This window comes from Nicotiana tomentosiformis, chromosome 2, assembly GCF_000390325.3.
Source record: "Nicotiana tomentosiformis chromosome 2, ASM39032v3, whole genome shotgun sequence".
Lineage (NCBI taxonomy): Eukaryota > Viridiplantae > Streptophyta > Magnoliopsida > Solanales > Solanaceae > Nicotiana > Nicotiana tomentosiformis.
The window spans coordinates 152,920,851-152,992,939 of NC_090813.1; the positions used below are offsets into that span (position 1 = coordinate 152,920,851).

At 38.7% G+C, this 72,089-nt stretch overlaps 1 protein-coding gene, 1 long non-coding RNA gene and 1 other non-coding gene across 3 annotated transcripts in view; 1 reads left to right on the forward strand and 2 right to left on the reverse strand.

The window, feature by feature from the left end:
- Positions 1-22,565: 22,565 nt before the first annotated feature.
- LOC138905574 (uncharacterized) lies at positions 22,566-25,441 on the reverse strand. Its single transcript, XR_011413567.1, has 3 exons — positions 24,999-25,441; positions 24,585-24,652; positions 22,566-22,869 (listed from the first exon to the last, which is right to left on the reverse strand). It is a non-coding gene; the product is annotated as an uncharacterized lncRNA (long non-coding RNA).
- Positions 25,442-46,633: 21,192 nt separating this feature from the next.
- On the forward strand, positions 46,634-46,740 carry LOC117278311 (small nucleolar RNA R71). Its single transcript, XR_004508686.1, has one exon. It is a non-coding gene; the product is annotated as a small nucleolar RNA R71 (small nucleolar RNA).
- A 24,911-nt stretch (positions 46,741-71,651) lies between these two features.
- LOC138905879 (uncharacterized) overlaps positions 71,652-72,089 on the reverse strand; it is a 521-nt gene continuing 83 nt past the window's right edge. Inside the window, exons 1-2 of the mRNA XM_070194392.1 lie at positions 71,847-72,089; positions 71,652-71,760 (exon numbers count right to left, since the gene is read on the reverse strand). The exon at positions 71,847-72,089 is cut by the window's right edge and continues 83 nt beyond it. Of these exons, the coding sequence (XP_070050493.1) occupies positions 71,652-71,760; positions 71,847-72,089 (352 nt within the window). The remainder of the gene's footprint in view (positions 71,761-71,846) is intronic.

The following is a 72,089-nucleotide window of genomic DNA, read 5'->3' on the forward strand; positions in this document are numbered from 1 at the left end:
AATCAAAGATATCACAATAGAAAAGTAATCTTACTACCTTGAACTATGAACTAGTAAAGGTTGAAAGATAAATCTCAAAGCACTAGTAACAAAGGTTCAAAAGAACTTTCAAAGTATGATATACTTAATCAATAATGAAGTGTCTCAATGAATGAGAAGAACACCTTATTTATAGGAGTACTAAGGCATAAAAAGTCTTTAAAATTAGGTAGGGTGACTGCTAAGGCATCAAAAAGTCATTACAATTAGGTAGGGTGGTTGCTAAGGAGTAAGAAAAGTCATTAAAATTAGGTGGGGGGCGGCCAAATCCCTTTGGGAAAGATTTGGACCTTAAAACTACTAGTTTGGACCATTGGTTTCGACTCCAATTGGGCTCCTTTTGAAACACCCCCTTTTGGACCTCTTTTAAGCTCATTTTGAGCCTTTTTGGTGGACTTCAAGGGCTGATTTAGTGACCGAATCTTCCTCCTCTTGGACTTTAATATAGACCACCAAATAATTGTAAAACATGGACAATTTAACTCATTTGGTCTTGAGCTCTTCCTATACAATTAAAAGCTTCTTTATTTGTCATTGAAGTCCAGCAACCTTAGTCTGCAACTCTTTAGCTTGAGATCTCGTAAATGAATTTCTTGGAGCTTCCAAAACTCTATGTGTCCTTTGATGCTATCACCTAGCCAATTTATATCCTTTATCCTTGAGCTCTTCCTCCCAATTAACAACTTCTTTATTTGCACTTGAAGTCTAATGGCCTTGTTTTGCAACTCTTTAGCTTGACATCTTGTTAAAGGCCATCTTTGTTATTCCAAAGCTTCATCCTTGTCCTTGAATAGATTTGAGCTTCCTATGATTCTATCAGAATGGGGGCTGGCACGTTAAGGCTTATTCAAAGCCTTAATTAAGCACCCATTAATCCTTAATTAATTAGGTAATCTCTAATTACCCATATAATTAAGAATTATCTCTACTTACTTAAAATACTACTCACTTTTAACATACCTCATACACCTTACTATCATAGTCAAGTGGTACCTTGTATGGTACTAATCCATAAATATCGGGTATTATAGCTTGGACCGTATTTTATCCCAAATTCTCAAACTTCGACGGAACTTATTTTCTTCGATTCGCTTTCCCTCTCACCTTCATGAATTTACTTATCACTTGTTTAAAATAGCATAATACTTATAATCCCAAAGTAATCTCATTCCCGAAATTACGTCGATTAACTTACGACGAAACTTTAACATACGAAAATGCGGGAGGTAACATCTCATTTCCGGGCTTTCGTCAATTTACTTATGGCGTACTTTCACGTACAAAAACACGGGGTGTAACAGAATTCTTTACTCCATGTTTCATCTAAGTCTTTATGTACTGATTTTCATGACTTACACACTCGGTACATTATTTGTACTGACGTCCCTTTTGCCTAGGGACGCTGCGTTTCCTGCCCGCAAGTGTAGGTAGACAGGCTGACCGTCCCCCTTCTTAGGATCCTTGATCAGCGAGAGTTGGTGTGCTCTATGTGATCCGGAGCTGCTTTGAGTTTTGGTACGATGTTTTTGTATACATAAATATATGACGGGGCCCAGTCCCGTCCGTTATACAGTTGTACACTCTATTTAAGGGTCGGTAGATAGTCATGTATAGTTGGAAAGTATGTGGCCTTGTCGACTTTCAGTTTTGGATATATAGTTGTCTATAGCAGCCTTATTGGCTTGTCCTACCGTATTCCGCATGTATATGTATATCTGTCTTTTGGACATGTTTTCCTCATGTATGTTATTCACGTGCTTCAGCAGTTTAATGGCAGATGTTATTTATGACCTACCCTTAATTCATGTTTATATCTTAGACGTATGGTTAGGGGTGTTCGACAGGTAGGACTCGGGCACTCGTCATGGCCCATCGGTTTGGGTCGTGACAAAAGTGGTATCAGAACAGTTCTGTCCTAGGGTTGTGTGCAGACCGTGTCTAGTAGAGTCTTGTTCATGAGTGTGCTGTGCACCACATTTATAAACAGGAGGATACAAGACATATGGGATGTTATCCTTCTTTCTTATCTTAGATCATGCGATATAAGAATTCATTTTCCTAACGATGTGTTATGTTTTCAGCGATGCCTAAGAAGGCTACTACTGCCCATAAGGGCAAGTCCGTGGCTGATGAGACTACTAGTTGAGCGCCACGAGTTACCAGGGCTTGGGGAGAGTCTCATAGTGAGATTCCATCTTCACATACCCTGCACTCTCCAGAGGAGCTCTGTTACATCCCATGTTTTCTCACGTGAAAGTACGCCATAAGTAGATTGATGAAAGCTTGGAAATGAGATGTTACATCCTGCATTTTCATATGTTAAAATTTCGTCGTATGTTAATCGACGTAAGTTCGGGAATGAAATTATTTTGAGGCTATAAGTATTATGCTATTTCAAACAAGTGATAAGTAAATTCATGAAGGTGAGAGGGTAAGGGAATCGAAGAAAATGAGTTTCGTCAAAGTTTGACATTTTGAGATAAAATACGGTCCAAGCTACAATACCCCGTATTTATGGACTAGTGCCATACAAGGTACCACATGATCATGATAGTAGGGTACATAAAGTATATTAAAAGTGAGTAGTATTTTAAGTAATTTGAGATAATTCTTAATTATGTGGGTAATTGGTTAATTATTGGGTAATGGGATATTACCTAATTAATTAAGGAATTATTTGATAAGCTTAACCCCCCCCCCCCAAACGTGGCATCACCCCCATCCCATTAAGTGACTCTTAAGTTCTTGCATAGATGGAACATTTTGACGATTAGGTGGCTTAGTCATCTACTAAGTGGGCCACATCCACTAAGAGCTTTCCTACACTAGTAAGATGTTTTATTCCTTAATAACTAAAGATCAAGAATCAAGAATTGAGTCTCTTATGTAAAGAGAGTGGGCTGGTCGTGAGTCCTTCAGAAAGCAAATATTTCCATACCAAATATGGATAACGTTATTTGTTGATTCCGTGCCAATGGTATAAAGGGTGAATTGCAAATTCTAAGAGAGCACGGTACAAAATTTCTCAAGAATATCATACGGATTTTTTCCTACTTCGATTCGCCGTTACATGTTTTTTGTAAAAGATGTGTGTTAGAGGGATTGTCAAGAGAATCGGTTCAGGTATGCTAAGGCTATCCCTTCTTTCCTTTTGGCATAATCCATACGTTACAAACGAAACGAGCAAATGCACAACTTTTATAAATGACTCTATTCATAGAAGTACTAGAAAGGCCTACGTTCTTAATTCCCCATGTATCCTATTATTCTATCATCTGTTCATGGGTCTCAGAAAATACATAAGTTGATAAAGTTTACTTAATGATATTAATCAAAGGCATAATGGTCTTATGATGTTCGAGAGATTTTATTGACGTACTTCTCATGCATTGCATTCATTTTTACATGCACATTGACCCATGATAAGATGGGCATTATATAAGCATATATTTATGTATATATATGTATATGGGATATGGGAAAAGGTTACGGCGGTATATACGCACCACCATCTGATCAGCCGGTATACGTTGATGATTTGCCCATAGTGGCCGAAATGATATGATGGGATGCCCTAAAAGGCATGATGATGTTATGAATGTATATACCTAAGCATAGTATGACATTTATATACATATGCATGCCATTGTAAATATTAATGATTCACAAAGTTGTTCAGACTTACATGTTGAGTCTTTTACTCCATGTTTCTCTCATGTCTATTATTTACTGATTTTTATTCCTTACATACTCGGTACATTATTTCTAATGACGTCCCATTTGCCTGGGGACACTGCGTTTCATGCCCGTAGGTCCCGATATACAGGTTGAGAGTCCTCCAGTTAGGCTATCAGCTCAGCGGAAGGTGTTGGTGTGCTCCATTTGCTCCGGAGTTGCTTATTTGGTCAGTATGATTAGGACATGTATTTCTTGGTATTGCGGGGCTCTGTCCCGACCTTTATGATACTTATGTACTCTTAGAGGCTTGTAGATAGATGACATGTATATGGATACTTGTATGGCCACGTCGGCCTATGTTTTGAGTTTACAAATGATCATGTTTGCCTTATTGGCCCGTATGTCACGTGTATAGGTTTCTATATGAGGTTGGGTCGTTCAATGTCGAGTATTCTCTCATGTTTATTCTAGTTATCTCATAACAGCCTTTCCGGCTCATTTACCTATGATAGTATGACACAAAAGATACGTTATGTTGGTACTCGGCTGAGTAAGGTACCGGGTGCCCGTTGCGGCCCATATGTTTGGGTCGTGACAAAAGTGGTATCAGAGCAGTTCTGTCCTAGGGAGTCTACAAGCCGTGTCTAGTAGAGTCTTGTTTATGGGTATGTTGTGCTCCACACTTATAAGAAGGAGGCTACAGGGCATTTAGGACTGTCACTCTTTCTCCTAAATTCTATTTCATTCGTAATACAATGATATCTACATCCAGAAATACGGTTGATAAGAGATATAGCTGTGGAAGAGTTGAGTCAGAGGAACTCGATTTTGCATCATGCTTCTAATGAGTAGATGTGAGGTCTTCAGCAGAACTTGTATGTACCAAGACGTGTAAGCTTCTTGATAGGGAGCCCTAAGGCAAGAATATCTATCCACCCATTTGGCGAAAAGCAATGAGAGAATCAGAAGGTACAAGTTTCAACAAGTAAAAGAAGCAAGGTGAAGAAGGGTACGAGGTACCCAGTTAGTGAAGATGTTCATTATCTACAATTCAGGAAGAGAAATATATGCCTTTTGAGTTACCTTCAACAATAACATATGTATGTACAATCGGCCACACCCATCTCAGTTATGCTGTATGGAAGCTAACAGATATGGTTTAAAAGAAGGACGGGATATCAGGATCCGACTGGGGTTAGAGTAACCCAAAATGGGGAATGGATTGTTTGAGTTAGTTAACATTTCTGAAGGATATTACAAATGTGCTAATAGATCTCCTTGTGAGACACCCATATGGTGTACTCTAGAATAGTACAGCTAGATATGAATACTAGAATGTTCAGATTTTCTTTTTTACAAAGATGGGCACTGGAAGCCTGGAAGGGATAAATATTACCTTAGTGTGGCTCTCGTACCTAGTAGAGAGAAAATGTTAGGTAACCTGATGTCACGACCCAAACCGATCGGCCGCGATGGGCACCCGGTACTTTACTCAACCGAGTACCAACATAACGTATTTTTTCGTATCATACTATCATAGGAAAATGAGACAAAAATGTTGGCGTGAGATAACTAGAATAAAACATGTAATACCAACTTATACATAAGACATACTGCCTATAAGACCAAAATGATCACTCGTACACTGAACATAGGCCGATAAGGCGATACAATCTTTCATATACATGACATCTGTCTACAAGCCTCTAATAATACATAATTGTCATAAAGGTCGGGACAGTGCCCCGCCATACCAATCAATACATGTCCTAATCATACTGACCAAATAGCAACTCCGGAGCAAATGGAGCGCCCCAACACCTTCCGCTGAGCTGATAACTTACTTGGAGGGCTCTCAACCTGTCTATCGGGGCCTGCGGGCATGAAACGCAGCGTCCCCAGGCAAAGGGACATTAGTACAAATAATGTACCGAGTATGTAAGGAATGAAAATCAGTAAATAATAGACATAAGAGGAACATAGAATAAAAGACTCAACATATAAGTCTGAATAACTCTGTGAATCATTAACATTTACAATGTCATGCATATGTGTATAAATGCCATACCATGCTTAGGTATATGCGTTCATAACATCATCAAGCCTCTGAGGGCATCCCATCATATCATCTCGGCCACTATGGGTAAATCATCAATGTATACTAGCTGATCAGGTGGTGGTGCGTATATAACACCGTAACCTTTTCCCATATCCCATATACATATAATATATTCGTATATAATGCCATCTGGTCATGGGTTAATGTACATGTATAAATGCATGAAATGCATAAGAAATACGTTAATACAATTTCTCGGAATATCATAAAATTAATATGCTTTTCGGATAAACTTTATCAAATACGTATTTTTCTGAGACCCATGAACAGAGGATATAATAATAATAATTCACATGGGGAATCAAGAATATAGACACTCCTAGTATTTCTATGAATAGGTTCATTTATTAAAGTTGCGTATTTTGCTCGTATTGTTTGTATTATTTGGATCATGCCAAAAAGAAAGAAGGGATAGCCTTAACATACTTGAGCCGATTCTCTTGACAATCCCTCTAATACACGTCAATTGCGACAAAACACGTAATGACGGATTGAAGTAGGGAAAGATCCTTATGATATTCTTGAGAAAGATTGCACCGCACTTCCTTAGAATCGCAAAATCTTACGTTGCTAAGCATTAAGTAGTCTTGTATGAGATTTGATTATAGCAAATCACGTATGTAATTTGTATGAGATTATATACGATTTTGATAATATACCAGCTCTGACCATTGTCAAATCACGTATGCAATCTTTCTGAAACGTGATGCTTGTGTCTTCTAATCTTAAGGGGATAAGCAAACACTAACTTGCATGTGTTGAGGGAAGTGAATATCATTATGAAAATCTTGATCAGAAGGCTAACGAGAATGTGAAATCTTGTTGTATTCTCTAACAATGTGACACCTTGCTACATAGTATATGAGTCACTTATTTGGGCTGGTGTGCTTGCCACGTTGTGTGTGTTGGGGGGGGGGGGAATTAAGCTTATGAAAATGCTTAATTAATTAGCTAATCTTCCCCCAAATATTATTAATTATCCAATTATTCACATAATTAAGAATTATTTCAACTTACTTAAAATACTACCCACTTTTAACCCACTTTATATATCTTGCTATCATGGTCATGTGGTACCTTGTATGGCACTAGTCCATAAATACGTGGTATTGTAGCTTGGACCGTATTTTATCTCAAAATGTCAAACTTTGACGAAATTCATTTTCTTCGATTTGCTTACACTCTCACCTTCACGAATTTACTCATCACTTGTTTGAAATAGCATAATGTTTATAATCTCAAAATAATTTCATTCCTGAACTTACGTTGATTAACTTGAGACGAAACTTTAACATACGAAAATATGGGATGTAACATCTCATTTTCGAGTTTCTATCAATTTACTTATGACGTACTTTCACGTACGAAAACATGGAGTATAACATCGTCGTAATATAATATTGTGGAGCATAACATGATCGTAACATAATACTGCGGAGCGTAACACCTGAAGAGCCAAAAGTAAACAGAAATGTCTTGTTGATGTTTTCAGAATAAAGTGATAGACAGAAATGTTAGCATGAAATAAGAAGAGAGTTAACGAAGCATTATGAGTAAGATATGATACGTGGATGATAACGGTAGATCAAAAAAAAGAAAGAAAGAAATGACAGTATTACAGAGTCTATAGTCAAGAGAAGGAAAAGATGAGAGGTGACAAGCCTTGAGACAACAAAGGAGTATAGGCCATAAAGTCATATCTTCATTTCAAGTAATAAGTTCGTGACTCTAACGTAATTACCAGAAAGAAAAGTTAGACACTAGAGTAATGGAAATCAGTATGGGCTAGTGAACAAGATAAACTAAACATGAATTAGGGACTGAGTGATTTGATAATAGTCGACATCATGAGAATTTCAGAGATTGCATTCCGGCGATAATAGAATGGACGACAGAAGAATAACATTTAAAGGTCATTTAGGAAGACGCTTCCCTAAAGCAAGCAATGTGAGCAAAGTCAAGCTTAAGGGACTGGTATAGAAGGATTACCGCAAGGCGAGTAAAGGTCATCGATGATGTGAAAAGGCGCCAAAGATGAAGAGGTAAAACATCTATAGGTAGATCGTCGTAGCGCTAAATCTTAGTACTCCCCTAAAGGGGGGAATATGGAGGGTCGTGACATTAAGTCAGAATTAAGTGGTTCTAGTTACTATGGAATGGTAAAGGAAGAATGCGATAAAAATGAGAAAGGGATGAGATTGCACATATTCAAATCCTATAGATATGCTATGATTCCATAACATTATGCAAGCACGATGTCAAGGAGAGGAAGTAAGTGTTCCTGCCGGAGATGTTATTGATAAATAAGGAGCCAGTGCGAGACGTAAGTTAAGACAAAAGAAATAACCCAAGAAAGTTCACGTAGAATATTGATATGAGAATGGGCCAACGAGTAGTTAGTAGTTGATTTAGGAAGAGCCTAGTTATGGCTAGACAAGAGGATACAAACAAATCAGCAGATCGTGCAAGATAAATATAGTGAACCATAACATGGGGAATTCAGTCTCACAGATATGACATCGTGACCCTTGAGAAATATTCAGATAGGAGTTGGGGTAGTTAAAGGTATTGTATGGGTGTTACGGAAATAAAAGAGAGTCCCACTAGGAAGACTGTAAAAACTTCAGTTCAGAAGCAACCGTACGAGCACATGAGTGTGGAGGTAAGTAACTAAGGATAATTATATGTGAGTACGAACATCAAAAATTCTATCGGGAATACTATGTAATAAGCTCGCAGCTTTACAAGAGTCAGAGGGTCCTCCCTAAGTACTACGATGAAAGACTAGCTAAAGAAATAAGGAAGAAGGCGTTCACCTAAGCACGGTGACCTAAAGAGGAAATGGTCTTGTAACAACAGTCTCACTACAACATTTTAAGCACTCTATAAGAAAGTGACACCTGATGTGGCTAATGAACGGGAAGTAAAATCAAAAGTAGGATTCGAGATCATATGAGTTGCACGAAAATTCCGGCATGCGTGGGAACTAAAATAAGCTAAGTATGCACACAACAAGGGGGCAGAAAGACCAAGAAAAGTAATAGCTTACGTTTAAAGAAAGCTAAGAAAGAACGAAAGGAATTATTCGATCAATGATCCAAAGTTAGTTACGTTATGAACGAACTTAAGATGCTAATGATACTCCCAAAACCCTTTTTGTTTTTGCATACAAGGAACACAAAGTACAAATATATTTTATATTAACCTCTTAACCTTTCACACTATATATATGTAGCTTCGTTAGTACTTTCAACCATTCACAACATCATTATTTCCTTGGCTCTCTTGGCCATACTTATGATTCTTCATTCATGGCACGTTGGCCGTATTTCATATTCCACATTTTCATTTCTTTACTTTCATAGATCATCATCATAAATATCAAGAAATAGAATACTCCGGAAATAACAACTTTAGGTTTATTAGAAATGAAGACTTTTAAACAAAATGGATTGCTTTCCAAGAAATGGGGTAAAATGATTGGCAATCGAAGCACAAGTTAAAATCATAAACGTGTAACACATCATTTGTTCTTGAAATACTTTTCCCCAAAAAGGGCAATACACAATTTCAACTCATGAAGACATAAGAGCTCAAACACATTGGAAATACTTACAAATCATAGCATTAGTTAGTCCAACCCACTTCTTTCACTTTCAAGCATCTTTATAGATTACCAACAATAAGGCATTTCAAATCAAGACTTCAGGTACACGTATAAGCAATTGGAGTTTTAGACGCATGGAGTATTCTTTCCAAGTTAAGCATAAGGGACTTTCATTTGAAACATGACTCAAAGCCATAACATTTTAATACACATATTATTCTCGAACACATTCCCAAAGAATAACATAATGTGATAGAACATTCAAAACACATTTTGAATACATAATTCTCGACACTTTGCTTACTCGGTACAATCGAATTTATTGGGAACAACTCGGAACATGGGAATAAGGAACTTGATCCAACCATACTTGAAACTTACGGGAACATCATGGAATTCAATTCTAAGAGATTAATTTAGCCAACATACCTTGTTTGAGCTTTCCTTAAGTTACTACAATGTTCCAACACTTCTAGCAGTATCAATCTATAGGAAGATAACGAAAATCAGATAATAATAAGAAGGATTCTCATGGTGTAACTCTCTTAGAAATTTTGTCAAACACCTAGTATGCAAAATAGACTATAAAGCTCTACAATGGTAATCCCTTCCTCCCTCAACCAATATCAACAAGAACTACCCAAAATGGTTCATTAACTCGACATACTACAACTTATTGTCACATGCATGGCCTATTTCTAACCCCACAATACATTAGAATTCATAACCACTTGCATGAAAGCTTAGGAGTAGGACTTACCCGGATAGATGATGATTAGAATGCTAAGTTTGGATGATTAGAAAGTTAAGTTTTCTCCTTCTCTCTCTAAAATGCTCTTACCTCCCTCTAAAATCATCAGACAATCTTTCCAAAATAAGACCCAAAGGATATATATTAAAATGGTGTCGGGTTATAAAAAGAGGAAAATGGACCCTCCGAACTCAGGTTTGCGGTCGGAGAATGGACCGCATAACAGATATGCGACCTGCAAAATGGGATGCGAAAATGATGCCAAGAACTGGGCTGGTCTGGACCGGTCTGTGACAGGTCTGCGGTCCGCAGACCACTTTGCGGCCGCAGAATGGACCGCAGAATCATCCAACAAAATTCTTCAAGCCAAATCTGCAATGGAAATTGCGGACTGCTAAATGGATATGCGATCGCAGAATGGATCGCAAAACGACCTCCAACAACGCTTCAATACATAAAACTAGAGTTATAATCCACAAACAATCATCAATACACCAAATCCATCAAACCTTAAAGGGAACTAATCCATAGATATGGAGCAATTCATCACAAATAAAATTAAAGTATAGGAAAATATAAATTCAATCCAAACTCGGGACTTGAATGAGGAAGGAATGATGAAATCCTTGTGCTTTTGCTCCTCCCACTCCTCCTTAGCTTCCTTAGGTCTAAAATGTATCAAAAGTCTAGAAAATAATGTTTTTTTTATGTATTTATACCATGTAGGGTGGGACCGAGACGAAATCACCTTCTTCTAGCCGAAATAGGAAATTTACTCTGTAAATATTGCACATACGCGTTGCATCGGGCGATGCACCATGCAGGGCATTAGTGGAGAAATCCAAAGAGTTGGTTCTGATAGGCAACAGAGAAATGCACAACCGCGGTGCCCCACACACCGCCCCACATGCCGCGGCAGTGGGGATTTCTCAGAGTACGAATATTTCTTGCGTTTTGACATCCAGACTTCGTCCTCGACCCCCGAACACAATTCCGGCTTAATCTCTTGGGATTTTATCAAATTTCAAAGCTCCAAATCACTCGAATTCATTCCATAACATCTACATAGCTCTGAATTACTTCTACAAGACATAAAACACACAATAAGTGCAAAACACTATCAATTAAAGCTCAAAACGAATAAAAAGTGCAGTAAATTGGAGTACAATAAGCAACTAAAATACAAGATTATAGCCTACCATCAACACCACACACTTAAATCATTGCTCATCCTCAAGCAATCAAACTACATATCATATATACATGATCTCTTTCAACAACTCTCCTAACTCATCACATCAAGAATATTTAAAACAAATTAAGTACAATGCAGTAACATCCTTGCCTCAACATTTGACTCACCAGCACCACGCATTATTTATGACCCGCTCACTTACTCTAACATAGAGGTCAACGCCATTAACTTTCCTTCATGAATCAAGTGCCCTCACACAATAATAGAGGGTAGTTCCAAACACAATAGACATTAAGAACAATTAGGAACTCAAGATAGAAAGAATTCGCTCACTCTCAGAAATAACATTCATCTGCCACAAAAGACGCACCATAGGCTTTCCCGTAGTGTACTACTCTACTAATTGAGCTCATTCAGTCAAGGATCAAGTAGGACTTTAATTGGTTGTAATGTAGGCTATGGGATGGGTAGTGTTACACCCCATATTTTCGTACATGAAAGTACACCATAAGTAAATTGATAAAAGCTCGGAAATGAGATGTTTCATCCCGCATTTTCACATGTTAAAGTTTCATTGTAAGTTAATCGACGTTAGCTCGGGAATGAGATTATTTTTAAAATTATAAGTATTATGGTATTTCAAATAAGTTCATGAAGGTGAGAGGGTAAGCAAATTGAAAAAATGAGTTTCATTGAAGGTTGTTATTTTGAGATAAAATACGGTCCAAGCTATAATACCCCGTATTTATGGACTAATGCCATACAAGGTACCACATGACCATGATAGTAGGCTACATAAAGTGTGTTAGAATTAAGTAGTATTTTAAGTAATTAGAGATAATTCTTAATTATATGGGTAATTTGTTAATTATTAGATTAGTGGAAAATTACCAAGTTAATTAAGAAATTGGTAATTAATTAAGACATTTTGGATATACTCTTGAACCCCAACGCGGCAGCAAGATATAGTCAATCAAATGACTCTTAAATTGTATTGCAAGGTGGCATAATTTGGACATTCTTTGGCCAAGTCATACCTATCAAGTAGGGCCCACAAAAGCCAATAATTTAAAGAGATTTACCTTATTAAGGTATGATTCTAAGTGTGCCAAGAGACGGATGAAGCTTCAATACGGATTTTCAATCCTAAGAGATTTGCAACGAAGTTATATTGTGTAATCACAACGAGATTTGCAATTTTAAGAGAGCACTGTACCATCTTTCTCAAGAATATCATACGGATTTTCCCATACTTCGATCCATCGTTACGTGTTTCGTCGCAATTGACGTGTGTTAGAGGGATTGTCAGGAGAATCAGATCAGGTATGTTATGGCTATCCCTTCTTTCTTTTTGTCATGATCCAAATGATACAAACAAAACGAGAAAAATACACAACTTCCATAAATGACTTTATTCATAGAAATGCTAGAGATGCTTATGCTCTTGATTCCCCATGTGTCCTATTATTCTATCATATGTTCATGGGCCTCAGGAAAAATGTAAGTTGATAAAGTTTATTTCATTACATTGATCAGAGGCATAATGGTCTTATGATGTTCCGAGAGATTTTATTGACGTACTTCTCATGCATTTTATATATTTATACATGTACAGTTACCCATGACCAAATGGCGTTATATACACATATATATATATATATATATATATATGTATATGGGATATGGGAAAAGGTTACAGCATTATATATGCACCACCACCTGATTAGCTGGTATACGTTGATGATTTGCCCACAGTGGCCAAGATGATATAATGGGATGCCCTCAGAGGCTTGATGATTTTATGAACGCATATACCTATGCATGGTATGACATTTATACGTATATGCATGACATTATAAATATAAAATGATTCACAAAGTTATTCAGTTTTTCTCCATGTTTCTCTCATGTCTATTACTTACTGTTTTTCATTCCTTACATAGTCGGTACATTATTTGTACTGACGTCCCTTTTTTTTGGGGATGCTGAGTTTCATGCCCGCAGATCCCGTTAGATAGGTTGAGAGTCCTCCAAGTAGGCTATCAGCTCAGCGGAAGGTGTTGGTGCGCTCCATTTGCTCCGGAGTTGCTATTGGTCAGTATGATTAGGACATGTGTTGATTGGTATGGCGGCGCTTTGTCCCGACCTTTATGATATTTATGTACTCTTAGAGGCTTGTAGACAGATGTCATGTATAAGAAAAATTGTATGGCCTTATCGGCCTATGTTAAGTGTACGAGTAATCATTTTGGCTTTATAGGCCCGTATGTCACATGTATAAGTTTTTATATCAGATTTGGTCGTCTTATATTGAGTATTCTCTTATGTTTATTCTGGTTAGCCCATGTCGGCCCGTTTGGCCCATTTGCCAATGATAGTACGATAAGAAGGATATGTAACGTTGTTACTCGGTTGAGTAAGGCACCAGGTGCCCGTCGCGGCCCATCGGTTTGGGTCATGACAAAAGTGGTATCAGAGCAATTCTGTCCTAGAGAGTCTACAAGTCGTGTCTAGTAGAGCACACTTATAAGCAGGAGGCTACAGGGCATTTGGGACTGTTACTCTTTCTTCTTACCCTAGATCGTGTGGTACAGCTCTGTCGTAGGAATTCAGACTCCTAAATTTTATTTTATTCATAATACGAAGATGTCTACATCTACAAAGACGGTTGGTAAGGGATTGAATGCGGCTGTGGAAGAGTTAAGTTAGAGGAACTCAATTTTTCATGATGCTTATGATGAGTAAATGTAAGGTCTACAATAGATCATGTGTGTACTAAGACATGTAAGCCTCTTGATAAGGAGCCTTAGGGCAAGAATATCTCTCCACCCTTATGGTGAAAGGCAATGAGAGATTCAAAAGATAGATACAAGTTTCAACAAGTAAAAGAAGCAAGATGAAGAAGGGTACGAGGCACCCAGTTAATGAAGATTGTCATTATTTACAATTCAGGCAGAGGAATATAATCCTTTTGAGTTACCTTCAACAATAACAGAGGTATGTACAATTGGCCACACCCATCTCATTGATGCCCTATGGTGGCTAACAGAAGTAGTATAAGAGAAGGACAGATACCAGGATCTGGCTGGGGTTAGAGTGACCCAAAATGGTGGATGGATTGGTTGTGTTAGTTGACATTTCCGAAGGATATTGCAAATGTGCTAATAGATCTCCTTGTAAGATACCCATATGGTGCACTCTAAAATAGTATAGCTAGATATGAGTACTGCAAAGATAGGCATTGGAAGCCTTGAAGGGATCAATATTATCTTAGTATGGATCTCGTCCCTAGTAGAGCGAGAATGTTAGGCAACCCGAAGAGCCAATGGATGGAGAAAGGGGAGCTAAAAGCAAAAGAACATCTTTGTTGAGGTTCTCAAAATAAAGTGGCAGACAGAAACATTAGCAGTTAAAAATAAGAAGAGAGATAATGAAGCATTACGAGTAAGATGTGATACATGGATGACAACGGCAGAAAAAAAAAAAAATGACAGTATTACATAGTTTATAGTCAAGGGAAGGGAAAGACAAGAGGTGACAGGCCTTGAGGAAACAAAAGAGTATAGGTCATAAAGTCCCATCCTCTTTTCGAGAAATAAGTTCGTGACTCTAACGTGATTACGAAAAGGAAAAGTTGGACCCAAAGTAATAGAAATCACTATGGATTGGTGAACAAGATAAACTAAACATGAATTGTTGGCTGAGTGATTTGATAATGGTCGACATCATGAGAATTTTAGATTTCATTTCGGCGATAATAGAATGGACAATAGAAGAAGAATCATGAGAAATTCAGAGAAAGGTCATTCAGGAAGACGCTTCCCTAAAGCAAGCAATGTGAGCAAAGTTAAGCTTAAGGGACTATGTATGCTAGTTATACTAGGTGAGTAAAGAATTTCGTTATCCTTGGTACAGAAGGATTACCGCAAGGCAAGTAAGGGTCATCGATGATGTGAAAAGATACCAAAGATGAATAGGTAAAACATCAATAGGTAGATCGTGGTAGCACTAAATCTTAGTACTCCCCCAAAGGGGGGAATATGGAGTGATATGGCATGAAGTCATAATTAAGTGGTTCTAGTAACTATGGAATGGTAAAGGAAGAATGCGATAAAAAATGAGAAAGAAATGAGATTGAACTTATCTAAATCCTACAGATATTCTATGATTACAGAATATTATGCAAGCACGACGTCAAGGAAAGGAAGCAAGGATTCCTGCCCAGGATGTTATTAATAAATAAGGAGCCACTGCGAGAGGTAAGTTAAGGCAAAGGAAATAACCCAAGAAATATTTTGCGGAATATTGATATGAGAAAGGGCCAACGAGTAATTAGTAGTTGATTCAGGAATGGCCTATTTATGGCTAGACATGAGGATACAGACAAATCAATAGATCGTGCAAGATAAATATAGTAAAACCTTATATAGTGAATCCAGCCTCGAAGTTACGACATCCTGACCCTTGAGAAATATTCAGATAGGAGTTGGGGTAGTTAAATGTACTGTATGAATGTTATGGAAATAAAAGAGACTCTCACTGGGAAGACAATCAAAACTTCAGTTCAGAAGCAACTATATGAGCACACGAGCGTAGAGGTAAGTAACTAAGGATAATTGTTACACCCCATGTTTTCGTACGTGGAAGTACGCCATAAGTAAATTAATGTAAGCTTGAAAATGAGATGTTACATTCCGCATTTTCGTAAGTTAAAGCTTCGTCGTAAGTTAATCGACGTAAGTTTGGGAATGAGATTATTTTAGGATTATAAGGATTATGCTATTTGAAACAAGTGATAAGTAAATTCGTGAAGGTAAGAGGGTAAGCAAATCGAAGAAAATAAATTTCGTCGAAGTTTGACATTTTGGTATAAAATACGGCCCGACCTAAAATACCCGGTATTTATAGACTAGTGCCATACAAGGTACCACGTGGCCATGATAATAAGGTGTATAATGTATGCTAAAAGTGAGTAGTATTTTAAGTAATTTGAGATAATTTCTAATTATGTGGATTATTTGTTAGTGGGAGATTAATAAGTTAATTAAGGATTTATGGATAAGCTTAATTAAGTTATTGGATAATCTTTATAAAGCCAAAAACGTGGCAGCCCAAAAGCCATGGATTGTGACTATTAAGTCCATAAAATAGGTGGCACATTAGGAGGATTTTGTGGCTTAAACATTACGTAAGGGTGGGGCCCACAAATCTCAAAGATAAGAGATTAATATACATAAGTTAAGAGGGAAATACATAAGCTTGAATCTTACAGATGAAAACGCTTCAAGGAAAGATCATATTCTTCAAAACGTGAGCCACATATCTATTTTTAAGAAAGAGTCACTCACATATCCACTCGTAAAGAAAAGTCTTATATCAGAATGTTAGACAATGGATATTCACGCAAGAATTCAAGAATATCATACGGATTTTCCCCAACTTCGATCTGCCATTATGTGTTGTCGCAAGACGTGTGTTAGAGGAATTATCAAGAGAATCTCTCCAGGTATGTTAAGGCTATCCCTTCTTTCTTTTTGGCATGACCCATACGATACAAACGAAATGAGCAAATGCACAACTTTCATAAATGACTCTATTCATAGAAGTACTACAAGTGTCTGCATTCTTGATTCCCGATATGTCCTATTATTCTATCATCTATTATAGGTCTCAAAAAATACGTAAGTTGATAAAGTTTACTTCATGATATTAATCAAAGGTACAATGGTCTTATGACACTTTGAAAGATTTTATTGACGTACTTCTCATGCATTGCATTCATTTACATTGACCCATTGCCAGATGGCATTATATACACATATATATATGTATATTATATGTATATGGGATATGGAAAAAGGTTACGGCGTTATATACGCACCACCACCTGATCAGCTGGTATACGTTGATGATTTACCCACAGTGGCCGAAATGATATGATGGGATGCCCTCAGAGGCTTGATGATGTTATGAACGCATATACCCATGCTTGGTATGACATTTATACGAATATGCATGACATTGTAAATATTAATGATTATTCACAGATTATTCAGACATAGATGTCGAGTCTTTTACTCTATGTTTTTCTCATGCCTATGGTTTACTGATTTTCATTCCTTACATACTCGGTACATTATTTGTACCGACATCCCTTTTGCCTGGGGGACGCTACGCTTCATGCCCGCAGGTCCCGATAGACAGGTCGAGAGTCCTCCAAGTAGGCTATCAGCTCAGCGGAAGATGCTGGTGTGCTCCATTTACTTCGGAGTTGCTATTTGGTCAGTATGATTAGGACATGTGTTGATTAGTATAGCGGGGCTCTGTCCCGACCTTTATGATATTTATGTACTCTTAGAGGTTTGTAGACAGATGTCATGTATACGGATACTTGTACGGCCTTGTCGGTCTATATTTTAAGTATATAATGGATCACATTGGTCTTATAGGCTCGTATGTCTTATGTATAAGTTGGTATTTAATGTTGTATTCTACTTATATCACGGCAGCCTCTCCAGCTCAGTTATCTATGATAGTATGATACGAACAGATACATTATGTTGGTACTCGGTTGAGTAAGGTACCGGGTGCCCGTCGCGGCCCATCGATTTGGGTCGTGACAATAATTATAGGTGAGGGTACGAACATCAAATTTTTTTTGGGTATACGATTTAATAAGCTCGTAGCTTTACCAGAGTCAGAGGGTCCTCCCTAAGTACTACAATGAAAGACTAACTAAGGAAATAAGGAATGAGGCTTCAACCTAAGCATAGTAACTTGAATAAGAAATGGTCACGTAAAAACAGTCTCACTATTGTTACACCCCACATATTCGTACGTGAAAGTACGCCATAAATAAATTGATGAAAGCTCGGAAATGAGATGTTACATCCCGTATTTTTTGTACGTTAAAATTTCGTCGTAAGTTAATCGACATAAGTTCGGGAATGAGATTATTTTGAGATTATAAGCATTATGCTATTTCAAACAAGTTATGAGTAAGGTGAGAGTGTAAGCAAATCGAAGAAAATGAATTTCATTGAAATTTGATATTTTGGGACAAAATACGGCCCGAGCTAAAATACCTGGTATTTATGGGCTAGTACCATACAAGATAACACATGGCCATGATAGTAAGGTGTATAAAGTGTATTAAAAGTGAGTAGTATTTTATGTAATTTGAGATAATTCTTATTATGTGGGTAATTGGTTAATTATTGGTTAGTGGGGGGTTAACAAATTAATTAAGGAATTAAATGAGTAATATTGGATAAGGACTAACACCTTAATGTGGCAGCTCACAAAGTCACAACCTATGACTCTTAAATCATTCTTCAAGGTGGCATTTTAAGAGATTTGGGTGGCCAACTATGCCACAAATGTAGGGCCCACTCCCAAAAGTTATGAAAACCTTTCTAATTCATTTTTTGAATCTCTACAATGACTAGGAAGCTTCAGCAACTCATTCAAAATATTATCAACGTGACTTTGCTACCAAAATTCATACAAGACCACATAATACAATAGTAACGTGAGTTACTTCAACAATTCATGCGAGATTGTGTTTTAACAAAGGAAAGCCACTGTAAGTCTTAGGAACGTGAGGGTCATATATCAAAATGTGAGATTTGGCAATTATAAGGGATGGCGGTGTAATCTTTCTCAATAATATCATACGGATATTTTCTCCTACTTCGATCCGCTGTTACGTATTGTCGCAATCAACGAGTGTTAAAGGGACTGTCAAGAAAATTGGCTCAGGTATGTTAAGGCTATCCCTTCTTTCTTTTGGCATGATCCAAATGATACAAACGAAACGAGCAAAATACACAACTTTCATAAATGACTCTATTCATAGAAATATTGGGGGTGTCTATATTCTTGATTCCCCATGTGAATTATTATTATATCTTCTATTCATGGGTCTCAGAAAAATACATATTTGATAAAATTTGTCTGAAAGGCATATTGAGTTTTATGATATTCCGAGAAATCTTATTAACGTATCTCTTATACATTTCATGCATTTATACATGTATATTGACCCATGAGCAGATAGAATTATATATGCGTATATTATATGTATATGGGATATGGGAAAAGATTATGGCGTTATATATGCACCACCACCTGATCAACTGGTATACGTTAATGATTTTGCCCACAATGGCCGAGATGATATGATGGGATGCCCTCAGAGGCTTGAAGATGTTATGTACACCTACACCTATGCATGACACGACATTTATACGTACGTACATAACATTAAGAATGTTTTAGAATTTACAAAGTTATAGACTTATAGGTGGAAATCTTTATTCCATGTTTCATATATGTCTCTTATGTATTGATCTTCATGCCTTACATACTCGGTACATTATTTGTACTGACGTCCCTTTTACTTGGGGACACTGCGTTTTATACCCGCAGGTCCCGATAGACAGGCTGAGAGTCTTCCAAGTAGGCTATTAGCTCAGCGGAAGATGTTGGTCTGCACCATTTGCTCCGGAGTTGCTTATTTGTTTAATATGATTTAGGCATATATTTAATGGTATGTCGGGGCCCTATCCCGGCCTTATGACGTTTATGTACTCTTACAGGCTTGTAGACATATGTCATGTATATGAAAGATTGTATGGCCTTGTCGGCCTATGTTCAGTGTATGAGTGATCATTTTGGCCTTATAGGCCCGTACGTCATATGTATAAGTCAGTATATCAGGTTGGGTTGTTTTTTGTCGGGCATTCCCTCATGTTTACTCTTATTATTTCATGACGCCCCTTCTGGCCCACTTAACCATGATGATGTAATAAGAAAGATACGATACGTTGGTACTCGATTGAGTAAGGTACCGGTCCATCGGTTTGGGTCGTGACAAAAGTTGTATCAGTGCCAGGTTCTGTCCTAGGGAGTCTACAAGCCGTGTCTAGTAGAGTATTGTTTATGGGTGTGTTGTGCACCACACTTATAAGCAGGAGGCTACAAGGCATTTAGGATTGTCACTCTTTCTTCTTACTTTAGATCGTTTGGTAGAGCTTAGTTTTAAGAACTCAATTTCCTAAACTCTATCTTATTCATAATACGACGATGCCTACATCTAGAAAGACGGTTGGTAAGGGATTGAATGCGGTTGTGGAAGAGTTGAGTCAGACGAACTCTATTTTGCATCATACTTATGATGAGTAAATGTGAAGTATTCATCAGATCTTGTGAGTATTAAGACGTGTAAGCTTCTTGATAAGGAGCCTTAAGGCAAGAATGTCTATCCGCCCTTTCAGGAATATGAGCCTTTTGAGCTACCTTTAACAATAATAGAGGTATGTACAATTGGCCATGCCTATCTCATTTATGCCCTATGGGGGCTAATAGAAGCAGTATAAGAGGAGGACGGATATCAGGATTTGGTTAGGGTTAGAGTAACCCAAATGGTGGATGGATTATTTGCGTTAGTTGACATTTCCGAAGGGTATTGCAAATGTGTTAATAGATCTCCTTGTGACACACCTAGATGGTGTACTCGAAAATAGTACAGTTAGATGTGAGTACTACAAAGATAAGCACTAGAATCCTGAAAAGGATAAATATTACCTTAGTGTGGCTCCCGTCCCTAATAGAGAGAGAATGTTAGGCAATTCGAAGAGCCAATGGATGAAGCAAGGGGAGCTAAAAGCAAAAGAATGTCTTGTTCAAGTTTTGAGACTGAAGTGATAGACATAGATGTTAGCGGGAAATAAGAAGAGAGTTAATGAAGCATTATTAGTAAGACGTGATACATGGATGACAACGGTAGATCAAAAAGATGACAGTATTATAGAGTCAATAGTCAAGTGAAGGAAAAGACGAGAGGTGACAGGCCTTGAGATAAAAAAAAGAGTGTAGGCCATAAAGTCATATCCTCATTTCAAGAAATAAGTTCGTGACTCCAGCGCGACTAGCAAAAGGAAAAGTTAGACCCCAAAGTAATAGAAATCAGTATGGGCTGGTGAATAAGATAAATTAAACATGAACTAGGGACTGAGTAATAGTCGGCATCATGAGAATTTCAGAGATTGCATCCCGACGATAATAGAATGGACGCCATAAGAATACCCTTTAAAGGTCATTCAGGAAGACGCTTCCCTAAAGCAAGCAAGGTGAGTAAAGTTAAGCTTAAGGGACTGTGTGTGCCAATTACACTAAGTGTCACCCTCGCGAGAAAGGAATTTCGTTATCCTTGGTACAAAAGGATTACTGCAAGGCATGTAAGGATCATTGATGATGTTAAAAGATGCCAAAGATGAGGAGGTAAAATATCTATACGTAGATCATCGTAGCACTAAATCTTAAGTACTCCCCTAAAGGGGAAAATATGGAGTGATGTGGAATTAAGTCAGAGTTAAGCAGTTCTAGTAACTATGGAATGGTAAAAGAATGCGATAAAAATGAGAAAAGGGATGAGATTGCACTGATTCAGATCCTACAGATATGCTATGATTCCAGAACATTATGCAAACGTGATGTCAAGGAAAGGAAGTAAGGGTTCCTATCCGAGATGTTATTGATAAATAAGGAGCCAGTGCAAGACATAAGTTAAGACAAAGGGAAATAACCCAAGTGGGATTACGCGGAATACAGATATGAAAATGGACCAACGAGCATTTAGTAGTTGATTCAAGAAGAGTCTAGTTATGGCTAGACAAGAGGTTGTAGATAAATCAATAGACCGTGCAAGATAAACAAGAGTGAAACCCAACATGGGGAATTCAGTCTCGCAGATATGACATCATGAATCCTGGAGAAATATTCAGATAGGAGTTGGGGTAGTTAAAGGTACCGTATGAGTATTACGGAAATAAAAGAGAATGCCACCGGGAAGACTGTCAAAATATCAAGCAACCCTACAAGCATAAGGGAGTGAAGGTAAGTAACTACAGATAATTATAGGCGAGGAAGGACATCAAAAAGTCTATGCGGAATGCGATGTTATAAGCTCGCGGCTTTACAAGAGTCAGAAGGTCTTCCTTAAAGTACTACAATGTAAGACTAGCTGTCAAGACGCAATTTTCTCTCTGTTTGGGTATCATGATGGCACCTAGTCTTAGGAACTACGTAAGCCTAACATTAATTGAATAACAACATTATTCAAATAATATCTAATAATTTAAATAGAAATCTCTTAAAATTTACAATTCCCAAAACCGGTAGTCCAAGTCATAAGCTCTACAGAGTGTTTGCAAGAAAACTTCTAAATACAACTGTCAAAAAATAAGAATAACAGTGCAAAACGAAAACTTGAAGGTGACTATGAAGCCTGCGAATGCAGCAACATGTTTACCTTGAGTCTCCACAGCAATGACCCGCACAACTACTAAAGAAAAAATACCTGGATCTGCACAAAAATGTGCAGAAGTGTAGAATGAGCATACCACAGCGTTGCCCAATAAGTATCAAGAGTAACCTCGGTGGAGTAGTGACGAGGAACAGTCAAGACACCCGCTGGTCTAATAAATTGAACAGGTATAAGTATATGAACAACAGAAATATGATATCTACATAAAGACTATGTAATATGGCTCACAATACAGTAATGGCAATGAGAAAGGAAACATCAAGTATCAGCGGAATACCATGAAAATGACACAGAAAAGTGAATGAAACACAACCTAAATCCGGAATCACAAATACAACAAGGACAAGTAATAACTCAGCAACTACAACCGCTTTCACATCATGTTTTAGCCAACAAACTCCACGAGGTACCGAACCTCGGACAAATCACAACTCACGGGTCTCAATACCTAAACCCTAACACTTGGCATCTTGTGCCCTCATAATACCTCATAACCGCACTGACGACTCACGTGCCAATAGAGCCATTCTCGCGTAGAAGGCAAGTAAACAAGGGTGAGCATCTATGCTCAACAATATCAAGAACACCTCTTATCCGATAAGAGTACTTAACTACGTTTATGCTTGTGCAAGTGTCCTAACATAGTCCATACGAGGAAATAAGCATAAGGAAAAACAACGATCAACACGTAGAATATTTTCTCACAGCTTTCACAAGATAAAGCTCACACAGGTAAGTGTACCACAACACAAATATCAACAGGAATACCCCCAGTCCATCACAAATCATCACAAATCAATTCCTGACACATCCCACCTTGTCTCGCCACGTGTGCAATAGTAAAGTAAATGCCCGCCTTGTCTCGCCACACGTGCATAACAATGTTCCCACCTTGTCTCGCCACATGCGCACCCCCCCCCCACACACACACACACACATATATATATATATATATATATATATATATATATATATATATATATATATATATATATATCTCCCGCCTTGTCACGTCGCATGTGCAAATATAAATAGTAACAATAGCACGACAGAAACCTCGTGCAACCCCATAACAACAACCGCACGGCAGAAACCTCTTGCATCATAATAATAACAACCGCACGGCATAAACCTCGTGCATCACCACAATAAGTACAACAACAACAATGGTAATAATACAAAGTATGACAAGTAAATCAACTCAAGAACTTTAAATCATAAGAAACGGTAGAACCAATTCACAAGGAATAACCACAGTAAAGAATGCTAGGCATAAAGAGATCAGCTCAACAAGGGAAAACTAATATGTAGCAACGATCCCACAATATACATTTCAACAATATGGAAGCTAACATGAGTTAAATAATTCCAAATAAAACAAGTTGACTAAGATATAGGATATCTAAACTTCTCTTAAGCTTGATAACTTACAAAGGATATTCAACAATTCAATTAAGGATAAGCAGCGTAAAGATAATCATAACCTTAATTAAGACTAAAAAATTATAGGATGAGATAATAATGATTCCAAATAAAGATAACCAGATATGAAAAGATGGCATGGCAATAGAAGAGGTAAAATCTCCAGTTGAGTCAAATAAGAGTCAAATAGGCAATAAGAGTGAATTCTGAAGCAATTAATTCAAATAAAAGCATGTAGACATGAAACTAGTAAATAGGAACTTAATCATATCAAGAACGACTTCATACTCAGTGACTATAAGGACCTAAGAACCCTAAAAGGCCAACTTTCCACAAATAAGTCCGAGTACACACTCGTCACCTCGCGTACATGGACTACAATCAACATAGAAGACTCAAATCCTAAGGGGAAATCCCCCACACAAGGTTAGGCAAGATACTTACCTCAAAGAAGACAGACCGATAATAAAAAATGGACTTTTCGGGTGAAATGACCTCCAGACGGCTAAAATCTAACCAAAATAAATTCAAAACACAAATAAAACTCATAAGGAAATATTCCAGACCATAAAGTCTCAATCTTTATCAAAATCTAAAAATTGGCCCAAAAGTTGACCCCCGGGTCCGCATCTCGGAACCCGACAAATTTCACAAAACCCGAACACCCATTCCGATATGAGTTCAACCATACTAAAATTATCAAATTCCGATACCAATTCGTCCCTCAAATCGTTATTTTTCATTTTGAAAATTTTCTTCAAAAAACCAACATTTTCCTCAACTCAAAACACAATTTAAATGATACAAAATGATGAACAAATCATGGAATATATTAAATACTAGGTGAAGAACACTTACCCAATCGAATTACTTGAAAAACCCACCAAGAATCGCTCAAAATCGAGATCTACAAGTCAAAATATGGTGAAAATGGCCTAACCCCCGATTTGAAAAACTTATATTCTGCCCATATGACTATTCATCGCGATCTTGGAGATTGGGTCGCGATCGCGAATAAGAGAATTGAGGCTGCCAAGAAAGACCCTTCGCGATCGTGAGTGAAGGGACATGGACGCGATGAACAATGGGCAGGAGCTTATGCGAACGCGAGGCAAATGATGCGAACGCGAAGAAGAAATAGTCAACATCCCTCAGCTCCAAATTTCTACTACGCGAACGCGAAGGTGGAGCTGCGAACGCGAAGAAGAGAAGGGTAGACTTATGCGATCGCGGATAGAAGCTCGCGAATGCGAAGAAGAAATATTCCATCCTCTAAAATTACTCTTCGCGAAAGCGAAGGAAGGGACGCGAACGGGATTAAGGAAACCAGATGACAGAAATAGCAGTTCAAAAATAGAAGGAAATGGCCTATAGCCCATCTGAAACACACCTGAGGCCCACGGGACCCCGTCTAAACACACAAACAAGTTCCATAACCTAACACGGACTCGTTTGAGGTCTCAAGTTACATCAAATAATGTTGAAACTATGAATCGCACCACGAATCAAAGTTATGAACTTTTAAAACTTCCAACTTCAAAAACTCGTGCCGAAAAATATCAAACCAACTCGAAATGAAGTCAAATTTTGCAGGAAGTCCCAAATAACATAAAGGAGTTGTTCCAACTCTCGGAATCGCATTCCGACCCCGATATCACAAACTCCACTTCCGGTCCAAATCTCTAAAAATTCGACTTTTGTCATTTCAAGCCTAAATGAGCTACCGACCTCCGAAACACAATCTGGACACGCCTCTATGTCCAAAATCACTCAACAGAGCTAACGGAACCGACAGAACTCCATTCCGGAGTCGTCTTCACACAGTTCCGACTATGGTCTAAATCCTAAGGCTTAAGCTAATGTTTTAGGGACTATGTGTCCTAAATCACTCCGAATCATCTTGTAACTCTATTCAACCAAGCACGCAGGTCAATACACATAATACGAAGCTGCTCAGGGCCTTATGCCACCAGATGAGACTTAAATTCTCAAAACGACCGGCCGGGTCGTTACACTAGCTGAGGAAATAAGGAAGAAGGCTTCAACCTAAGCTCAGTGGCCTAAAGAGGAAATGGTTTGTATGCACTCCATAAGAAAGTGGCACCTACCGTGACTAATGAACAAGAAGTTAGTAATATTCGAGACCATATGAGTTGCCCAAACACTCCGGCATGCGTGGGAACTAAGATAAGCTAAGAATGCACGCAACAAGGGGGATAAAAAATTAGGAAAAGTAATTGCTTACGTTTAAAGAAAGCTCAGATGGAACGAAAAGAATTATTCGATCAATGATCCAGAGTTAGTTACGTTATGAATGCACTTAATATTTCAGAGTATTATCCATGCAGCATGTATATTGACATTAATACAGCCGTAGAAAGACTCCGATATAAGTTAAAAGAAAGAATTGAGCCCAAGGCATAGACAAAGGATTGAATTGTTAGAAGATTGTATCATGGATATTCGCCCATGAAAGGCTAAAGTGATAACTAATACTTGGAGCCACAGATCGAAAGATAGCTTAAGCTTATATGAAGGCTGATTAGAAGGAAGAGGAAACTAAAGAGTTACATCAACCAAGTAAATCAGGAGTCTGATTATTGGACCCAGAAAATTATAGAAATTGTGATTGAGAACATTGCAGGATCACCCTTAATATCAGAGGTACAAGAGATATAGTACAATAACCATATTATATAACGGCTCTACAAGAAACCCAGTTAGAAGAGTACCAGCCTCATAAGAAGTCAGTATGAAGTTCCCATCAAATTGTGTATGCACCAGAGGTGTAAGTATTATAATAGAGCTTCAAGTTGTGGATGTAAATCATACCTATGCATATGGGAAGTTATGAAAGAGATAGAAGACGTGATGCGATATTTAAAGCAAGTAAGGTAAAGGTGAACAACATACGAGATAGTCAAGTGTAGAAGGTTGTGAATAATCCTTACTTCGGATAAAAGGCTAGAAGCATTGGGATTCAGTATCCAGGAAAGATAGCGGTGGCATGCCTTCCAGCCTATGGTTTCTAGGTATCGAGAAGCCTGATTAAGAGAGTAAAGAAGAGTTAGAGACGATGTGATATCTCCCTTGATGATCCATAATAACACGAGGAAATCTATGGTGCAAGTAAGTTGAAGGGAGGTTCCGAGTAGTATAAATAGATATGTATAGGTCGCAAGCAAAAGTATTATAAAATGACAAGGTTTAGCAAGACAGGAGTAAGGATAAGAAAGGGCGAGTGAGAAGGTGATGAGAATAGATAAGTCCTTAGGATTAAGCATATGAAAACAAGAGAGTTGATAGTTTCTCTAAGTTATAGAAAGCCCAGTATAGCCTGAATGAACTCGAGGGAGTCTAAGACTAGTAGCATTAAAAGAGATGGAATGCTGCCCTGGTAGTAGAATGAAGGTGTAATTGTTATAGATGAAGGATGACGTGTAGGCCTTCGATTGTCCACGTAAGGTAAATCACATTGGGATGCTACGAAATACAATTATGGAAATATAGCATTGTATCTCCCCCAGGTTGATCAGGAAAGTCACTTCACATGATCCTTAATGCAACGTGAGCCCTAGAGATTACGTAAGAGGTTTCAAGTTATCAGTGGTAGAGTTAGATCAATATTGAAGTGAATCAACAATGGATGGACAAAAGTCACAAAGTATGAGATGAGATTAGGCCGTTATTCTTAAATAGTAACGAGGAAGCATTATATGACTTAGATTTATACATATGGGATAAGCAACGTAAGTAACCTGGAGTTCAGTAGCAGACCTCAGTAACGATAAATCGAAGTAAGAGTTATGGTATAGTATGACCTACCTAGATGCAGTAAAGTCATACAAATGGATAACTGGGTCTATGAAATAAGATATAACAATATTCGTAAGTTCAACAACGTATCGAGCGAAAGAAAACTTAATTGTACTTATAAATGCCCAAAGAGACATATTTTCAAGCTCTGTATATGCTTATAAAGTGACGCCTAGAGATTGGATAAAAGCTGGAGGAAAAAGGAGAAAAGAGTCGCATAAGCGCACTTACAAAGTTAGAGTCGTACAGGCTGCATGATAAAAGATAGCAACAGTTACAAGATTGGAATGATTCCAACCACGAGTCGTGGTGTGAGAAAGAGGACTGAAGAGGGGAATGCCCTGGCGTTTGGGATTCATTCAGAGAACACTTGCCTAAATGGCAAGAAGAGTATTAAAGTATTCGCAAGAGCTATGGGTTATGAGAATGATTAGTGCATCAGTCAACATTCGAGGACGAATGTTCCAAAGGAGGGGATGATGTTACACCCCATATTTCCGTACGTGAAAGTACGCCATACATAAATTGATGAAAGATCGGAAATGAGATGTTACATCCCGCATTTTTTGTACGTTAAAGTTTCGTCATAAGTTAATTGACGTAAGTTCGGAAATGAGATTATTTTGAGATTATAAGCAGTATACTATTTCAAACAAGTGATGAGTAAATTCGTGAAGGTGAGAGGGTAAGCAAATAGAAGAAAATGAATTTCGTCGAAGTTTGACATTTTAGGACAAAATACGGCCCGAACTAAAATACCTGGTATTTATGGACTAGTATAGTAACATACAAGGTACCACATGGCCATGATAGTGAGGTGTATAAAGTGTATTAAAAGTGCTTAGTATTTTATGTAATTTGAGATAATTCTTATTATGTGAATAATTGGTTATTTATTGGTTAGTTACTGGGGGGTTAACAAATTAATTAAGGAATTAAGTGGGTAATATTGGATAAGGACTAACCCCTTAACGTGTCAGCTCACAAAGTCATGACTCTTAAATCATTCTTCAAGGTGGCATTTTACGAGATTTGGGTGGCCAACTAAGCCACAAATGTATGGCCCACTCCTAAGGGTTAAGAAAACCTTTCTAATTCATTTTTTGAATCTCTACAATGACAAGGAAGCTTCAGCAACTCATTCAAAATATTATCAACGTGACTTTGCTGCCAAAATTCATACAAGACCACATAATACAATAGTAACGTGAGCTACTTCAACAATTCATGCGAGATTGTGTTTTAACAAAGGAAAGCCATTGTAAGTCTTAGGAACGTGAGGGTCATATATCAAAATGTGAGATTTGGCAATTATAAGGGACTATGGTGCAATCTTTCTCAAGAATATCATACAGATATTTTTCCCTACTTCGATCTGTCGTTACGTATTGTCGCAATTAATGGGTTTTAAAGGGATTGTAAAGAGAATCGGCTCAGGTATGTTAAGGCTATCCCTTCTTTCTTTTGGCATAATCCAAATGATACAAATGAAACTAGCAAAATACGCAACTTTCATAAGTGACTTTATTCATAAAAATATTAGGGGTGTCTATATTCTTGATTCCCTATGTAAATTATTATTATATCTTCTGTTCATGGGTCTCAAAAAAATACGTATTTGATAAAGTTTATCCGAAAGGCATATTGATTTTTATGACATTCCGAGAAATCTTACTAATGTATTTCTTATGCATTTCATGCATTTATATATGTACATTGACCCATGACCAGATGGCATTATATACGTGTATATTATATGCATATAGTATATGGTAAAAGGTTATGGCGTTATATACGCACTACCACCTGATCAGCTGGTATACGTTGATGATTTTGCCCACAGTGGCCGAGATGATATGATGGAATGCCCTCAGAGGCTTGATGATGTTATGTACACCTACACCTATGCATGGCACGGCATTTATATGCACGTGCATAGTATTAAGAATGTTTCAGAATTTACAAAGTTATATAGTCTTACAGGTGGAAATCTTTATTCTATGTTTCATCTATGTCTCTTATGTATTGATCTTCATGCCTTACATACTCGGTACATTATTTGTATTGACGTTTCATTTTCCTGGGGACGCTTCGTTTCATGCCCACAGGTCCCGATAGATAGGTTGAGAGTCCTCCAAGTAGGCTATCAGCTCAGCGGAAGATATTGGTGTGCTCCATTTGCTCCGGAGTTGCTTATTTTGTTAGTATGATTTAGTCAAGTATTGATTGCTATGTCGGGGCCCTGTCCCGGCCTTATGACGTTTATGTATTCTTAGAGGCTTGTAAACATATGTCATGTATATGAAAGATTGTATGGCCTTGTGGGCCTATGTTCAGTGTATGAGTGATCATGTTGTCCTTAAAGGCCTGTACGTCATATGTATAAGTGAGTATATTAGGTTGGGTTGTTCTATGTCGGGCATTTCCTCATATTTACTCTAGTTATTTCATGACGCCCCTTCTGGCCCACTTAACTGATAACATCAAGGATAAGGATGGAGTTTTGGAAGCTCCAAGGCCATTTATAAGATCTCAAGCTAAAGAGTTGCACTCTAAGGTTGCTGGACTTCAATGAAAAATAAAGAAGCTTTTAATTGTAGAGGAAGAGCTCAAGCCCAAAGTAGATGAATTATCCAAGTTTTACAATTATTTGGTGATCCAAATTGAAGTCCAAGAGGAGGAAAATTGGGCCACCAAATCAGCTCTTGAAGTCCACCAAAGGGGCTCACTTTAGAAAGGAAAGATTTCCCTCCAAAAGGAAGTCAAAGTTGCACCGTAGAGGGGATGGCCCATTTTAAGTCCTTGAAAGGATTGGAGACAATGCTTATAAGCTGGACCTACCTGGTGAGTTCCAAGTAAGTGCTACATTCAATGTTGCTGACTTGTCTTTGTTTGATGTAGGATCGAATTCGGGGATGAATTCTTTTCAACAAGAGGGGAATGATAGCATCAAGGACAAGGATGGAGTTTTGGAAGCTCCAAGGCCATTTACAAGATCTCAAGCTAAAGAGTTGCGCTCTAAGGTTGCTGGAATTCAATGGCAAATAAAGAAGCACTACCTAATGATGGCATAATTGGGGTAGTTAGTAGGATTATGACTATCAATTTGGGAAGCAATAATGAAGAACAAAGGGAGAATATATTCCATACTAGGTATGGGATAAAGGGAAAAACTTGTTCTACGATCATTGATAGTGGTAGTTGTGCTAATGTGGAGAGTTCATACTTTGTGGAAAAATTGGGACTTACATGCATGTAACACCCTACTCCCTATAGAATGCAATGGTTAAATGATAGTAGTGAACCAAAGGTAAACAAACAATGCATGATTTCATTCAATGTTGGTAGATATGAGGATGATATTCTTTGTGACATAGTCCCTATGCAAGCTTGTCATATCTTACTGGGTCGTCCTTGGCAGTATGATAGGAATGTTTTTTATGATGGAAGGAAGAATAGATATTCTCTTGAGCTAAATGGCAGGAAATTTACTCTTGCACCTTTATCTCCTTCTCAAGTGTTTGCAGATCAAAAGAGATTAAGGGAAACAATGAGAAAACCAAAGGGAGAGATAAAAAGTGAGCTTGAGGAAAAAGAAAAGAAAGGAGGCCAAGAGTTGGAAAAAAAGAGAGATGGCCCAGAGAAAGAGAGAGAGAGGGCAACAATTTGAGAGAAGAGATAAAAAGGGGCTTGAATGAAAAAATAGAAAGTCTTGGTGAGAGGAAAGAGGCTAAGGAAATAAAAAAAGAGAGCTTTTATATAAAAGCCAAAGATTGTTTAAATGCAAGAAAAGAGGGGTTGCCCATAACACTACTTACTTACAAAGAAGTTTTGATTAATTCTGAGTTACTAACTTCTTCTTTGCCAAGTAGTATTTCTTCTCTTTTGCAAGATTTTGAAGATGTCTTTCCTGAAGATATTCCTAATGGATTGCCACCTTTACGTGGCATTGAGCATCAAATTGATTTTCTGCCTGGATAACAAATCCCCAATAGGTCTGCTTATAGGAGTAATCCAGAAGAGACAAAAGAGCTTCAAAGGCAAGTTGAGGAGCTGCTTGAGAAAGGCTTTGTGAGAGAGAGCATGAGCCCTTGCTCTGTTCCCGTCCTATTGGTACCCAAAAAGGATGGAACTTGGAGGATGTGCGTGGATTGTAGAGCAATCAACAAGATAACGGTAGAGTATCGCCATCCTATTCCTCATCTTGATGACATGTTGGATCAATTACATGGATCCAAAATTTTTTCTAAAATTGATCTAAAAAGTGGTTACCATCAGATTCGAATGAATCCTGGAGATGAATGAAAAATTTCTTTTAAGACCAAATATGGGCTTTATGAGTGGTTAGTTATGCCTTTTGGCTTGACGAATGCACCTAGCACTTTCATGAGATTAATGAATCATATCTTTAAAGATTTTCATGGAAAATTTGTTGTGGTGTACTTCGCTGATATCTTGATCTTTTCTAACACTTTAGAAGAGCATGTAGAACACCTAAAACAAGTTTTTAAAGTTCTTAGAAAGCAATACTTATTTGCTAATCTTAAAAAGTTTACTTTTTATGTGGATCCTGTGATTTTATTGGATTTTGTAGTTAGTTCTAAAGGAGTTGAGGTGGATGAAGAGGAAATTGAGGCAATAAAAGAATGGCCAACACCTAAGAGTATAACTAAATTTGGGAGTTTTCATGGACTTGCTAGTTTTTATAGGAGGTTTGTGAGAGACTTTAGCACCATTGCTTCTCCTTTAACTGAAGTTATTAAAAAGGATAATATTTTTACATGGGGAAAAGAACAAGATGATGCTTTTAACTTGTTGAAAGTAAAGTTATGTTCTGCTCCATTGTTACAATTGCCTGATTTTTCTAAATCTTTCGAAATTGAATGTGATGCTTCTGGCAAAGGAATAGGTGCTGTTTTGATGCAAGATTCTAAACTTATTGCCTACTTTAGTGAGAAGTTGAGTGGAGCCATATGGAATTATTCGATCAACAATCCAAAGTTAGTTACGTTATGAACGCACTTAAGATTTCGGAGTATTATCCGTGCAGCATATATGTTGATAATCATACAACCGTAGAAGACTCCGGTATAAGTTAAAAGAAAGAATTGAGTCCAGGTCATAGACAAAGGATTGAATTGTTAAAAGATTATTTCATGGATATTCCATAGTGCCACTGAAAGGCTAAAGTAATAGCTAATACCAAAAGTCATAGATCGGAAGATAGCTTAAGCCTACATAAAGGTTGATCTAAAGGAAGAGGAAACTAAAGAGTTACATCAACAAACTAAATCAGGAGTCTGATTATTAGACCCGGAAAATTACAGGAATCATGATTGAGAACATAGCAGAATCACTTATAATATCAGAGGTACAAGAGAGATAGTACAATAGTCATATTCTATAATGGATCTATGATAAAGCCATATGGGAGAGTACCAGTCTCATAAGAAGTCAGTATAAAGCTCCCACCGGATTGTGTATGCACCAGAGGTGCAAGTATTATAATAGAGCTTCAAGTTGGGAGTGTGAATCATACCTATGTGGAATGGAGGTTATGAAATGAATAGAAGATATGGTGTGAGATTTTAAGGTAAGTAAGGTAATGGTGACCAACGTACGAGATACTCAAGTGCAGAAGGTTGTGAATAGTCCATACTTCGGATAGAAGGCTAGAAGCGCGGGGATTCAATATCCAGGAATGATAGCGGCGTCGTCAGTAGCACGTCTTCCAGCCTATGGTTTCTAGGTATCGAGAAGCCTGATTAAGAGAGGAAAGAAGAGTTAGAGATGATGTGATGTCTCTCTTGATGTTCCTGAATGACATAAGGAAATCTATGATGCAAGCAAGTTGAAAGGTTGCGAGTAAGATAAATAGATATGTGTAGGGCGCAAGCTATTGTATGGTAAAGCGACAAGGTTCTAGAAGCCAAGAGTAAGGATAAGAAAGGGCGAGTGAGAAGGTGACGAGAATGGATAAGTCCTCAAGATTAAGTCCATGAAACTAATAGAGCTAATAGTTTCTCTAAGTTATAGAAAGCTCAGTGTAGCCTGAACGAACTCAAAGGAGTCTAAGACTAGTAGCATTTAGAAGAGATGGAACGCTACGCTGATAGTAGAATAAGGGTGTGTAATTGTGATAAATAAAGGATGACGTTTGGGCCTTCGATTGAGTAATGATTTGAAGAAAAAAATAAAAAAAGAGGGGATTTCATGGATGGTACAGGATTAAAATACCCACGTAATGTCAATCACATTGGGATGCTATGAAATACAGTTATGGAAGTATAGTATTGCCCCCAGGAGCAGTCTAATTATTTCATATGTTCCCCGATGAGATGTGAGCCCTAGCAACAATGTATTACGTAAGAAGTTTCAAGTCTTCAGTGGTAGATTGTAGATCAACATTGAAGTGAATCAACAATGGATGGATAAAAGTTGCAAAGTATGAGATGAGATTAGGCCATTAGTCTTAAGATGAACAGTAATGAAGAAGCGTTAAAGGACTTAGTTTTATACATATAGGATAAGCAACGAGAATAACCCGGAGTTTGGTAGCAGACCTCAGTAACGGTAAATCGAAGTAAGAGTCATGGTATAGTATGACCTACCTAGAAGCAGTAAAGTCATGCTGTAGAGAACCAAGTCTTTGAAATAAGATATAGCAATATTCGTAAGTTCGACAAAGTACCGAGCGAAGAACTTTAGTATACTTATACATGCCCAGAGGGACATGTTGTCAAGTTCTGTATATGTTTATAAAGTGAGGCCTAGAGATTGGCTAAAAGTCGGAGGGAAAGGGAGAAAAGAGTTGCATAGGTGCACTTACAAGGTTAGAATCATACAGGCTGCATGACAGAAGGTAACAATAGTTACGAGATTGGAAGGATTCCGACCACAAATCATGGTGTGAGAAAGAGGACTAAAGGGGGGAATGCCCTAACCTTTGGATTTATTTACAAAACAGTTGCCTAGATGGCAAGGAGAGTACTAAAGTATCCGCAAGAGCTATAGGTTATGCTAAAGATAAGTGCATCAGTCAACATTCGAGGACGAATATTCCAAAGGGGGATGATGTTACACCCCATGTTTTCGTATGTGATAGTACGCCATAAGTAAATTGATGGAATCTCGGAAATGCAATGTTTCATCCCGCATTTTCATATGTTAAAGTTTCATCGTAAGTTAATTGACGTAAGCTCGGGGATGAGATTATTTTTGAAATTATAAGTATTATGATATTTCAAACAAGTTCTTGAAGGTGAGAGGGTAAGCAAATCAAAGAAAATGAGTTTCGTTGAAGGTTGTCATTTTGAGCTAAAATACGGTCCAAGCTATAATACCCCGTATTTATGGACTAATGCCATACACGGTACCACATGACCGTGATAGTAGGGTACATAAAGTGTGTAAAAAGTAAGTAGTATTTTAAGTAATTTGAAATAATTCTTAATTATTTGGGTAATTGGTTAATTATTGGATTAGTGGGAAATTACCAAGTTAATTAAGAAATTGGTAATTAATTAAGCCATTTTGGATAAACTCTTGAACCCCAACGTGGCTACAAGATGTAGTCAATCAAATGACTCTTAAATTATGTTGCAGGGTGGCATAATTTGGACATTCTTTGGCAAGTCATCTGTATCAAGTAGGGCCCACAAAAGCCAACACTTTTAAGAGATTTACCTTATTAAGGTATGATTCTAAGTGTGCCAAGAGACGGATGAAGCTTCAATACAGATTTGCAATAAAGTTATACTGTGTAATCGCATCGAGATTTGCAATTCTAAGAGAGCACGGTACAATCTTTGTCATGCTCTAAAACCGAGGAGCATGACCGGCACTCAACCGAGTGAACCTAACCGAGCAAGCCTCTTAGATTCCTTCTACCCAAACTCATTCATGAATAAAGAGAATATATGTTTTCCTTAATTAAACAATAAAGTGGTCATGTCTGCAATTACCAATTTCTTACCATAAGCTTCACCATTTTTAAAGTCTCAAATGGACAAGTAATACAACCACAACATAGCATAGTTTGTCTTTTTCAGCACCAATACACAACCCAAACTATCTCTACGGAGCCTCTATAGATAAAGAAGAGTACAATGATAATGCCGGCAACAAGGCCCCGACTATACCTCAAGCAGAATACACAAAGTATAAAAGATTCATGACACCAGAATTAAGTGGGGCTCACCAAGTCAGCTGGGAAGAAGGTGCACTGCTATCACTGACCAATATCTCCTGTTGTAAAACCACTTACATCCATTGAAAGATGCAGCGCCCCCGGCAAAAGGGACGTTAATACTGTCGAATAGCACTAGTATGTATAACTAAACACCCTCTCAATAGAATAACAAATAACACAAATAAGATTTTCATAATATCAATGAAAGCCTTAATTAACATCAAACCTCAATTTAGGATCAAGACAGTGTTCAAATTAATTTCCATATCTCACATTGGGAGATATTTAGTATCAATTTACCATTGCCCACAATACCAGTACCACCGTATTACCAGTACGGAGTCCGATCACAACTCGATCGGCTAGGCTATCCATTAGGGACATCGACCACAATCATAATTTCAACTACAATTTCCAGCACAATCACCACCATGTGTGCGGCATAGTGTCCGATCATGACCCGATGAGACATCAACCTTTTTATATCAATCGTCGCATTTTATAATACTTTCACATCTTTTTATTTCATTGGCACTAGTGGCCATAATTATAAGATCATTCTTGGCATGTTGGCCATATTCAGTATTTCATGCTCACCTTATCAATTTCAAATATCATCTTCATCATCAACAAGAAACAAAATTCAAATCAAAGTGTGTAGTACACATGTGAGCAATTTAGAGTCTAATGCACATAGAGATATTTCACAAAATTTAGCATAATAGCATTTATTTGAACTTGACTTAAAGTCGAAACATTATTAATGTACAACCCATATTTTAACACATCCTCAATTGGTAACATAATATGAATAGAGCATTCGGGATGCTTGTTGAACATATATCTTTCAACCCAATCTTACTCTGAATAGCCAATTTCATAATGAATCACTCGGGACTTACATAAGTTACATGAATATTGTGGGATTCAATTCTAAGAGAAGAGTTTAGCCAACACACCTCAATTGAGCTTCCTAAAATTCTAAAACATTCCGGAATTCTTAGCAACTTTAATCTATTTTAGAAATATAACAAATTGAATCAAAATTAGGAAGATGATCATGGTTCTAGCTCATTTGAGCATTTTATCAAACACTAGGTGTGCACAAGGTTTCAAGGTCCTTTTATGGAGGATTCCATTATCCCACAACCCAATCTTTACCATGCTTAGTTCAACAATCTTCCTACACCCCTTGATATCATATGCATGTAAAATAATCAACTCTCATGCCCAATATTTATCTTGCTAATAAACCATTTTCAGATAATTTCAAAATTAGGGTTTAGGGTGTAAATTCTTACCTCTAAGATGAAGACCTAGTGAGCTTTCCTTCTTAATCTTCCAAAACTTGAGCAAGAATTGAAGAACAATTATTGAAGAACACCTTCTCACTCTAGGGCACTCTCTCTCACTCTAAAATGTCAGATTATATATCAAAAATGGCCCAAAATGTGTATTTGACGAAGTAGGGTCAGGTTTTAAAAACCCAAAAATGAAGCTCCGAAACAGGTTCAGCGGTCGCATATGCGACCGCATAATGGTTATGCGGACCGTATATCGGTCACATAATTGGTGTCCAAAATGACAAAAAATCTGCCTGAGTTTACGGTCACTATGCGGTCCGCATAACTGTTATGCGGTCGCATATGCGACCGCTGAAGCTGTTATGTAGTCGCATAGTGCACCACATAACAGTTATGCGGTCTCATAGTCTTCCAACTGACCCAATTAACTGCCTCACTCTGTGGTCATTATGCGGTCCGCAGAGTGATTCTGCGGTCACATAGTGGACCGCAGAAATGCACTTTTCCGCCAAATATTTTCCTTTACTTTTCGGTACATTGTTCAACCCAAAAGGTCTGAGCCGCGGCGAGCTTGCAAAACATTATTTTCTTTTGCAAAAATTTTACGGGGCCTTACAATATTTCTCAAGAATATCATACGGATTCTCCCCTACTTCGATCCGCCGTTACGTGTTTCGTCGCAATTTACGAGCAAAATACGCAACTTCCATAAATGACTCTATTCATAGAAATGCTAAAGATGCTTATGTTCTTGATTCCCCATGTGTCCTATTATTCTATCATCTGTTCATGGGTCTCAGAAAATACGTAAGTTGATAAAGTTTATTTCATGTCATTGATCAGAGGCATAATGGTCTTATGACATTCCGAGAGATTTTATTGACGTACTTCTCATGCATTGCATAATTGACTCATGACCATATGGCGTTATATACGCATATATTATATGTATATGGGATATGAAAAAAGGTTATAGCGTTATATACGCACCACCACCTGATCAGCCGGTATACGTTGATGATTTTTCCACAGTGGCCGAGATGATCTGATGGGATGCCCTAAGAGGCTTGATGATGTTATGAACGCATATACCTATGCATGGTATGACATTTATACGCATATGCATGACATTATAAATATGAAATGATTCGCAGAGTTATTCGGGCTTACATGTTGAGTCTTTTACTCAATGCTTCTCTTATGCCTATTACTTACTAATTTTCATTCCTTAGATACTCGGTACATTATTTGTACTGACGTCCCTTTTGCCTGGGGACACTGTGTTTTATGATCGCAGGTCCCATTAGACAGGTTGAGAGTCCTCCAAGTAGGCTATCAGCTCATTGGAAGGTGTTAGTGTTACACCCCATGTTTTCATACGTGGAAATATGCCACAAGAAAATTGATATAAGCTCGGAAATGAGATGTTACATCCCGCATTTTCGTATGTTAAAGTTTCGTCGTAAGTTAATCGACGCAAGCTCTGGAATGAGATTATTTTGAGATTATTAGTATTATGCTATTTCAAGCAAGTGATAAGTAAATTTATGAAGGTGAAAGAGTAAGCAAATCGAAGAAAATGAATTTCGGCGAAGTTTGACATTTTGAGATAAAATACGGTCCAAGCTATAATACCCCGTATTTATGGACTAGTGCCATACAAGGTACCACATGACCATGATAGTAAGGTGTATAAAGTGTGTTAAAAGTGAGTTATATTTTAAGTAATTCGAGATAATTCTTAATTATGTGGATAATTGATTAATGGTGGGGATAATTGTGGTATTAAGTAGGATTAAGTGGATAAGAATTTTTTTGGGGCTGCCACATGGCATTAAGCCAAGCCAAAGTGGCACCAATTTATGATGAGTCAAAAGACATAAGTTTCCTTGATTACATGTAAGAGTCCTTTGGATAACTACCTTGGTTGGTTTCTTATTTGGGAATGTAATTTAGAGAATAGGACGAGCAACGTTGCTTGTATGGTTTCTTATTTGATAATAGGACCAGCCCGTATGTAATTTAGAGTACTTTGGTTTCTTATTTGATAACATTTCTTGCAAAGACCAGAAACGTTGGATACTCTGATGGATGGAATTCTCTTTCTCAATGGGAATTCTTATGAACCCTTATAATGCTACAGTAGCTAAAAATACGATTCTAAGAGAGCACCGTACAATCTTTCTCAAGAATATCATACGGATTTTTCACTATTTCGATCTGCCGTTACGTGTTTTGTCACAATTGACATGTATTAGAAGGATTGTCAAGAGAATCGGCTCAAGTATGTTAAGGCTATCCCTTCTTTCTTTTGGCATGATCAATACGGTACAAACAAAACGAGCAAATGCACGACTTTCATAAATGACTCTATTCATAGAAGTACTAGAAGTGCCTATGTTCTAGATTCCCCGTGTGTCCTATTTTTTTATCATTTGTTCATGGGTCTCAGAAAATACGTAAACTGATAAAGTTTATTTCATGATATTAATCAAAGGTATATTGATCTTATGACATTCTGAGAAATCTTATTAACGTATTTCATATACATTTCATTCATTTATACATGTACATTGACCCATGATCAGATGGCATTATATACGTGTATATTATATGTATATGAGATATGGGAAAAGGTTACGGTGTTATATACGCACCACCACCTGATCAGCTGGTATACATTGATGATTTGCCCACAGTGGCCGAGATGATATGATGGGATGCCCTCAAAGGCTTGCTGATGTTATGTACGCATATATCTATGCATGGTATCACATTTATACGCATATGCATGGCATTGTAAACATTATTGATTCTCAAAGTTATTTAGATTTACACGTTGAGTCTTTTATTCCATGTTTCTCATGTCTATTATTTACTTATTTGCATTCCTTACATACTCGGTACATTATTTGTACTGACATCCCTTTTGCTTGGGGATGCTGCGTTTCATGCCCGCAGGTCCCAATAGATAGGTCGAGAGTCCTCCAAGTAGGCTATCAGCTCAGCAGAAGATGTTGGTGCCCTCCATTTACTCCGGAATTGCCTATTTTGTTAGTATGCATTGGACAAGTATTGATTGGTATGTCGGGGCCCTGTCTCGGCCTTATGACGTTTATGTCTTCTTAGAGGCTTGTAGACATATGTCATGTATATGAAAGATTGTATGACCTTGTCGGCCTATGTTTTAAGAGTACAAATGATCATGTAGGCCTTATAGGCCCGTATGTCACATGCATAAATTTCAATATCATGTTGGGTCGTCATACGAAATATACATTACGTTGGTACTCGATTGAGTAAGGTACCGGATGCCCATTGCGGCCCATCAGTTTGGGTCATGACAGTTGGTGCGCTCCATTGGCTCCGGAGTTGCTATTTGGTCAGTATGATTAGGACATGTGTTGATTAGTATGGCGGGGCTCTATCCCGACCTTTATGATATTTATGTACTCTTAGAGGCTTGTAGATAGATGTCATGTATATGAAAAAATTTATGGCCTTATCGGCCTATGTTCAGTGTACGAGTAATCATTTTGGCCTTATAGGCCCGTATGTCACATGTATAAGTTTTTATATTAGATTGGGTCGTCTTATATTGAGTATTCCCTTATGTTTATTCTGGTTAGCTCATGACGGCCAGTTTGGCCCATTTGCCAATGATAGTACGATAAGAAGGATATGTAATGTTGGTACTCAGTTGAGTAAGGCACCGAGTGCCCGTCGTGCCCCATCGGTTTGGGTTGAAAGGTAGGATACATTTAGATATAAAAGTGGCTACATCTCCCTAAACACTTTTAATATATACAATTAACAATTCAAAACCCCACGCTTATGTCAAACCATAACCCCACCTTCACATCAATATACGTCAACTGCCAAATTCTTTAAGCACAAATACATCAAGAGTTACCACTATCGAGGAATATTTTTTCACAACAATACAACTATTTTTATTTTTCTTTTCTTTTCTAATTCAAGTGGCTCTTGCTTTTTTCAACGCAGTGCACCTTTCTCCTTATTTCATTAGTTCCACTCAAAAACCAAATCAACCACCCCACACTTCCACTTTTGCAAAGTTCATATCAAATTCAAGTGCTCACGAGAGGTAAAAGGTTCAAATAGATGGTCAATTCAAACAAATGGGTAAGGCTACTGTGCTGTGGTTGCCAAAGAAACAGGATTACTGGGCCAACGGGGTTAACTAAGATACATAATAATTAGGTGGGTAAAAGCATATAACTGGCTCAACAAAGAAATGCCTAGATCACTTCCAAGACTAAATAAAACTACTATTTTGCTTTGAAAACACACAGGGCAAGTTCTAGACATCAAATGCAATGCACAAAATAACACAAAACCCTCTCACACACATGGCACGTAACTCACTTAGGATCGGATTCATCAAGACACTCTAGTCAAAGCAGTTAAGCAAAGTTAAAATCCTACAATTTAAGGTACTTATACAAGAGTCAAAAACTGAGCCTAAGAGTCACAACTAAAGCACTGACTATTCTCAAGGCATAATAAAGTAAAGAGATACAGCCTTTCATTCAATTCATAGCACACGTTTTCCTACTACTTACAAAAATAAAAACTAACTATACCCGGTTCAAACTAAACCCTTGGAAAAGCACCGCGGCACAAAGAAAAACCAAGGGGGAAATAATACACTACCTAACAAAAGAAAATTTTTTTGTCTTTTTCTTTCGACTTTAATCCCTCAAGAAACCCATCGAATGATATCCATCGTCGGGGAAAATCGAATTTTTTTCAATATTTATGGTTTTTTCAATTTTCCAACTACTACAACTAACAAAACTAACACATATACATACAACATACAATTATCCCCCACCCCACACTTTAAGTTGTGGCATGTCCCCATGACACATAATTAAGAAGCATAAGGTAAAGGAAACTTCCCTGAACATCTAGTCTAGGTCTGAGTCGAAATCGGGATCCATTCCTCGCCTTCGAACTAATGTGCACATCCATGCAGACAATTTCTTCTCAACCTTTTTGGGGTACACCCCACACTTATCTTTCTCACTCAATGCAGCCTTCTCTTTTCAGCCCTTCACTTTCCATTCAACACGTGCAGATGGTTTTTTCTTTTGTGCCCCCTTTTCTACATTCATATCAAAAGTCACCGTCTCCTCGCCCACACTAAGCATGAGTTTCCTCTCATGTATATCTAGTATATCTCTACCTGTCGCTAAGAATGGTCTTCCTAGGATGAGGGGGACCTCCTTGTTCTCCTCTGATAACAACATGATAGGGGATTCAAGAATTTACTGAACAAAAATAACAAAATCAAGAAATGTGTGGAAGCTAAACGAAATTAGGGAAACAAAAAAGAAGACAGAAATTAAATCTTACATCCCACATTTCGTACGTTAAAGTTTCGCCGTAAGTTAATCAACGTAAGCTCAGGAATGAGATTATTTTTGAGGTTATAAGTATTTATGTTATTTGTAACAAGTGATAAGTGTGTGCCGTGAAGATTAAAGGGTAAACAAATCAAAGAATGAGTATTCGTTGAAGTTTGTCAATTTGGGATAAAATACGGTCCAAGCTATAATACCCGGTATTTATGGACTAGTGCCATACAAGGTACCACATGACCATGATAGTAAGGTGTATAAGGTATGTTAAAAGTGATTAGTATTTTAAGTAAATTAAGATATTACCTAATTATGTTGGTAATGGGTTAATTATTACTTTGAGTGAGAAATTAATAAATCAATTGGAAATTGGTGGATAATTATTTGGTGGGAACATCACCCCCAATGTGGCAGCAAGGAGTTTAGTTGTTAAGACCAAACAATGACTCATTGGCTTAGGTGGCTATGTGGAACATTTAGGAGATGTTGGTAAAAGTAATCCTTATCAAGTGGGGCCCACAACTACTATGATAAGGAACCTTTCTAATTGATTAAAGAGAGATATTTATATCTACAAGTAACAGATGAAGCTACAACAAAATTCTTACGAGACTACATAATGTAATAGCAACGTGATTTGCAATTCTAAGGGAGCCTGGTATAACCTTTCTTAGGAATATCATACAGATTTTTCCTACATTGATCTCATCGTTACGTGTTTTGTCGCGATTAACGTGTATTAGAGGGATTGTCAAGAGAATCGGCTCAGGTATGTTAAGGCTATCCCTTCTTTCATTTTGGCGTGATCCATATGATACAACGAAATGAGAAAACGCGCAACTTTCATAAATGACTCTATTCATAGAAGTACTAGGGGTGCCTATGTTATTAATTCCTCATGTGTCCTATTATTATATCGTCTTTTCATGGGTCTCAGAAAATACGTAAGTTGATAAAGTTTATCCGAAGGCATATTGATCTTATGACATTCCGAGAGATCTTATTAACTTACTTCTTATGCATTTAATTCATTTATACATTTACATTGACCCATGACCAGATGCCGTTATATATGCATATATTATATGTATATGGGATATGGGAAAAGGTTACGGTGTTATATACGCACCACCACCTGATGAGTTGGTATACGTTGATGATTTTGCCCACAGAGGCCGAGATGATATGATGGGATGCCCTCAGAGGCTTGATGATGTTATGTACACATATACCTATGCATGATACAACTTTTATACGCACATGCATGACTTTATAAATATTTCAGGATTCACAAAGTTATTTATACTTACAGGCGGGTTCCTTTACTCCATGTTTCTTTTATGTCTTTTATGTTTTGATTTTCATGCCTTACATACTCGGTACATTATTCGTACTGACGCTCCTATTCCTTGGGGCCTACGTTTCATGCCGCAGGTATAGGTAGACAGGCTGACGGTCCCCCTTTTTAGGATCTTCGATCAGCGAGAGTTGGTGTGCTCCACTTGATCTGGAGCTGTTACTAGTTTTTGTATGCTATTTTTGGTATGTAGATATGGGTACGACGGGGCCCGGTCCCATCCTTCATATCGTTGTACACTCTATTAGAGGTCTGTAGACAGTCATGTATAGTTGGATAGTATGTGGCCTTGTCGGCTTCTAGTTTTGGATATATAGTTGTCTATAGCAGCCTTGTCGGCTCGCCCTATCGTATTCCGCATGTATATGTATATATATATTTTGGACATGTTTTCCTCACGAACGTTATTCACGTGATTCAGCAGTTTAATGACAGATGTTATTTATGACCTGCCCTTAATTCATGTTTATATCTTAGACGCGTGCTTAGGGGTGTTCGACAGGTAGGACCCGGGCACTCGTCATTGCCCATCGGTTTGGGTCGTGACATTAAAGATATATTCTTTCTTGAATTCAAGAAGTCTATTCTTGAAGTTGAATCCTAGCAACAACAATTAGCTAACGAAGAACTAATCACCTTTGGTAGAGAATTAAAAACAAGAGATAGATTGTGAAACCCAACCCTTTAGAATAACAAGAACAACAATAAGCTTAAACTTATCACCTTTCTTGAATAAGTAGAAGTGATCTAAGATTTCAAAAAGGGTTTAATCTTACCACCTTAAGTTGATTCTTGAAGGTTGAAGAATAAATCCAAGAGTAGCCACACACAAGAGTGCAAGAAAAATCTCACAATTTTTGTTGATATTGTTTATCATAACTACCCTAAAAACAAAGAAGATACCCCTTTATATAGAGAGGGAGTCACGAAATTCTACCACAAAAACAAAGAAAGAAAGTCCTAACTACTTTGGACAAAAAGTCCAACTACCTTAGGATAGGATCTTGAAAGTCCAAAACCAATCCTGGAAATCATAGAAATCTTGGAAAAGAAAGAAAGTCCTAACTACTTTGGACAAAAAGTCCAAGTACCTTAGGATAGGATCTTGAAATTCCAAAACCAATCTTGGATAGAATCTTGAAAATTTTGGAAATCTTAAAGGAAATTTGCAAGCAACTTGGCACCAACTTGCACTCAACTTCTAGCACAACTGTTTTACCCTTCTTTGATATTAAGTAAGTACTTTTTATATTATAAAAACGTGACTTCATGTAGGACTAATTGGGTTGCAAGTTTGGACACATTTTAGGTGCCAGAATGGTCCAAAAGTGGATTGATTAGGACTTCTTCAAAGGATGTCTCTTGGGATCCAATACTCTTCTTCTTGGACATAAATTTAGGCCATAAAACAATTGTAACACCTAACTAAATCACATTCTTAAGGTTGTTTGGTTTGCTGGCTACAAAGATATTGGCACCGACCTTATCTCTCCAATCTCCTTCTCCAGTTTCCTGTAAATAGATAGAGGCATTAAGTTAATTGAGGCACCAGAATCACATAAAGACTTGTCAAAATTTATAGTTCCTAATGAGCAAGGTATAGTAAAACTCCCTGCATCTCCACACTTTTGTGGGAGTTTATTTTGCGATATACCACTGCAATGCTCTGTAAGCTTGACCACCGAGATCTCCTCTATTTTCATCTTCTTTGTAATGATCTCTTTAAAGAATTTGGCATAAGCAAGCATTTGTGAGAGCACTTCTGTGAATGGTAAGTTTACAAGTTTTGAAAACCAGTACATATTTCTTTGATAGCTGCTCCATGTTTCCGTATAGCTGCTCTATGAGTCTCAAGCCTCTCATTAGTTTTTAGAATGAAGGCCTTCATGAGATCTTCTATGACAGACTGAATGGGCTGTTGAGGCTGAAATTGCTGCCTCTGTTGATTTTGGAATGTTGGAGCTCCTTCTCGGGTTTAGAGTTATTTTGTTTCCATGCACTCGCGGTACCCCCAGGTGAACTCCATGAAAAATCGGGGTGCCTCCGACCTATTGTATTAAAATTGTAGTTTCCCACATTATTTACTTCCTCAGTAGAGGCTTTACACTCATGAGTATGGTGTCCTCTTCCACATATATCACAAGTTGCGTTAGACTCACTCTATATTGGACCTAAGGTTAGCTTCCTTATCTATTTGGCCATAGGATCAAGTTGTACCTGCATAGATGTGTTAGCATCAACCTGGTGAACAACAGTTGATCTTATTCTTTCAGCTCTTAGAGGGCCACTGATTTTCATCTTCAGATAACTCGTCAAGAATTGTGACTATCTCCATTGGAGTCTTATTCACCAACGGACCTGCAGCTGCATTGCTCAATGTTCTACATGAGGCCGGTGTCAATCCATCCCAAAAGTCCTGGATTTGCATCCATAGTTCAATTCTACTATGTTGACACTTTCTAACAATCTCCTTAAACCTCTCCCATGCTTCAAAAACAGTTTCATTCTCTTTTTGGCAGAAGTTATGGATTTCTCTTCTAAACTTGCCCGTTTTAGTTGAGGAGAAATATTTATCAATAAATTTTCTTGTCATCTCCTCTCATGTTCTAATTGATCTCGTGGGTAAGCTTCGAAGCCACTGCTTTGCATCATCTTTAAGAGAAAAGGGGAATGCCCTTAGATACACTGCATCTTGTGACACACCATTGTATTGAAATGTGTTCATAATCTCCCCGAAGTCCATTGATGTGTGTTTGGATCTTTGTTTGGCTTCCCTGTGAAGACACATCAATTCTGGAGGGTTTGAAGCAACCCTTGCTTTAACTCGAAATTGTTTGCTGCAATTAGAGGTGGTCTAACACTTGATAAACCTTGATTGTATACCGGTCTAGCATAATCACCAAGTGGTCTCCCAGGCAAGGGTTGAGCATCCCGTGCAGCTTGTTCTCTTCGTTGGGCTACTTCTCTCGCATCCAAATCCACATTATCTTCACCGTTTAAAGCCACAAGTTCTTTGGTTGAGGATTGCCCAACCTTTTCTATTGTCTCAGTGAGATTTCTTTCCTTCTTCAGTTGTTGCAATTGTTTTTCAATTTCTAGCTCGTATGGTAGCACTTCCTTCGCAAAAGTTCTAGTCATGCACTACCCTAAACCTGTAACCTACGCACACTTCAAGAACACCAAACGTAAAAACATAAAACTAAAATAAAAATAAAAGAAATATTCCTGAATTAGCACTACAAACTATTTCAAACACTATTGATTGCCAATGTCCGGCAACGACGCCAAAATTTGACGAGCTCAAAACACACACTTAAATTATGCTCGCTAGTCAAATATAGTATAGTATAATATCATATCCATAGGGATTGGAGTTAAATAATATTTTCATAATTTCTAGCTTGATTGCTATCCAGGAGAATCAACAATTGAGATTTATATGATGAATAACTAAAATTAACTAAGAATCTAAAGTTATTGACTAATGACTATCACAACAAGGAATAAGCAAATAAAGTTATCAGTGGAGATATAGGGTTTTGATAGGAAAGGTGAAAGATAATTGTTCGGGATCTAACTCTAGATATTTCACTTCTAATGCTCAAGTGAGTCTCTCGAATTCACTCAATTATTAGTTCAAACGTTCAGCAAAAACTCCTCTCTCGATTAAGTTTTAACCTCACAAGATGAACCAATTTAAGCACGTGAAGATATGCAAGAATGCGTAGTGGATTGGTCTTTAGGAGAACCTCTCTCGAATATCCTCCTAACTAGGTCTAATCAATGATTCAACTAGCCTCTTTTTATTACTAAGAAGAATTAATGAACTCAACCAACAATAGAATGCAGAGATATCACAAGTTATGCCTCTCTCGATTACATGAACAAATGATATAGATGCAACAATTAAATCATTCAACAACGTATCAATACATAAAACTAGAGTTATAATCCACAAACAATCATCAATACAATAAATCCATCAAACCCTAAAGGAAACTACTCCATAGATATGGAACAATTCATCACAAATAAAATTAAAGTATAGGAAGGGTTTGGGCCCAAATGAAATCACCTTCTCCTAGCCGAAATAAGAAAATTACTCTGTAAAAATTGCACAGACATGCATGGGGCGACACGCCATGCACGGAATTAGTGGGGAAATCCAGAGAGTTGGTTCTGACAGGCAGTAGAGAAATGCACAAGTGTGGTACCCCACGCGCCACCCCAGTAGGGATTTCTTAGAGTACGGATATTTCTTGCTTTTTGACGTCCAAACTTCGTCCTCGACCCCCGAACACGATCCCAGCTTAATCCCTTGAGATTTTACTCAGACTTCAAAGCTCCAAACCACTAAAATGCATTCCATAACATCTACATAGCTCGGAATCACTCCTACAAGGCATAAAACACATAATAAGTGCAAAACACTATCAATTAAAGATCAAAACGAATAAAGTGCAGATAATTGGAGAGCAATAAGCTGCTAAAATACAAGATTATAGCCTACCATCACAAGTCTCAGCAGCCACGTCCTTCGAGAGCTTGTTTTGAGTGTGGTGATACTCGTTATATGGTCAAGGACTGCACTAGACTCAAGAGGGGTGCACTTCGACAAACTACTCAGGCTCCACATATTCCACAAGGTCGCCGGACTTCTCAGGCCGTGGTTACCACACCTGTGGTCACTCCACCTGCACAGCCAGCTAGAGGTGGAGGTTGGGTGGGTAGGGGTCGCCCTAGAGGGGGAGGCCAGGCCAAATGTTATGCTCTTCCGACTACGACGGAGGCAGTTGCATCAGACTCAGTCATCACAGGTATTGTTCCGGTTTGTCATAGAGATGCATTAATCTTATTTGATCTAGGCTCCACTTATTCCTATGTATCATCTTACTTTGCTCCGTATTTGGGTATATCCCGTGATTCCTTGAGTTCTCCTATTTAAGTGTCCACGCTTGTGGGAGATTCCATTATTGTTGACTGTGTGTATCGGTCGTGCTTAGTTTTTCTTGGTGGCTTTGAGACCAGAGTTGATCTATTATTATTCAGTATGGTAGATTTTGATGTTATTATGGGCATGGGACTGGTTGTCACCCTATCATGCTATCCTGGATTGTCACGCCAAGACGGTGACATTAGCTATGACACGGTTGCCACGGTTGGAGTGGAGGGGTACTTTGGATTATGTTTCTAGCAGGGTGGTGTCCTTCCTTAAGGCACAACGGATTGTTGGGGAGGGGTGTGAGGCATATCTAGACTTTGTGAGAGATGTCTGTGTTGATAGTACTACTGTTGAGTCAGTTTCGGTAGTGAGAGACTATCCAGATGTATTTCTGGTGGATCTTCCGAGCATGCGCCCGATAGGGATATTGATTTTGGTATTGATTTGTTGTCGGGCACTCAACCCATTTCTATTCTACCATATCATATGGCCCTAGCGGAGTTGAAGTAGTTAAAGGAGCAGTTGCAAGAGTTGCTTGATAAGGGCTTTATTCGGCCCAGTGTGTCACCTTGGGGTGCTCCAGTCTTGTTTGTAAACAAGAAGGATGGTTCTATGTGCATGTGTATTGATTATCGACAGTTGAACAAGGTTACAGTGAAGAACATGTATGCATTGCCACTCATGGATGACCTATTTGATCAGCTACAGGGTGCTAGAGTGTTCTCAAAAGTTGATTTGCAGTTAGGCTATCATCAGTTGAAGATTCGGGATCCAGATACTTTGAAGACTACCTTCAGGACTCGGTATGGTCATTACGAGTTCCCTGTGATGTATTTTGGGCTGACCAATGCCCCAGCAACATTCATGCACTTGATGAACAGTGTATTTCAACCCTATCTTGATTCATTCTTCATTGTGTTTATTGATGACACCTTGGTGTACTCCTGGATCCGGGAGGATCATCAGCAGCACCTAAGGATTGTGTTGTAGACCTTGAGAGAAAAGAACTTGTATGCAAAATTTTCAAAGTGTGAATTCTGGCTTAATTCAATGGCGTTTTCTGGGCATGTGGTGTCAAGTAAGGGGATCAAGGTAGATCTGAAGAAGACTGAAGCAGTGTAGAGTTGGCCTAGACCATCTTCAGCTACTGAGATCCGGAATTTTCTTCGTTTGGTAGGGAATTACCATCGTTTCATAGAGGGTTTCTCATCTATTGCTACTCCTCTGGTCGGATTAATCCAAAAGGTTGCTCCATTCAGATGGATCGAGGAGTGCGAGGAGAGCTTTCAAAAGCTCAAGACTGCTTTGACTACAGCCCCATTGTTGTTGTTGCCTACGGGTTCGGGGTCTTACACTGTGTACTGTGATGTGTTATGTGCTGCCCTCGGCGCGGTGTTGATGCAGGACGGTAGGTTGATTGCCTACGCGTCTAGATTGTTGAAAGTACATGAGAAGAATTATCATGTCCACAACCTTGAGTTAGAAGATATTGTTCATGCCTTGAAGATTTGGAAGCACTATTTGTACAGTGTCCCTTGTGAGGTCTATACTGACCACCAGAGTCTACAACATTTGTTCAAACAGAAGGAACTTAACTTGCGGCAGCGGAAATGGTTAGAGTTTCTTAAAGAGTAAAATATCACCATTCTATATCATCCTAGAAAGGCCAATGTGGTGGCCGATGCTTTGAATCGAAAGGCGGAGAGCTTGGGTAGTTTAGCATATCTACCGGCAGCATAGAGGCCATTAGCATTGGATGTTCAGGCCTTGGCCAACCAGTTTGTTAGATTGGATAATTCGGAGCCGAGTCAAGTTTTGGCTTGTGTGGTTTCTCGGTCTTCTCTATATGATCATATCATAGAGCGTTAGTATGACGACCCCTATTTGCTTGTCCTCAAAGACACGGTTCAGCACGGTGATGCCAAGGAGGTTACTATTAGGGATGACGGTGTGTTACGGATGCAGGGTCGGCTATGTATGCCCAATATAGATGGTTTGCATGAGTTGATTCTTCAGGAGGCCCACAGTTTGCGGTACTCCATTCATCCAGGTCCCACTAAGATATACCAGGACTTGAGGCAGCACTATTGGTAGAGGAGGATGAAGAAAAACATAGTGGAATATGTAGTTTGGTGCCCAAATTGTCAGCAGGTGAAGTATAAGCATCAACGGCCAGGTGGATTGCTTCAGAGACTAGAGATTCCTGAGTGAAAATGGGAGTGGGTTACCATGGATTTTGTTGTTGGGCTCCCACGGACTCAAAAGAAGTTTGATGTAGTATGGGTGATCGTTGATAGGCTGACCAAGTTGGCTCACTTCATTCCAGTGGTGACTACTTATTCTTCAGAGCAGCTGGCTCAGGTCTATATTTGAGAGATTGTCCGACATCATGGCGTGCCGGTATCTATCATATCTGACCGGGGTACACATTTTACATCACGATTCTAGAAGGCCGTACAATGTGAGTTGGGCACACGAGTTGAGTTGAGTACAACATTCCACCCTCAGATGGACGGACAGTCCAAGCGCACTATTCAGATATTAGAGGATATGGTTCATGCATGTGTGATGGAGTTTGACAGTTCTTGGGATCAATTCTTACCGCTTGTGGAGTTTGCCTACAACAACAACTACCAATCGAGCATTCAAATGGCTTCGTATAAGGCCTTGTGTGGAAGGCGGTGTCAATCTCCGGTGGGTTGGTTTAAGCCAGGTAGGGGCTAGGCTATTGGGTACTAACTTGGTTCGGGATGCTTTATAAAAGGTTAAATTGATTTAAGATCGGCTTGGTACAGCCCAATCGAGGCAGAAGAGTTATGTGGATCAGAAGGCTTGCTGCATTGCATTGATAGTTGAGGAGCGGGTCTTGCTCCGAGTTTTGCCCATGAAGGGTGTTATGAGATTCGGGAAGAAGGGCAAGTTGAGCCCTAGGTATATCGGACCTTTTCAGATTCTTGAGAGGATTGGTGAGGTGGCCTACAAGCTTGCACTGCCATCTAGTCTAGCTACAACTAATCCAGTATTCCATGTCTCTATGCTCCGGAAGTATCATGGTGATCCGTCTCATATGTTGGATTTTAGCTCAGTCCAGTTGGACAAGGATTTGTCTTATGTTGAGGAGTCGGTGGCCATTTTGGACACGCATGTGCGAAAGTTGAGGTCGAAGAACATTGCTTTTTGAAGGTTCAGTGGAGGGGTCAACCAGTAGAGAAGGCGACTTGGGAGACCGAGCATGATATGCGTAGCCGTTATCCTCATCTTTTCACCACTTCGGGTATGTCTCTATACTCGTTCGAGGATGAACGTTTGTTTTAAGAGGGGGAGGATGTAACGATCCGACCGGTCATTTTGAGTATTTTAGCATTGATCCCTATTTATTGCCTCCTTTATGTTGCATTATGGTTATGTGATTTGCCGGGGGTGTTTGGTTTAGGTTCGGGTGGGTTTCGGAGTGAAATGGGACACATAGTCTCTAAGTTGGAGCTTTAAGTTGAAAGAGTTGACCAAAGTTTGACTTCTGTGTATATGACTTTGGAATGGAGTTTTGACGATTCCGATAGCTCTGTATGGTGATTTTGGACTTAGTATTGTGTATGGATGTTGATTTGGAGGTCCGTAGGTCGTTTCGGCTTGAATTGGCAAAAGTTAGAAAGTTGAAGGTTGGGATGGTTGGAAAGTTTGACCGCGAGTTTAATTTATTGATATCTGGGTTGGATTCTGACTCTGGAAGTGGGAACATGTCTGTCATGTCATTTATGACTTGTGTGAAAAATTTGAAGTCAATCGGAGTTGTTTTATTATTAATCGGCATTAGTTTTGGAATTCGGAAGTTCATAGTTTCAATAGGCTTGAATTGGGATGTGATTCATAGAATCGATGTTGTTTGAAGTGATTTTTGGCCTCGAGTAGGTCCGTTAAGTGTTTTGCAACTTGTTGGTATATTCGGACGGGTCCCGGGGGCCCCGAGTGAGATTCAGATTGAATCCAGAACAATTTTGGACTGTTAGTGCATTGCTGAACCACTGTTGTTCTGGTGTCATCGCACCTGCGGAGAACCGGCCGCATGTACGGACACGGAGATGCGTGAGGCTGATCGCAGACGCGAGGGGTTTTGGGCCAGGTAGGAATCGTAGATGCGAGGTTCTTTCAACATCTGCGAGCTCACAGGTGTGAGGCTATTGGTCGCAGATGCAGATATGGCAAGGAAGGCCTGGGATCACAGATGCGGACATCGTCCGCAGAAATGTGTGTGCAGAAGCGCTCCTATGTCTGCAGGAGTGGAAGCGTAGATCCGCGTTTGGTCTGCAGAAGTAGAATCCTCTGAGATTAGTAGAAACTGCACCTGCGAAAGATTATCCGCCGGTGCGGCGTCGCAAATGTGACCCTATGACCGCAGATGCGAAATCGTTGGGCAGAAATAGGGGTCTTCGAGGGTTTGATTTCAGTTTTCATTTTTGGACCTAGGTAGCTCGGTTTGTGGTGATATTTCGAGAGAATTTTGAGGAAATCATCGGGGTAAGAGATTCGAACTTGGTTTTGGCTATATTACATATCCATTGTTATTTTCATGATTTAATTAGTGATTTGAGTCGGAAATTTGTTGAAAAATTGTTAAAATTTCTTAGACTAAATTTTGGGGATTTGTAAGGCGATTTGAGGTCGGATTTGAGTAATTTTTGTATAGTTGGACTCGTTATCGAATGGGTGTTCGATTTTTGTAATTTTGGTCGGGTTCCGAGATGCAAGCCAGGGGTTGACTTTTTGAGTTGACTTTTTATTTCTCTTTAAAGATCATTAACTTTATTGTTCGGAATAGTTTCCTATAGTTTATATTTACGGTATGAAGTTGTTTTGGCTAGATTCGAGCCGTTCGGAGTTGGATAATCGAGAGAAAGGCTTACTAGTGGATTGAGTTAGCGTGTTTTAAGGTAAGTATCTTGCCTAACTTTGTATGGGGGAATTACCCCTTAGGATTGGTGTTGTATTGTGTTAATTATGATGTGTGGAAGCCGTGTACACAAGGTGACGAATGTGTACACAGGCTAAATGTGGTAATTGCCTGGTTTTAGCTGTGTAGATTCCTTCCATGCCTTTAATTGAGTTACCGTAATATGTTATATTCACCATCATTAGTCTATCTTCACATGCTCTACTTGTCTTATCTCTTACTTGTTAATTGCTCTACATGTTTAGCTGTAGTTATTGTTTCCTCTATTCTTTATGCATTATTTAACCATTGAATTCTTTACTTCAAGTTGTTATTCTTGGAATATCTTATTGTTGAAATTGGTATTGAGTTATAAAGGTCGTGATTCGCATCGAGGCAAGTGTGAAATATTATTCTTGTTGCGTTATTCACTTTTGGTTGTTATTGTTGAGACTCTTGTGCATATTGTGCTTGAGCCATGCGCTATCTATTGTGAAAACACAATTATTGTTGACTTCTTTAGCAAGTTGTGATATTGGGCACTTCAGGTACGATTTGTGATACGTTGTGATATCGATACGCATGCGGTGGTATAAGGATTTGGGGTTGAAACGCATGCAGTGAGATAAGGTGGGGCTTGATACGCGTGTTGATAGTATGGGAACTACTTGAAGCCACGCGGTGAGATAAGGTGGGCTAAAACGTGGGAAGCTATTTCGGGAAAAATGATTTTTCAAAACTAAATGCAAGGCTCACGCAGTGATATAAGGAAAGATTGTGAATTGTTTTATGATTTGAGAGTACGAGGCGGTGCCTCGGTAGTGGTTCTTGGTGATACTTTTCTATTACTTCACTTGTGCTTGGTGACGACCGCAAAACACACACTTAAATATGCTCGCTAGTCGAATATAGTATAAAATAATATCGTATCCACAAGAATTGGAGTTAAACAGTATTATCATAGTTTGTAGCTAGATTGCTATCCAAGATGATCAACAATTTAGATTTATATGACTAATGCTAAAATTAACTAAGAATCTAGGGCTAATTGACTAATGACAATCGAAGCAAGGACTAAGCAAAGGAAGATATCAATGGGAGAAAATAGGGTTTTGATAGGATAGGTGCAAGATAATTGTATGGGATTTAACTCTAGATAATTCACTTCTAATGTTTAAGTGAGTCTCGAATTCACTTAATTATCAGTACAATTGTTTAGTAGAAACTCCTCTCTCGATTAAGTTTCAATCTCTCAATATGAACCAATTTAAGCTCTGTGAAGATATGCAAGAATGTGTAATGGATTGGTCTTTAGGAGAACCTCTCTCGGTTATCCTCCTAACTAGGTTTAATCAATGATTCAACTAGCCTCTTTTGATTACTAAGAAGAATTAATGAACTCGACTAACAAGATAGTGCAAAGATATTACAAGTTATGCCTCTCTCGATTACATGAACATATGAATATAGACGCAACAATTAAATCATCCAAAATGATTCAATACATAAAACTAGAGTTATAATCCACAAACAAATATCAATACACCAAATCCATCAAACCCTAAAGGGGAATCACTCCATAGATATGGAGAAATTCATCATAAATATGTTTAAAGTAAAGGAAAACATAAAACGATCCAAACTCGTGTCTTGAGTGAGGAAAGAATAATGAAATCCTTGTGCTTTTGCTTTTCCAACTCCTCCTTAGCCTCCTTAGGTCGAATATGTGTTAAAAGTCCCAAAAATAATATTTTCCCTTGTATTTATACCAAGTAGGGTCAGGCCCAAACGAAATCACCTTTTCCTACGCGAAATAGGACAACTACTCTATAAAATTTGCACAGACGGTGCGCATGGGGCGACGCGCCATGCAGGGCATTAGTGGGGAACTTTAGAGAGCTAGTTATGAAAAGCAGTAGGAATTTTGTACAAGCGCGGTGCCCCATGCGCTGCGGCTGTGGAGGTTTCTTAAAGTACATATTTTTCCTTGCTTTTTGACGTCCAGATTTGGTCCTCGACCCCCGAACACGATCCCGACTTGATCCTTTGGGCTTCTACTCAGACTTCAAAGATCCAAATCACTCGAATTCATTCTATAACATCTACATCACTTGGAATCACTCCTATAAGGCATAAACACGCAATAAGTACAAAACACTAGCGATTAAAGCTCAAACACAATAAAAATGCAGTAAATTAGAGTGCAATAAGTGACTAAAATACGAGATTATAGCCTTCCATCAACACCCCACACTTAAACCCATGCTCGTCCTCGAGCAATCAAACTACACTTCACATAGACACGACCTTATTAAACAACTCTCATAACTCATCACACCAAGAATATTTAAAACAGATTAAGCACAATACCGTAACATCCTAGCCTCAAAATTTTACTCAAAAGCACCACACATTTTTCACAACCCGCTCACTTACTCTAACACAGAGGTCAAGCATTACCTTTCTTTCATGAATTTAGTGCCCTCACACAACAATAGAGAGTTGTTCCGCACACAATCGAATTTAAGAACAAATAGGAACTCAAGATAGAAATATTTCACTCACCCTAGGAAACAACATTCATATGCCACAAAAGACGTACCATAGGCTTGCCCGTAGTGTACTACTCTACTAATCAAGCTCATTCAGTCAAGGATCAAGTAGGACTTTATTTGGTTGTAATGTAGGCTGTGATATAGGTGGGATACATTTAGATATAAGAGTGACTACACCTCCCTAAGTACTTTAATACATACATTTCATTGTTCAAAACCCCACACTTATGTCGAACCAAAAATCCACCTTCACAATCAATATACATTAACTCCCTGCTTCTTTAAGCACAATTACATCAAGTTACCACTATCAAAGAATATTTTGCACAACAATATAACTATTTTTTTTTCTTTTTCAATTCAAGTGGCTCTTACTTTTTCAATACAGTGCACCTTTCTTCTTATTTCATTAGTTCCACTAAAAAGCCAAACCAACCACCCCACACTTTAACTGTTACAAATTTCATACCAAATTCAAGTGCTCACGATAGGTACAAGGTTCAAATAGATAGTCAATTCGAACAAATGGGTAAGTCTTGTAATGTGGTTTCCAAAGAAACAAGATTGCATGCTCAAAGGGGTTAATTACGATACATAATAATTAGTTGGGTAAAAGCATATAACTGGGTAGACAAAGAAATGCCGAAATCACTTCCAAGACTGAACAAAACTACCATTTCACTTTGCAAACACACGGGGCAAGTTCTAGAAATCAAATGCAATGCATAGAATAACACAAAACCTCACACACACATGGCACATAACTCACTCAAGATTAGACTATCAAGGCACTCTAGTCAAAGCAGCTAAGCAAAGTTAAGATCATACAATTTACGGTACATATACAAGAGTCAAAACCTGAGCCTAAGCGTCACAACTAAAACACTCACTATTCTCAAGGCATAATAAAGTTAAGAGATATTGCCTTCCATTCAAATAACAACACAAGGTTTCCTACTATTCTACAACACAAAAACTAACTACACCCGGGTCAAACAAAACCCTTGAAAAAGAACCGTGGCACAAAGAAAAACCAAGGGAGAATTAATACACTACCTAACAAAAGAAAATCTTTTTGTCTTTTTCTTTCGACTTTAATCCCTCGAGAAACCTGTCGAATGATATCCATCATCGGGAAAAATCAATTTTTTTTAATTTTTATTGTTGTTTTTTATTTTCCAACTACTACAACTAACAAAACTAAAACATATACATACAACATACAATTATCCCCCACCCCATACTTTAAGTTGTGGTATGTCCCCACGATACAAAATTAAAAAGCATAAGGTAAAGGAAACTTCCTTGTACATCTAGTCGGGGGTCTGAGTCAAAGTCGGGCTCCATTCCTCGTGCCCGAACTAATGTGCACATACATGTCGATAGCTTCTTCTCAACCTTTTTGGGGTGCACCCCACACTTATCTTCTTACTCGCCGCATCCTTCTCTTTTGAGCCCTTCACTTTCCACTCAACACTTGCAGCTAGCTTCTCCTTTTTCACCCCCGTTTCTACATTCATCTCGAAAGTAACAGTCTCCTCACCCACTCTAAGCATGAGCTTTCTCTCGTGTATATATAATATTGCTCTACCCATTGCTAATAATGGTCTTCCTAAGATGAGGGGGACCTCTTTCTTCTCCTCCGTATTCACCACTATAAAGTCTACAGGAAATACAAATTATCTACCCAAACTAAAACATCTTCCACTATCCCCTCGGGTATTAGAGTCGTTTGGTCTGCCAGCTGCAAAGATATTGGCACTAACCTTATCTCTCAAATCTCCTTCTTTAGTTTCCTATAAATAGATAGAGGCATTAAGTTAATTGAGGCACCAGAATCACATAGAGATTTATCAAAATTAATAGAGCCTAAAGAGCAAGGTATAGTAAAACTCCCTGGATCTCCACACTTTTATGGGAGTTTTTTTTTGCAATATCGCGCTGCAATGCTCTGTGAGCTTGACCACTGAGGTCTCTTCTATCTTTCTCTTCTTTGCTAGGATCTACTTCAAATATTTAGCATAGGCAGGCATCTGTGAGAGCATTTCTTTGAATGGAAAATTTACATGAAGCTATTTTAACACATCCAAAAATGTCGCAAACTGTTTGTCCAACCTTTCTCTACATAACTTTTGAGGGAAAGGTAGAACAGGCATATGCTTGCTCTCATTAGATTCATCCCTTCTCAAAGTTTCCTCCTTCTTTTTGTCAGCTCCCTTCTTGCCTTTCTTTTTCTTATCAATATCATTCTTTAGTTGCTCCCACTTTCTTTTTCAAGTATCATATTTTTTTGGATCAGGGTGGGATCTTTCAACACTTGTCCACTCTCAGAGTTTAACATTCACTGTTTCTTTGGGATTTCTCTCAGTATCAGCTGGCAGAGTGCCTGGGACCCTCTCAGATAATATTATTTCAATTTGTCTCACTTTTCTCTCTAAGTTTCAAAAACCAGTGCCCAATTCTTTGATAGTTACCCCGTGCGCATCCAACCTCTCATCTGTCTTGATAATGAAGGCCTTCATTTATCTTCTAGACCAGGTTGATTTGGCTATTGAGGCTGAAACTGTTGCCTCTGCTGATTTTGGAAGACTGCAACTCCTTGTCCCTGAGGTCTAGAGTTATTTTGTTGCCACGCATTTGCAGTACCTCCAGGTGAACTCCATGAAAAGTCGGGGTGCTTTTGTCCAATTGCATTAAAATTATAGTTCCCTACAATATTCAATTCCTCAGTTGAGTCTTGACACTTATGTGTAGGGTGTCCTCTTCCACATATATCATAAGTTGCATGAGGCTCATTTTGTATCAAGGCTAAGGTCAGTTTCTGTCATGCCCTAACCTCGGGAAACGCGACCGACACTCAACCGAGTGAACCCGGCCGAGCAAGCCTGTTAGATACTTTCTACCCAACTCACCCATGATCAAGAAAAGACATGATTTCATTAATTAGATGGAAGGAAGTTCATGCATACAACATTAAACCGTTTCATTAGCTATTTAGCCTTTTTGTCTCAAAATACACAGATTCTTATAGTGTGAGTGGAACAAGTGATCAAACACAACATATACTTGTTTAACATTCCCAACACCGATATACAACCCACATAGTGTCTACATAGCCTCTAAAAATACAAAAGAGAGTAAAGATGATGCCGGCAATAAGGCCCCGGCTATACCTCAAAAAGTGACCACAATATAAACAAAAGGTACAATACATGACCCCGGAATAAAATGGGGCTCACCGAGTCCGCTGAGAAGAGGATGCAGCACTACCTGTGATCAACACTGTCTTCTATGTAACCACCTGCATCCATTTAAAGATGTAGCGCCCCCGGCAAAAGGGACGTTTGTACCGTTGAATAGCACTAGTATGTAAAGCTAAACACCAACTCAATAGAAGGAATAATAATATAAGAGGAACAATCAAGAATCCAATAAGGCTTCAAATAATATTAAAACAACAAGTTAAGGATCATACGCGTTTTCAAGTCAATTTCCATATTATTAGGTTGGGTGATCTTTATCACCGATATTCCACAATTCACAATACCTCTGTATTCCTACATGGAGTCCAATCTCGACTCGATCGGCTAGGTCATCTCATTTGAGATATTACAACAATTTCATTATAATTTTTAGCACAGTACCACCATGTGTGCGGCATGGCATCCGACCATTGCCCGATTGGCTAGGCCATCTCATTTGAGACATTACCACAATTTCATCCACAATACCACCGTGTTCTTACACGGAGTCCGATCTCGGCCCGATCGGCTAGGCCATCTCATTTGAGACATTACCTCTTTCAGTCAATCATCTCACATCTAACTTCTTTCATATACTTTCAGTTCATTGGCACTCATGATTACAATTACAAAGTCATTCTTGGCACTTGGCCGTATTTCATAGTTCCAGTTCCCTTTTTCCACATTCAAATATCATTATCATTATCCACAACGATAAGACTTCCTATTCAAGGCATTAAATTCACATATGAGCAAATTTGGGAATCTTAGGCACATAATGGCTTTTCATACAATTTGGCATTACAACCTTTATTTGATCTTGACATGAAGTATCAATATTTCTAACACATATTCCACATTTTGAACACATCCTCAAATGGCAAGATGACATGATGAAGCATTCAGAATAAATATTGAACATACATCCTTCAACACAAACACATTAGGAATAGCCAATTCTATAATGATCAATTTGGGACTTACACCAATTACATGAACACCGTGGGATTCGATTCTAAGAAGAAGGGGTTTAGCCAACATACCTCAATTGAGCTTCTTAGACTCTAATATTGTAAGGCCCCATAATATTTTGCAAAAATAATATAATGTTTCATGGTGCCGAATTGGTTTTGGGTTGAACAATGCACTAGGGGATAAAGGAAAATGTTTGGCAGAAAAATGCATTTCTGCGGTCCATTATGTGACCACAGAATAACTCCACGGACCGCATAATGGCCGCGAGTGAGGCAAAAGAGAGGCAATTTTGGATGCCATTTTGTGGTCGACTATGCAACCGTAGAACTGTTTTGCGGTTCATTATGCGACCGCAGAATAGGTCTGCGATCGTAGACCTTATTTCGGAGCTTCATATTTAGGTTTTTAAAACCCGACCCTACTTCGTTAAATACACGTCTTGGGCCATTTTTGAGCTAAAATCTAATATTTTAGAGTGAGAGAGAGTGCCCTAGAGTGAGAAGGTGTTCCTCAATAATTGTTCTTCAATTCTTGCTCAAATTGTGGAAGATTAAGAAGGGAAACTCACTAGGTCTTCATCCTATAGGTACCCTAACCCTCAATTTCGAATTTTGTCTACAAATGGGTAATTAGCAAGATAATATTTGGGCATGAGAGTTGTTTATTTTACATGCATGTGTTATCAAAGGGTGTAGGAAGATTGTTGAGCTAAACATGGTAAAGATTGGGTTGTGGGATGATGGAACCCTCCATAAAAGGACCTTAAAACCTTAATGCACACCTAGTGTTTGATAAAATATTTAAATTATCTAGAACCATGAGCATCTTCCTAATTTTGGTTCAATTTGTTATATTTCTAAAATAGATTGAAGTTGCTAAGAATTCTGGAATATTTTAGAGTTTAAGGAAGCTCTGTTGAGATATGTTGGCTAAACTCTTCTTTAAGAATTTGAATCCCCATTATCCTTGTAAGTTCCAAGATGTTGATTACAAATTGAGTATTCCGATAAGTTTTATGATAAAGATATATGTTCAATTCATATTTCAAATGCTCTTATCATATTGCAATATAAATTGAGGAGGTGTTCCAAACTATGGATTGTGTATCTACATGTTATAATTTCAAGTCGTGATTTATGTGGAAATTACTATGCAAAGTTATGGAGAGATTGTGATTGTGATACACCTCCACCCGCATATTTTGGGGTGAGGCGGTATGACCTCTTTGTGTAGGTATTATGGTATTGTAGGATTACACCTCCACCCGCATACATTGGGGTGAGGCGGTATGACCGCTTTGTGCATAGTTTTGGTATTATTGTTACACCACCACCCATATATATATATATATATATATATATATATATATATATATATTGGGGTGAGGCGGCATAGCCGCTTTATGTAGGTATTGGTATCGTTGATGCATTTCCACCCACATACATTGGGGTGAGGCGGCATAGCCGCTTTGTGTAGGTTCTTGGTATTATGGTTATACCTTCACCCGCATACATTGGGGTGAGGCGGCAGGGCCGCTTGAGTAGAGTTGTGGTATTGTGCTTAGACCTCCACCTGCATACATTGGGTGAGGCAGCGGGGACGCTTTGTGTAAAGATGGTTACAGAGGATCTCATCTTAAATCCTATAAATGTTATTGATAGCTCTTAATAAGCTTGATCTGGTTTAAATGGTTATCTATATTATTGTCACGCCCCAAAACTGAGGAACGCGACCGGTGCTCAACCGAGTAAACCCGACCGAGCAAGCCTGTTAGATTTCATTCTACCCAAACTCATCCATGAATAGAGATAATACATATTATCATTAATTAGGCAAAAATGTGTTCATGTCTATAATACCAATTCATTTCCAATAGTTTCATCATTTTTAAAGTCTCAAATGGACAAGTAATACATCCACAACATAACATAGTTTGTCTTTCTCCAGCACCAATACACAACCCACACTATGTCTACGGAGCCTCTATAGATAAAAAGAGTACAATGATAATGCCGGCAACAAGGCCCCGGCTATACCTCAAACAGAATACACATAGTACAAAAGATTCATGACCCCGGAATATACCTGTGACAACATAAAGCTATTCTGGTTCTATCCCAAATTTCATAGCAACATAAGGTGTGACATATGACAAAGTGGAACCGGGATCAATAAGAGCATATACATCATGATATTGGACAATCAATATAACTGTGACAACATCTGGAGAAACCTCTGAATTCTGGTGACCCCTCAAAGCATAGAAACGGCCGGATCCTCCCGAACTCTGAGCTCCACCCCTAGCTGCACCACGCCCTGCGAGTGTTGGAGTGCCTCAAGTTGGAGGAGGTGTTGTGAATGTAGTAGCTGCAGAACTGGCTGGTTGTGCCATGCCCCTGCCCGCACCCTAGCGGGACGAACGACAGTCCCTCTTAATGTGACCCCTCAATCCGCATCCGTAGCATATGGGTAAGTCCATGTAGCATATTTCTAGGTGCATCTTTCCATACCTAGGGCATGGGGGCTTCCTCTGCTGCTAGAATCTACCACCATGACGACCCTGCTGATTGGATCCCCTATTGCCCTAACTGGGCCTGAAACGGCTCCACTGCTGCTGCTGACTAGGCCCTGATGGTGGTGCACTAGCTGAAGACTGAGTAAAGGACTGTGATGGCCCTGACGACCCTCCTCTGAATGTCGCTCCATTCTGTTCCTTAATTTGCAGGTCTCTGTGGCTTGAGCGAATGCCACCATCTTTCCATAGTTCATATCAGAATTCAAGGTTGCTGTAGCGGCCTCATTAATTACCAAGGGACTAAGGCCCTACATAAATCGGCGAACTCTAGCCTCCATAGTGGACAACATGTAAATAGCATATTTAGACAGGTACACGAATCTCATATGGTAATGCCACACACTCAGGCTACCTTGCCTCAAGTTCTCAAACTCAGCAGCATGGGTTGCCTTAGTCTCGACAGGCAAGAAATGATCAATGAAGGCATCAGCAAACTCACCCCACCTCGCCGGAGGGCTCCCTTCTTCACGGGACTCATCCCATAGTTCAAACCAAGAATATACCACCTCTTTCAGGCGGTAGGAGGCCAATTACTCTGCCTCTGTTTCAGTAGCACGCATAACTCTGAGAGTCTTGTGCTTCTCATCAATAAAATCCTGGGGATCTTCCTCTGGGTTAGTATGCGTGAACACTGGAGGATCCAACTGGAGAAACTTGTTCAACCTGGAACCAGTAGAATCCCCTGGCTGACTGGAAGAAGTGGGTGCAACATTTGACCTCTGGGTCTAGGAAGCCACTATTTGAGCCAACATCTGTATGGCTCCCCTAAGATCAACATCAGAAACACCAGAATCAGAAGCTGGAACTGGAGGTGGAACTGGTATATCAGTTGGAGAGATTGTTTCACCTTTAGTAGGTGTAGGGACATGTGCAGTCTGATCAGTTGTAGTAGAGTCAGATAGTGTAGTAATTGGAGGAATATTCTTACTCCTCGGGTGCTCACCCGCATCATCAATTATAGGGTCAATTGTCACTCCTGGGGTGACATTGGCTCTTTGGCCAAGTCTTGCCTTCTTCCTAGGTGCCATGTACTGAAAATTAGAGCAACGCAGGAGTTAAAGGAGGAACAATCTTACAACCACCTTTATCGCACAATCAAGAACATGAAAGAAGGGTATTATTCCTAAATGCCCATGTAGCATCCTAATTATAGATGTGGTCGACAACACATCAATAATAAGGACTCTACTAGACATGGCTACGAGACATCCTAGGACACTTTAAAACCTTAGGCTCTGATACCAAGTTTGTCATGCCCCAAAATCGAGGAACGCGACCGGCACTCAACCGAGTGAACCCGATCGAGCAAGCCTGATAGATTTCATTCTACCCAAACTTATCTATACATACTAGTGCTATTCGACAGTACTAACGTCCCTTTTGCCGGGGACGCTGCATCATTAATGGATGCAGGTGGTTCTACAGCAGGTGGCATTGATTAATGATAGCAGTACATGTTTTTCAGCTGATTTGGTGAGCCCCACTTCATTTCGGGGTCATGTATCTTTTGTTTCTCATGTACTTTGTGGTTGAGGTATAGCCGGGGCCTTGTTGCCAGTATTTCCATATTACTCTTCAGTTGTACTTAGAGGCTCCGTAGACAGGTTGTGGGTGGTATTTGATGTTGGGAATTGGATTAGAACTGTTGGTATTTGGCAACACGTTTTTCATTAAATCTATAAACTCATACTATTTTAGAAATATTGAATGATGCTGTTAATGGGAATGAAATGGAAGCAGTTAATGAAATCTCTTCAGTATTTGATTAACGGATTACATCTCCTCTTTATTCACGGATGAATTTGTGTAGAATGAAATCTAACAGGCTTGCTCAGTCGGGTTCACTCGGTTGAGCGCCGGTCGCGCTCCTCGGTTTTGGGGCGTGACAAACTTGGTATCAGAGCCTAAGATTTTAAAGTGTCCTAGGATGTCTCGGAGCCGTGTCTAGTAGAGTCCTTCTTATCGGTGTTTTGTCGACCACATCTATAATGAGGACACTACTTGGACATTTAGGAATTTCATACTTCTTTGATACTCCAGTTCGTGCGATAGAGCTCAAGGTAGGAAGCTAAATTCCTCGTCATGTCTTATTTTCCATATGAGTAACCCACGGGTTCGAGGCAGCGATGAGGTATTGAAAGAACCAGTTGCTAAGGGAAGTGTCCTTGTCCTTATTAATGTTATCGTGCCACCGGATCATGTGGTAAGAGCACCTAAGAAATGAAAGAGGGTTGTTTGTACCAATAAGCTGGAATGTTTGATTTGTAAGAAACGCCATTTGGGGATGTGTTGAAAGACTCTTGAAATATGTTATGGTTGTGGAAAGAGGGGGCACAAGAAGAACAAATGCCCTAGGTTGGGTACACCTAGCCATGTCTGCCCGATATGCAGGCAGGAATATTTTTTTCGTCATGTTGTGAGTATGCTCAGGAGTGTGTTAGGGGTGGTAGGATTGGGGAATTCCAAATACCCATAGAGCAAACTGTTGCAGAGATTGTTACTCTCGTCGTGAATGCCTGGAAGAAAGATTAGAGGGATTCTTATGACTTATGCAAAAAGGGTAAATATTAGGTCGGTGGGGTGAGTCAGTTTAACGAGCCTAATCCTCGTTGTGTGAAGTGTATGAGATGTCATTTGGGTGTATGTCACTATGGTACTAATGTATATTTTAGATGTGGAGTAGAGGGACATTAATTAAGACACTACCCTGTCAATCTAAAATCATCAAGTAAGTCACTCCTTCGTACATCATTATGAACACCGCATTATTTTCCTTGTTGTATATGTACATCCATATTGAAGAGGCCTACATAAATATGGTCTTAACCAAAACATTGAGTCACAAAAACATTGCATACTTTCTGAACGAGACGCATTATTCGTGAAGTCACTCTATCACAAATTCTCTTATTTACAACCTCTTGTGGAATTGAGCTATATAATTATGTCCTTGAATTGAGTTATAACTATAGGATTAATACATCCCATTTGATTCCCTAAATTCTCAACAAGGGACTATATCCGATGAATTTCTTATAGAACCTTTTGAATCGAATGAATAACATATGCTCACTTGTGCCTATGCATGCACCACCATAATATTTACTATTGTCACGCCCCAAAACCGAGGAGCGCGACTGGCGCTCAACTGAATGAACCCGACCGAGCAAGCCTGTTAGATTTCATTCTACCCAAACTCATCCATGAATAGAGATAATACATATTATCATTAATTAGACGAAAATGTGTTCATGTCTACAATACCAATTCATTTCCAATTGTTTCATCATTTTTAAAGTCTCAAATGGACAAGTAATACATCAATAACATAACATAGTTTGTCTTTCCCCAGCACTAATAGACAACCCACACTATGTCTATGGAGCCTCTATAGATAAAGAAGAGTAAAATGATAATGCCGACAATAAGGCCCCAGCTATACCTCAAACAGAATACACAATGTACAAGAGATTCATGACCCCGGAATGAAGTGGGGCTCACCAAGTCAGCTGGGAAGAAGGTGCACTGCTATCACTGACCAATATCTCCTGCTGTGGAACTACCTGCATCCATTGAAAGATGCAGTGCACCCCGAAAAAAGGGACGTTAGTACTGTTGAATAGAACTAGTATGTATAACTACACACTCTCTCAATAGAATGACAAATAATACAAATAAGATTATCATAATATCAATGAAAGCCTTAATTAACATCAAACCTCAATTTAGGATCAAGACAATGTTCAAATTAATTTCCATACCTCACATTGGGAGATTATTCGTATCGATATACCATTGTCCACGATACTAGTATCATTATTCACCATACCAATACCACTATTCACAATACCATTATTCACAAGACCAGTACCGCCGCACTCTTAGCACGGAGTCCGATCACGACCCGATCGGCTAGGCTATCTCAGTAGAGACATCAACCATAATTTCTCTCAATATCAATACCACCATCTTTAACACATAGTCTGATCACGACCCGATCGGCTAGCCTATCCATTAGGGACATCGACTACAATCACAATTTCAATTACAATTTCCAGCACAATCACCACCATGTGTGCGGCATGGTGTCCGATCACGACCCGACCGTCTAGGCTATCTTGTTTGAGGCATCAACCTTTTTATATCAATCATCGCATTTCATAATACTTTCACATCTTTTCATTTCATTGGCACTAGTGGCAATAATTATAAGATCATTCTTGACACGTTGGCCATATTCAGTATTTCATGCTCACATTATCAATTTCAGTTATCATCCTCATCATCAACAACAAACACAATTCAAATCAAAGTGTGTAGTACACATGTGAGCAATTTACAGTCTAATGCACATAGAGATATTTCACAAAATTTGTCATAATAGTCTTCATTTGAACTTGACTTAAAGTCGAAACATTATTAATGCACAACCCATATTTTAACACATCCTCAATTGGTAACATAACATGGATAGAGCATTTGGGATGCTTGTTGAACATATATCTTTCGACCCAATCTTACTCGGAATAGCCAATTTCATAATGAATTACTCGGGCCTTACATACTTTACATGAATATCGTGGGATTCAATTCTAAGAGAAGAGTTTAGCCAACATACCTCAATTGAGCTTCTTTAAACTCTAAAACATTTCGGAATTCTTAGCAACTTCAATCTATTGTAGAAATATAACAAATTGAATCAAAATTTGGAAGATGATCATGGTTCTAGCTCCCTTGAGCATTTTATCAAACACTGGGTATGTATAAGGTTTCAATGTCCTTTTTATGAAGGACTTCATCATCCCACAACCCAATTTTTACCAATTTTAGCTCAACAATCTTCCTACACCCTTTGATAACACATGCATGTAAAATAAACAACTCTCATGCCCAGAAATTTATCTTGCTAGTTACCCATTTTCAGAAAATTTCGAAATTAGGGTTTAGGGTGTAGAATCTTACCTCTAGGATGAAGACCTAGTAAGCTTCCCTTCTTGATCTTCCAAACCTTGAGCAAGAATTGAAGAAAAATTATGAAAAAACACCTTCTCTCTCTAAGGCACTCTCTCTCACTCTAAAATATCAGATTATGTCTCAAAAATGGCCCAAAAAGTGTATTTAACGAAATAGAGTAGGGTATTAAAAACCCAAAAATGGAGCTCCGGAACAAGGTATTTGATCGCATATGCGATCGCATAACCGATACGCAGACCGCATATCGGTCGCATATTTGGTTACAAAATAGCCAAAAGAACTGCATGTGTATGCGGTCACTATGCGGTCACATAGTCGACCGCATAGTTGCTTCCAACTGACCCAATCAACTGCCTCACTCTGCGGCCATTATGCGGTTCGCAAAGTGGTTCTGCGGTCGCATAATGGACCGCAGAATGCACTTTTCCGCCGAAAATTTTCCTTTACTTTTCGGTGCATTTTCCTTTACTTTCCGGGGTGTTACAATTATTCTATTGCCGCCCTCATTCATCATATTCATATTGTATTTCCGAATTCTTAAATTGGTATTTGGTTTTCATACTAGTACTATTCGACGGTACTAACGTCCCTTTTTCCGGGGGCGCTGCATCTTTAAATGGATGCAGGTGGTTCCACAGCAGAAGATATTTATCAGTGATAGTACTACACCTTCTTCCAAGCTGACTTGGTGAGTCCCACTTCATCCCGGGGTCATGTATCTATTGTTCTTTCTGTATTCTGTTTGAGGTACAGCCGGGGCCTTGTTGCCGGCATTATCATTATGTTGTGTTTGAATTACTATTTCTAATTCAGATTATGAAAAATGTGTATGAAATTGAGATGTAAAAATGAAGTAACTAATGGTAAGAAATTGGTATTGCAGACATGATCATTTTATTGTTTGAATAACGAAAACATATATTCTCTTTTTTCATGAATGAGTTGGGTAGAAGGAAATCTAATAGGCTTGCTCGGCCGGGTTCACTCGGTTGAGAGCCGGTCGCGCTCCCCGTTTTTGGGACGTGACAAATATGATCCGAAATTCTTAGCAACTTCAATCTATTTCAGAAATATAACAAGTTGAACCAAAAATTAGGAAGATGATCATGGTTTTAGCTCATTTGAGCATTTTATCAAACACTAGGTGTGCATTAAGGTTCTAAGGCTCTTTTGTGGAAGCTTCCATCATTTTCCAATCCACTCTCTACCATTTTTAGCTCACAACCTTCCCACATACTTCAAGGATACATGCATGCAAGACAACAACCCCCACACCCAATAAATGCCTCTCTAATTACCCCATTTTTGCAAAATTTCGAAATTGAGAGCTAGGACATAGATTCTTACCTTTAGGGTGAAGACTTCCTTTGTTAATCCTCAATGATTGAGCAAGAATTGATGGATAATGGTTAAATATTTCTCCCCCACTCTAAGAACTCTCCCTCTAAAATATCATAAATGTGCTCAAACTACCAATGGGGTGTGTTTTAACGTTATTGGGTCGGGTTTAAAAATCCCAAAAATGAAGCTTCGGAACGGGTTCTGCGGTCGAATATGCAACCGCATAATGCTTATGCGGTCCGCGAAATGACCGCGAAATTGGGGTGACAAAACTAGGAAAAAACTGACATGGTCTACGGTCACTATGCGGCACACAGACCTGTTCTGCGGTCGCATAATGCACAGCAGAATGGTTCTACGATCGCATAGTGCACCACAGAACCTCCCTACGAGAAATTCCAAGGCAGGATATGCGACAAGAATGCAGCCCGCAAAACGGCTATGCCGTTGCATAATGGCCGCGAAATTGACATAAAAATGCCCCATAAACCTGCCCCACTCTGCGACCAGTCTACGGTCCGCAGAATGGTTCTGCGACCGCAGAAATGCATACTTCTGCCCAACGTTTTTCTTCAACTCCCCAACGCACTGTTCAATCCAAAAGTATGACCCGCCTACTTCGGCATCACGTAGGCCTACTTCGACATCACGTAGAAGAATTTCTACTACTATTAACCTCTACGCCTACTTCGGCATCACGTAAATTGGGTTTTTTTGTTTTTTAGGAAATATTTTACGGGGCCTTACATCCTCCCCCACTTAAGATCATTCATCCTCCAATGAGGATCAGGGTCCACTGTTAGCACCTTATAAAACTTAGTTTTTCATACCCCATATCAGCAGCCCCAAATTTAACTAACTCCCCAAATTTCCAAAACTTTCGCTTAACTCCCCAAATTTTCAAAAGTTTTGCCAGAGTTTCCTTTGTAACTAGGCCTATCCACCTATCAGAGAGCCCCATAATCACATCCTAAAAACATGTACACAAACAAACAATGTAACATAACTCATAACAATACCAACCGTGGCCTCATATAAACAACATATAATTAAAAGGAACACATTTACATTAACTAAACAAGTGATACAAAATACGTAGGCGACAAGTTCATAAAAAGGATTACACAGCTATTCAAACAAGTAAGGATACTTCATCTTCATCTCCTCCTCGGCCTCCTAAGTGACCTCTTCAACCCGCTGGTTTCGCCATAAAGCTTTCACGGAGGAAATTTCTTTATTTCTCAAATTTCGGACTTGTCTATCAATAATGGCAACCAAAATTTCTTCATTAACCTCAATGGTCTCAACCGGCACAATAGCTGACAGATCTCCAACTACCTTCTTCAACATGGACACATGGAATACCGGGTGCACTAATGACATCTCGGGTGGTAGTTCAAGCTTGTACGCCACCTCACCGATCCTCTGAATGATTCTGTATGGTCCGACATACCTCCGACTCAATTTCGCTTTCTTACCAAATCGCATTACGCCTTTTATGGGGAAATTTTCAAGAATACCCAATCATCTTCTTTGAACTCCAAATTCCTACGACGAACATCCGAATAGGACTTCTGATAATTCTGCGCAGTCTTCAACCGCTCCTTAATGGTCTTAACTTTTTCCATAGCCTGATGCACGAGGTCTGGCCCCATCAACTCTGCTTCTCCAATTTCGAACCACCCAATGAGAGATCTACATATCCTACCATATAATGCCTCAAATGGTGCCATCGATCGAAAATGATAGAAACTGGAGTGCCATGTAGCCTTACTACTTCCTTGATATACAACTGAGCATACCGTTCCGCTGTGTCGGTAGATGTAACATGCCAGAAGTGTGCTGATTTCGTGAGTCGGTCCACGATCACACAAATTGAGTCAAACTTACGCGGAGTGCGTGGTAATCCTACCACAAAATCCATATTAGTCATCTCCCACTTCCACATTTGAATTTCTACGCTCTGTGCCAGCCCACCAGGCCGTTGATGTTCGTCCTTCACTTGTTGACAATTTGGACACCTTGCCACAAAGTCTGCCACATTCCTTTTCATGTCATTCCACCAATAGATTTCCCTGAGGTCGTGCTACATCTTTGTAGAACCTGGATGCACGGAATACCTAGAAGCGTGAGCCTCGGTCATGATTCTTTCCCGAAGACCATCTACATTCGGGACACATAGTCGCCCTTGGTACCTTAGTGTACCATCATTTCCAAGAGTAAAATCCATAGTATTTTGTTTATGAATCCCCTCCTTCAGCTGTACCAACAATGGATCATTGTATTGCTTCCCTTTGACCTCCACAACAAGTGATGATTCGGCCCTATTTTGCACAACTACCCCTCCTTTATTAGAGTCCGTA